The 69892-nt window shown below is 56.4% G+C and overlaps 1 protein-coding gene across 1 annotated transcript; it reads right to left on the reverse strand.

Moving 5' to 3' along the window:
- Nucleotides 1-23466: 23466 nt before the first annotated feature.
- On the reverse strand, nucleotides 23467-41506 carry LOC102462155 (butyrophilin subfamily 1 member A1-like). The gene is made up of 9 exons (XM_075914143.2): nucleotides 41162-41506; nucleotides 37905-38018; nucleotides 36326-36673; nucleotides 34063-34347; nucleotides 31742-31846; nucleotides 30688-30708; nucleotides 28616-28648; nucleotides 25357-26788; nucleotides 23467-25107 (listed from the first exon to the last, which is right to left on the reverse strand). Exons 2-8 carry the CDS (start codon nucleotides 37999-38001, stop codon nucleotides 26262-26264), a joined length of 1416 nt encoding a protein of 471 aa, XP_075770258.2. The 5' UTR covers nucleotides 38002-38018; nucleotides 41162-41506; the 3' UTR covers nucleotides 23467-25107; nucleotides 25357-26261.
- Between the last annotated feature and the right edge of the window lie 28386 nt (nucleotides 41507-69892).

Consider the following 69892-nt stretch of genomic DNA (forward strand, 5'->3'; position numbering starts at 1 on the left):
CCTTCTCACTAGGGGTATGTCTACACTACAATGTTAGTTCGAACTAACGGACGTTAGTTCGAACTAACATTCATAGCCGCTACACTAGCGCTCCGCTAGTTCGAATTTGAATCGAACTAGCGGAGCGCTTAGTTCGAACTAGGAAAACCTCATTTTACGAGGATTAAGCCTAGTTCGAACTTACTAGTTCGAAATAAGGGGTGTGTAGTCCCTTAATTCGAACTAGTGGGAGGCTAGCCCTCCCCAGGTTTCCCTGGTGGCCACTCTGGCCAACACCAGGGAAACTCTATTGCCCCCCTCCCGGCCCCGGACCCCTTAAAGGGGCACGGGCTGGCTACGGTGCCCGTGCCAGGTGCAAGCCTGCCAGCACCCAGCCAGCAGACCCTGCACCTGGCACGGCACAGAGCCACCCACCCGATGTCCCCAAGCCCACCCCCTCTTCCCGGGACCAAGCTGGACGGCAAGAGGCGGGCACCTTCCTGGGCTAGTGCGGACATTGTGGACCTTGTCCACGATCTCCGCACTAGGCACAGGAAAGTGGCCGTCTAGGGCAGGAGAGCTGCCAGCCTGGCCACCCAGGAGCAGGTGTGCATGAAAATCAAGGGGGTCCACTGAGACCCCCGAAGCTGAGCCCTGAGCTTACAATGGCCGTCCTGGGTCAGACCAAAGGTCCATCTAGCCCAGTAGCCTGTGTGCCGACAGCGGCCAACCCTAGGGACCCTGGAGGGGATGGACCGAAGACAGTGACCAAGCCATTTGTCTCGTGCCATCCCTCTCCAGCCTTCCACAAACTGTGGGCAGGGACAGCACTCCTACCCCCTGGCTAAGACTACTCCATGGACCCAACCTCCATGACTTGATCTCACTTCCCTTTAAACTCTGTTCTACTTGTAGCCTTCACAGCCTCCTGCAGCAAGGAGTTCCACAGGTCGACTCTTTGCTTTGTGAAGAACAACTTTCTGTTACTAGTTTGAAGCCTGCTACCCATTCCGGCACTGCTTCCGGCCATCCTTAAGCCTGGTTCAGGGTCTACTTAATGTGGACATGCTAGTTCAAATTAGCAAAACGCTAATTCGAACTAGTTTTTTAGTCTGGATCCGTTAGTTCGAATTAGCTTAGTTCAAATTAACTAATTCGAACTAAGTTAGTTCGAACTAACGTTGTAGTGTAGACGTACCCTGCCTTACTAACTAAAAGATGCTGTACTCACACACTCCATGGATGAGGCTCTGGTTCAGAGATGACTCGGTCACTGCAGAGGGGCTGGTCTCTTCTGGCAGGGATCCTCTTCACGCAAGAATCAGGCTGCTTCAATCCCGGAATTTCCCATTACCACAAAGGGGTGCCAGGCTCAAGGTGCAGGCCACACAACTGCACCAAAATTCAAACTATAACCTCCTAGCCCAGCATTCAGACACACACAGCAGGCAGCAGCCCCGAACCAGCAGACAGGGCAGAGCTGACCATGGTGGCTGGTCTCACCCAGGGAGCGGGAGAGCCAGCTCTGCCTCGCTGGGGAAGCCTCCCAGCAAACTCCACAAACTGGGAATCAACAGTGGAGACATAACACCCTGCTGAGGGATCCTGCCTTCCCGTCCCTAGAGGCTAGATCTGAGGGGGAACCCTGCATGCAGGCCTGGGGTTCACTAGCTCTCACACAGGCAGCTTCCCCTTCCCTGGCTGGCTCCAGACTCTCCAGCCAATGGCTCCTCCTTCCCCTCCTGAACTCCCTGGGAGGGGCATCTCACTCCCTATGGGTTGCCAGGCAGACTCTGTCCCTGGTAGGGAGGGGGAGCCAAGGCAAACTCCCTGCGCCTGTCCCTGAGCTGCCAGCAGACAGAGCCCCAGGAATCTAGGTCATCTCCTTGGGGTTACAGACACATATAGGCTGTGTCTACATTGGCACCCTTTTCTGGAAAAGGGACGCTAATGAGACACTTCCGAATTGCAAATGCCGCAGGGATTTAAATTTTCCCCTTGGCATTTGCATGAACATGGCTGCCGCTTTTTTCCTGCTCGGGGCTTTGCCGGAAAAAAGCGCCAGTCTAGACGGGATCTTTCGGAAAATAAAGCTGGATGGGGAGCAGCCTCTGGGGTGCCAGGGCCAGGACAACAGCCTAGCAGAGGATGGGTGGGAGGTGGCAGTGACATCACAAAGGGCCTATTGTATGACCACAGCCTATTGGGGGACAGTGATGACCTCACAAAGAGTCTCTGGCAACAAGCAATCAGGACAGAGGTGCACGGCCGGGGCAAACGCCGAGTTTCCTGCAGCTTGGCAGCAGCACGGCCCCTTCTCAGGGTCTCTGCAGGGGCCGGATGGAGAAATGGGACTGAGGGGCGGGGGCAGGAGCCTCGTCGACATTTTCTCCTTCCCTGCAGCTGGTCCTGTCGTCCCAGGTGACAAGGTAGAAGCCTCGGAAAGGTTTGGAGCCTGCTCAGTCTGGTTCCCCTTTTCTCCATTCCCTCTCTCTGTCTCGCCTTCTCCTGCGTCTTTTCCCCTTTCCCTGCCCCACCAAGCAGGAGGAGGTGTTGGGGAGTTGGGACAGTGGGAAGCCTCACACAGAACTCAGACTGGCAGAGTTCTCGGAGCAGGTGACCTGGCCCTCCATTTGGACGTGTGCTGAGACCCACCCCCCACCTCCTAGCTCCCAGAGTCTTGCTCCCGAATGGCCAAGCGGGTGGTTACTGACGGAGGACACTTGCAGCCTTTTGTTCTCTTTCAAACCGATTTCGGGGAGTCATTATTAACAGTTCCCAGCCATGCGGGAAGTGCCTAACACCTGGGGTTCCACAGGGGTTCCACAGGGGTCTGCTTATTAAGTTTGCAGATGACCCCAAGCTGGGAAGGGTGGCAAGTGCTTTGGAGGACAGGGTCATACTTCAAACTGATTTGGACAAACTGGAGACATGGGCTGAAGTAAACAGGATGAAGTTTAATGAGGAGAAATGCAAAGCGCTCCACTTAGAAAGGAACCACCCATTTCACACATGCTGAATGGCTAGGAAGGAGTCCTGCAGGAAGGGATCTAGGGCGTCAGAGTGGGCCACAAGTGAAAGAGGAGTCAACAGTGTGACACTGTTGCAAGAAAAGCAAACATGATTCTGGGAGGCGTTAACAGGCATGTCGTGAGCAAGATTCAAGAAGTCATTCTTCTGCTCTACTGTGCACTGATTAATCCTCAGTTGGAGTCTCGCTGCTGATTAGGCCTCTGTTGGAGTTTTGTGTGCAGTTCTGGGCACTGCATTTCAAGAGAGTGTGTTCTACTTCCAGGGGAAAAAAAGGAAACTGTGAACCGTAATTTGAATACCTTTCTTCCAGGACGGGGTTTTGTTTTTGTTTTGTTTTTTGAAGAGGCATTTCTGGGGCCAAATGTCACAAAAAGCCTCTTTCGGAAGCTCCCTTCTTCCTGATGGGAGGAGGAAGACTGGGCTTCCAAAAGAGTAAGTTTCCACTTCCAGCTGAGCAAACGTGTTCCCTGGATGTAGCAGGGGCGGGGATGGGCAGGTGTGGGGGGGGGGGCGTGTTTCTGTGATACAGCAGTATATACCAGCCTGAGAGGGGACACGAGAGCAGTTTTCAAGTGCCTAAAATGGGGTTATATGGAGGAGGAGATAAATTTCTCTACTTGGCCTCCGAGGAGAGGACAAGAAGCAATGGGCTTAAGTGCAGCAAGGGAGGTTTAGGCTGGACATGAGGAAAAACTTCCTGTGAGGGGGGTTACACTCGGGAGATATTTCAGAGCAGACACCTGTCAGGGATGCTCTAACGGTGCTTGGTCCTGCCGGAAGGGTAGGGGGCTGGACCCAATGATCCCTGATGACTGGTGCCCATTAGTGGTGGCTGGGCTGTGGCCGGTTGGAAGGCCTCTGTGTGTCCTAAGGAGGTGCCTGGGGGCAGGACATCAGCCTGACTGGGGTTGGGGGGGCAATGACACCACAAAGGCCTATGGAGGGGAGGGGCTAGGGAAGGGCTGAGCTCATGGAGATCCCCTGACAGCTGCACGGCAGGGCAGCCTCAGAGACACCCCCCAGCCCTTTCTGGCTGTGTGAGGAGCCCCCCAAAGAGGCGGGGCTGGAATTGCTCTGAGACCGACCCTGCTGGGGGTGACCTGGGCCAGCCCTTGGGACGTCCCCGGAGACCTCTCGCCCGCCCCCCTCTCCCAATCTCGCTGCTGATTGGCTGAGCCGGGGGCCACGGACAGGGAGGAGGTTTCCCGGGTGTGACCCCCCTGCCCTTCCTTTGCAGGCTCTGCAGGGCCGGGGTCCAGGCCTCCAGCTGGCCCTGGAGGGGGACCGGCAGGCACAGCCCCACACAGGTGCCAGGAGAGCTGGTAGGTGAGCATGAGCTGGGGTGTGGGGGCAGTTTTCCCTTAGCACTGGGGTAGGGGGGCATGGGGACCCTGGGGCAGGGCCGGCAGGACAGGGCTGTGTTGGGCCTTTTCTCCATCCGGCACAGGTGAAGGGGGTGGAAGTTGAAGTCAGGGCCTGGCTGGCTTTGGGATAGGGACCCTCAAATCCCATACACCTGGCGGTGGGGGGGGCTTGTTGGCACAGCCTGGGCACTGGTCTATTGACCCGGCTCTACCTCTCTCCCCCGCAGCGCGTCAGCTCCTGCATCGTGCCCACGGTGTCCTAGGGGAGAGCCAAGGCCCAGGGAACAACAGAGCCGGTTGTAACCGCGCCCCCCCATTCCCGCATGGGAGGTGAGTGACCTCTGAGCCGGCCCTGGACCCTGGAGTGGGCAGGCGGCTCCCGCAGGGCTGGCAGCGGTAAGGCTGCGGCCTGGCAGCAACCCCTGGGGAAGGCCAAATCCGAGCCGGGCCTGAGCAAGGTGGCCAGTGTCCGGTTTGGAACCGGACAGGCCAGAATCTGAGGTTTCTGTGTGGGAAAGAAATGGAGACAATAGAAATGAGACAATGGGAATGGGCGGGATTTCCCTGGGGAGACGGAATGTCGATTGTGATGTCATGTCAAGTGTGTCCAGTAGTTTTGTTGAGACCATCTGGCAACCCCAGGCCTGAGCCAGACTTAGGCCCAGTTCAGGGGACAGCCTAGGACGTTAAGGGCCCATGTTCCAGCCAGACTCCTGCCCCGACCTGGGTCCCTCCTTGTCCCCCTGGAGCATCTGGGGTGCAAATCCCCATGGAGGGCCTTGCCCACCGCTCTTTGCCCCAGGAGCTGGGGGTCTCGTTAGCTCCTCTCCCCAGTGGCTTCAGCGGAGGGATGTGGGGAGGGAGGCGCCAGGCCCAGGGGGGTTGGGAGCTGGCAGCAGGACTGCCAAAAACCAGACTCTCCAGTAGAAAACTGGACCCCTGCCATCCCTAGCCGGCTGCAGGACACTGATGGGCCCCGTCTCCTCCCTTCCATCCCAGCTCAGCACAGCCCCCACTAGGGAGCTTGGGGCCCAGCTGGGACTGTCCCTCAGGGGCCCAGCCGAGGACACCGGCCGGCCGGCCAGGGAGGGTCCTGACCCCTGTGCCCACTGCTGCTGCGCCAGAGGTGAGGGACCCCGCTGGGCAACGGGCCCCCAAGCACTGACACCGACAGACGCCAGGCCGGGGGCCCTGCTGAAGTGTCACCCCCCGATCCCGCCCCCCCCGGGAATGGGAGCCTGGTTGCTACACACCAGACCCTCTGGGACCAGCCCCACGAGAGGGTGAGTCTGTCTCTCTCCCCTCCCCCACACTCCATGTAGGACCAGCCCCTCCCCAGGCCCCAAGGCACCTGCTCTTTGTGAGGCCAGGGATGCAGCCCGCTGGGAACCCAGCCCCAGCCAGGGCCCTAGGGCAGCTGGACGCCGCAGGGGAACAGCTCGGGGGAGAGGGGCATCACCAGCTCCTGCACTGATAGCCCGGGAGGGGTCTGGCCCTGGGGGCACTAGAGAGGTGCTACGCCCATCCCAGGGCCCAGCTCCCCCTGCCCCCTGGTTCCCAGGCACCGCGTCTGACAGGCCCTTGCTCTCTTGGGACAGGAGGAGCCCGGCCACGGGGACACGCCAGCTCCCCTGGTCTGACCCTGGCCCCAGGTGCCTGCAGCTCGGCAGGGGCTGCCCCAGGGCAGGTGACGACAGCTGGGGAGGGAGCCGCCTGCGATATCAGCACCTCGCTTTTCCTGCACACGCTGGGAGTGGAGCCGCAGCCGCGGCCGGGCACCGGGGAGAGGGAGGGGCTCCCCCCCCCCCCGCCGCTGGGGATAGAACCATCCACCCATCTCCTGTCCCTAGACAGGGACTTGCACAGCCTCGTGAGTCAAGGCCAGCTTACGGACTACAGCCGCTAGGCTGAACTGCCTGACTAAAGGGGCAAAACACTGGCCATTGGGCCACTCTGCCCTTAGAAAAGGGGCAAGGTACTGACTGGCCATTGGGCCACACTGCCCAGAGGAGAGGGGCAAGGGGCTAACTCCGGCCATTGGGCCATACTGCCCTTAGAAAAGGGGCAAGGTACTGACTGGCCATTGGGCCATACTGCCCTTAGGAAAGGGGCACGGTACTGACTGGCCATTGGGCCACACTGCCCTTAGAAAAGGGGCAATGTACTGACTGACCATTGGGCCATACTGCCCTTAGGAAAGGGGCACGGTACTGACTGGCCATTGGGCCACACTGCCCTTAGAAAAGGGGCAATGTACTGACTGGCCATTGGGCCATACTGCCCTTAGGAAAGGGGCACGGTACTGACTGGCCATTGGGCCACACTGCCCAGAGGAAAGGGGCAAGGTACTGACACTGGCCATCAGGCCACACTGCGGTTACAGACTCCACCCACTAGGCTGCCCTGCCCTATGCCGGGCTCTGCCAGAGGGAAGCTGGGAGCCTGCAGGCTTTGTGGCCAGAGAAGCTGCCGTCCCCTCGGCACCAGGCGCGAGTTGGACCCAGGGACCGGATGGTGACGATTCCAGCCCAGGGACGGGGCGTGTCATGGCACAGACTGAAGGCTGAAGAACCAGCCCAGAGGCCAGGACCAGGCGAGGTCACACACGGGACAAGGGCAGCAGAGGAGGAAACCGATCGGCCAGGGGAGAGAGGCCAGACGGGGGCTGCACCTCGGGACCTGCTGAAGCCTGGATCAGATGAAGGGGCCTCCCCGTTGCGCCGCTTGTCCCAGAAGACGAGCTCGGTGCCCTTCAGCCAGGACACCGGGCAGAGAAGCCACCGCGAACCCGGCGCCTCGCAGCCCTGCCCTGGGCGTCGGAGGCCTGGCCAGGCCCTTCCCAGGGAGACTCCCATCCAGTGCAGATCCCTACGGCGGGGGTGGGGAACCTCAGGCGCGGGGGCCGGATGCAGCCCCGGCTGGCGGGGATCCGGCCCCTGAAGGTCGGGGCTCCCCCCTGCATTGGGGGCCCACGCTGGGGAGGGGAGGGGGGCTGTTTCTCACTTGTGTGCAGCCCCCCATGGATTTCTCTGTGGGTCAGTGGCCCCGACCCAGCAAAGGTTCCCCACCCCTGCTCTGCGGGGGGTAAAGGCCCCTGGGAACCTGACTAGGGCCCCACCCATTTCACAGCCAGGAGACGTGCAACGGGCGGGGAGAAGGGGGGGTGGCGAGGGGAGTCTGAGCTCCCCACGTGGTGAGGGGTCTGGGGCACCAGCTGCTCCCTGACCTGGCTGGGATGGGACAGGAGTTGTCCTGCCCCAACACGGGCACTCACGGAGGGGGCAGATCAGAGCCACCCTGAGGGGCAGGGAGAAGTGAGGGTGGAACGGCTCTAGCCCTGTCCCTCAGGCTGCTGGGAAGTGAAATTGGCACTCTTGGGACGCCTCCACCCCCACTGCACACAATCCTAGTTTGGGCCAGGACCCAGCCGGTCAGAGAGCCGGGAAATTTCCCAGGGAAGCCCCCTGGAGTGTGCCAGGGAGCAGCGTGGACACGGTCTGGTTGTGAAATGGGCGAGGTTGCAGGGGGATGCGATGGGGCCCTAGTTCCGGCGTATTCCCTGGAAGTTGTGGGAAAGGGTCTGCCAGAAACTCCTGGCCCTGTTGGTCTCCAGGGTCATTGGGAAATCCCCTAGTGCAGCCTTTCTCCAGCTGGGGCTCCCCACCCAAAAGGGGGTCCCAGGGCCAGGGGAGGGGGCTCGCGAGCAGGGTCACTGGCCGCCTGGGTTTTCCCAGCCATGACCTCGTCTTCGGGCTTCAAATCTTCCTCTGGGCAGATGTTTAGAAATATTAAAAACTGTCGGATTTCTCCTGCCTTTCCCAGCTGAGTGGCTGGAGAGCAGCAGCCGCTGTCTGGGTACCCGGTTCGGATGGCAGGGCCACTGCCAGCAGCAGCACAGGGGGAAGGGAGGCCTGGTCCGGTGTTGCCATCCTTCCTTCTGCACTGCTGCTGGCGGGGGGGCTGCCTTTCCATCTGGGTGGCAGCAGAGCGGTGGCCCCTGGCAGGTCACCCAGCTCAGAAATCAGCGCCACGCCCAGCCGCAGCCCGGATACAGTCTTGGCTCGTCCCCTTCTGCAGGGTGTGGGGCTGGCTTTTGAGCTGGGTGGCCAGGGAGTGGTGACTGCTGGCCAGGGGCCCAGATCAGAGGACGGCGTCCCTGCCAGCAGCAGCACAGAAGCAGGGTGGCTCCGTGTTGAGTCACTCCTACTTCTGCACCACTGCTGGCGGTGGCCCTGTCTTCCGAGCTGGGCGCCCCAGGAGCAGCCACGACTCTGGTCACCCGCTTGGCCGTCAGTGCTGCCCCAAGAGCGGTGCAGCAGGAGGTGCAGGAGGGGCGGGATTGCAGCACTTCCTTCAGCACCGCGGCGGGTGTCAGCCCTGCCTCCCAAACCGGGTGACCAGAGAGCAGGTGCCACTGGCCAGGGGCTACCTCAGAGGGCAGCACCGGCGCCAGCAGCTGCACTAACTAGGGGTGTCAACGTGTGTCGTCGGCTACACGATTAACCAATACGCCTGGGCTTAGTGGTTAATCCTGTCGACTCCACGCACCCCTCCCCCGGCTGCCTCATTATCAGAGGCAGCAAGGGGTGGGAGTTGGGAGCTGGTGTCTGGGGGAGCCGGATTTTAAGCTGCCTCCCCATAAGCACCAGATGCCACAGAGCTGCCTGGCCTCCTACCCCTGTGCGGCTGCTGATCGAGGTGCAGCAACACGGAGGGTGAGGGGGGTTGGCGGGAGCTGGTGCACGCGGGAAGCGGCTTTTAAGACAGCTCCCCATGTGTATCAATTCCCATGGAGCCACTTCTCGGCCCCCCTCATCCCACTGCTGCCTCGTTATCAGAGGTAGCAGTATGTGGCAGGGGCAGACAGGAGGTGGTATGTGCGGGGAGCCACTTTTTAAGCAGGTTCTCCACCCATGCCACCTCTGTAGAAGCCCCCTTTTCCCCCTTGCTGCCTCCCACAGAGGCAAGGGGGGGATGGGCACAGGCAGGAGCTGGGGCTCCGGGGTAGCTGGCTTAAGAGTTGGTTCCCCATGAGCACCAGCTCTTTAAAGCCGCCTGCTCCTGCCCCTCACGCTGCAGAGCAGCCTCTGTCCGGGACTGTCCCAAGCTCTCGGCACACAGAGGCTGCTGCGTGGGATGCAGGTGCAGCCTCCGTCTGCAGGGAGCTCAGATGCCCTGTGGACAGGGGCTGCTTCCACCCCGCACTGCTGCCTCGTTATCAGAGGCAGCGGCATGGGATGGTCAGGGGCTCCCCGGGATTGGGGCAGAAGCGCACTGGCCTGGCAACTCTCGAATAACCATGGAATTGCTACGGCTTGATGCAGTGCCCCGATTATTCAATGACTCCCTGTCTGACATCCCTAGTGGAGAAGGGAGGGCGGCCCTGGACGGTGCTACTCCTCGTCCTTCTCTGCCACGGCTGGCGACGGCGCCACCTCTCCCGCCGGGCAGCTGGACAGTCAGCGCCGTGGCTGGTAGCCACGCAGAGGGGAGGGTGAGCCTGGTGCGACAACGCGACTAATTGATGGGCACTTTGAAATGTACAAGGGCCCCAGGGGGGTTGGAACATGCACAGCCAGGGACATCCGGAGGCTCTTCTGCGTTTCAAACAGAAGAGCCTTCATGGAGCCTGGGGTCCGCGGGGGATCAGAGCCCCGCATAGACCCCGCGCTCCATGCGGCGCTGAAGTTTCCAAATGCCAGGCAGAGTCCGGGGTCAGTGGCTCCGCACTGCATTTCCCCAGAACCCAGGATAAGCTGGGGACCCTCCAGCTGCCCCCCGGCGCTGGAGCCCAGGATCAGTGGGGAGCCCCCAGCTGATGACGGGTTCCGGGGTAATGCTCATGGAAACGAGGTCAGCTGGGGACTGCTAATCCCAGTCACCGCTTGGCATTTCCAAGCAGCAGCCCCACTCGGAGTCTGGGGTCTGCTTGGGATCCCCCAGCTGACTCCGGGTTCCATGTGGCGCTGCCGCTTTGAAGTCCCGTCTGTTCCCTCCCCTTTGCCACCTCTACCTGATAGAGGCAGTAAGGGGGGAACTGACGAGTCGACGTGACTATCCAATAAGCATTTGCTTGTCAGCTAGTTAGCTAGTCCTTAACACTCTCACTGCAGCGCGGCAGCCCCTGGCCAGGCACCTGGCTCGGAAGGCAGCAGGGTCACCAGCAGCAGCGCAGAACACAGGGCGGCATTCGATGGCGTCGCTGCCCTGACTTCTGCGCCCGTTGGTGGCAGCTCCCTCTGCCAATGTGGGCGGGTGGAAAGGCAGCACCACCCCCAGCAGCAGTGCACAGGGAGGGAGGCCTGGCGTGGTTTTGCCTCCCTTCCTTGTGCACCCCTGCTGGTGGGGGCGCTGCATTTTAAGGGGAGGGCGGCTGGGAAACAATGCAATGGGTCGGGCACGTGGCCAGGGCAGCAACTCCGGCTCCAGCAGCAGCACAGAAGGAACGTGGCCTGCTCTGTGACTGCCGCCCTCCTTCATTGCCACGGCTGGGGGCAGCCCAACGTTCCGCGCCAGGGGCTGGAGAGCGGTGGCTGCTGGCAGGACACCCAGCTCGGAAGGCCACACGACTGCCAGCAGCAGCGCAGAAGGCAGGAGGTGAGATCTGTTGTCACTTTCCCTCCTGTGCTGCAGCTGGGTGTGTGGCCAGAGACGAGCCACTGGCCAGGTGCCTACCTGAGCAGGCAGCGCCAGCACCAGCAGCAGCGCAGAAGGGAGGGCGGCCTGGTGCGCCGGTGCCTCCCTTCCCTCTGCACTGCTGCTGGTCATGGCACTGCCTACTAATGGGGAGGCTGGGGGCAGTTACAAGGGGCCAGGTGCCCAACCTGGATGGCAACCCCACCGCCATCAGCAGCGCAGGAGGGAGGGGAGCTGGTCTGATATCGCCGCCCTCCCTCCTGTGCCGCTGCTGGGGGCAGCCTGTCCTGCCACACGGAGTAGCCTGCGAGTGGCCCATGCTGGCAGGACACCCAGCTGCAAAGTCAGCGCCAGCAGCACAGGAGGAGGGGAGGCCTGGTCTGGTATCTCAGCCCTTCCTTCTGTGCCGCTGCAGGCGGTGGCGCTGCCTTTGGACCTGGGCGGCAGCAGAGCAGCGGCTGCTGTTGTGGGGCCCAGATCGGAGGGGGCCCCACTAGCAGCGAGTGAGGGGTGGTCACTGACGGGTCTCCCAGCTCAGAAGTCAACGCCGCCCCAGCAGCAGCGCAGAGGCAGGGTGGCCTGGCATGTTGTTGCCACCGTTCCTTCCCCACTGCTGCTGGCAGGGCTGCCTTCTCCGCTGGGGACCACAGAGCAGGGGCCACAGGGGAGGTGCCCAGCTCAGAGGGCAGCTCCGCTCCCAGCAGCAGCGCAGAAGGAAGGGGGAGTGGCTGCCATTGCATCCTTCCCTCTGCCCCCTGCTGGGGGCATCGCTCCCTTCCAAGCTGGGTGGCCAGAGCGAGCGGGATCCCAGCTGTGGGGTTAGTGCCAGCAGCAGCAGCAGCAGCAGCGCAGGAGAAGTGGAGGCAGCGATGCCGTTGCCACCCTTCCGTCTGCGCCGCTGCTGGCCAGGTTGGGGGCAGAGAGCAGCTGCCCCTCCAGCCGCCCAGCTGGGGAGGCCAGGAGAGATCAGGGACATTTCTTCTTATTTCCAAACTCCGCCGGGATGGGGACCTGGGGACTGAACATGAGGCCATGGCCGGGAAAGCCCAAACGTCCGGTGCCCCCGTGAGCGACCCTCCTGCCCTCGCCTTGCCGCCCCCTTCTGGGCAGGGACCCCCAGGGGGAGAAACGCTGCACTAGGGGATTCCTCTACGACCCCGAGGGCCACCACAGCCAGGAGTTCCCGGCAGCCCCTTTCCCACCACTTCCACGGAGGAGGCGGCAGGTTCTCAGGGGAGGTTTCCCCGACTCAGAGATCTGCCTGGATGGAGAGTGGAGGAGCAAAGGGAGGGCCTGGCCAGGAACGCCCAGGGCAGGGCAGGGCTCATACAGCAGCACCCACGGCAGGGAGTGGCCAGAGACTCCTGGGAACCGACGGGTGTGAAAAGAAACCTGCTGCTCAGCTAGGCCCAAACCTCTGTGTCTGCCGGCCACTGGGGCCGGCCCAGATGTATCCAGCCTCCCGCTGACTCTGGAGTCCCTGCTACCTTCTCCTGCATTGCCGGGAAGAGGAGAAGTGATTCGTGGTGTCCGAGAGATGCTCCCTCGATGCCAAAGTCTCCACCCACCTCAGGAGCCAAGTAAAAGACTGTGAGACTGGTTTAAAATAAAGAGATTGAAGAGAAATAACCCGATCATTGATTGTATGAGCTTCGCTTTCTTGCCCTTAAGCACATGCTCGGATTGGTCTCAGCCATTCTCTGCAAAGCAGAGGACTTGAAAAACTTTTCTTGTGACAGCTGAGGGGGAGGCTACACCCCAGGGCCTGTGGGGACAGAGCGGTGCATGCAGCCCACAGGCACAGAAGGAGTGTTTCTGTTGCCATGACAACAGTCTCTCCCCAGGAAAAGCCCTTCCAGACTCCTGGCTGGAGCAGTCATGACTAGCAGGCAGAGCAGGGGCTGTGGGTCACAGCTGGGGTCAGGAGTCCCAGAGCAGCCCAAAGGCCGGTCTCATGGGCTCAGACTTGAACGGCCAAAGGAACCATCATGAGCATCTGGTCTGACCCCCTGCACCTTGCAGGCCTCAAAACCTTCCCCACCCCTCCGGCCCCAGCCCCACTTGCCCCCCAGCCCCACGTGCCCTGGCTGTTACTGACACCCTCACGTCACGGCTCAGTGATGGCAAGGGATGGAGAATCCCCGACTTGGTCTCTGCAGAGGGAGGCAGCCGCATCCACCCAACCCCTACGGGCTCTGCCCCTCTGACCCCTTGACAAGCTCTTCCCGCCCCCACACACGGGGTCAGTCAGAGCAGGCGTGTTCTGGCCGGAGCCCCCAGCCACACGGCGGGGAAAGAATTGTCTGGAGCAGCTCAGCACTGGGGAGCCCACGTTTCCCTCTGCGGAGCGCGGGGCAGCCGGTCCAATTCCTCCCACCCATGTCAGTCCAAGGGCCGCCGATGGGAGCTGGCAGCACAAACGCTCCCATTCCCGCCCAGTCGCCTGAGCCCCCGTGTCCCTGGGCCCAAGCCCTGGGCCCTGCTGGCCGTGGAGCAGGGACTCCGACCGCCACACGCTGAGCCCCCAGGAACAATCCCCGCCCTGGGCCCCTTCCTAGCAGCCCTGGCGTCTCTCCCCTCACGCGGCCTGTGGGCACGGCCCGTCCGAGGGGCTCCCTGGCCACGGCTGCTGCTGGAGGCTCTAAACATCCCTCCCCCATGAACCTAACGGCCAGTCTCTGCCCCACACACAGAGCCCCCCCTCTGCCAGCCAATTCCCAAATCCAGGACTAACTGCCAGTCTGTGCCCCAAAAGACAGAACCCCCTTGCCAGCCCCTCCCCACGTATCTGAATACCAGCCCCCCACTGCCCCACGTCCCTACCTAACTACCAGTCAGTTTCCACAGTCAGCCGCTAACAGCCCCTCCCCCACGTGCCTAACGGCCAGTCTGTGCCCCACACACAGAGCCCCCCACTGCCAGCCTCTGCCCCACATCCCTGACTAACTGCCAGTCTGTGCCCCACACAGAGAGCCCCACCCGCCGGACCCGGTGGTACAGGGTGTGCGGGGCTCATGGTCAATTTGCCCTCCTCCTGGCTTATCTCCATGGCTGGTGAGGGGCTCCCCCTGCACCCTCCCACATTGGGTCCTGCTCCTAGGGCCAGGCTGTGATGGGCGACGGGGTCCTCGCTCCCTGCTGTGTCCTGTCCAGCTGCAGGCCGAGGGGGAGCCGCACCCGGCTGGAGTCCTCCCGCCCTGCGCCAGAGCTTAGCTGGGGGGTCAAATGCTCCCTGTAGCACCCCCCAGCACCCAGGAGAACATGGACGGTAAGTGGAGTCGGGGGCCGTGGTCGTGGGGAGCTGCCACACTCAGGGGAGCTGGGGAATTCCTGGTACCTCGACCCCCAGCGAAATCTCCCCCGACATTCACAAGAGGAGCGGGCAGGGAGAAAACTCTGCTGTCCTGATCATGAAACAAAATACAGAACTATGTAGAACTTTAAAGACTAACAAGATTGGTTCATGGGCATGGAAACCTCAGCCCTGTCCCCCCCCCCCCCCGAACTCACACATATTGGGAACCCCAAAATCATCTCTCCCTCCCCTCTCAATGTTCAGTCCCTTCTCTCCGCCAGCCTGAGTCACTATCACCCCTCCTCTGCCCGGCTTCTGGCTGAGTCATTTTGTCTTTACAAAATATACTATGAGGCAGAGACTTTTTGTGGGTTTTCCTGCCTCCAGCCACAGTTTGGGGGCCTCTGGATGCCCCTGTCCCTGCCCTGCCTAATGCAGGATGATTTAACTCATCCTAACATGTCACAGTGTCGGCCTGTTTACCCCCTTGCACGCCTGAGAACTTTGTAGATCCCCCCTCCCTCCAGGGAACGTGGTTCCCAGCCTTGGGCTCAGTGCGGATTCTTGCCTTGTCCACCTGTGATGCCTGAAGGGAAGTTGTGACGTCGCGGGGTCTGTGTTCACTCTGTTGCCTTGTGGTGCTGTATGTGAGTTGTGTGACGATGCGTTGGGGTTTTCCCGTCTCCTGCACCCCCGAAATGGCACGAACAGACTCCACCAGCCAGTAGAATGGAGGTAGTTTAATGCTTCTCCAGGATATAGCACAGCACAGATGAAATCTGGTTACAGGAACTGGGGCTAAGAGGCCTCAGTGCCCCCCTTGAGATGGGGGAATCCCAGCCCCCTCCCCAGTTCCTTCTTCCCTGCTTTCCAGACAGGAACCAAACTCCCTCTCTCCAAGCCCTGCCCCCAGCCAGGTCAGCATTCCACCTTCCTTTGTTTCTCCCCATGGGGGGCAGCAGGTCAGACAGGTTTTGAGTCACCTTTGCATACTGAGGTTTTCCCTGCTGGGTCTTGCTACAGACAGCAGAGGTCACCACAGCCCTAGCAAGGTCGCTACAGCCCTAGCAAGTTCCCCCCACTACGTCACACCAGCCTTGGGCTCAGTGAGGATTCTTGCCATGTCCACCTGTGATGCCTGCAGGGAAGTTGTGACATCGCGGGGACTGTGTTCACTCTGTTTGCCTGGTGGTGCTGTATGTGATTCTACTGTCCTGTGCTGTTCTGTAATAACTTTGTGTGTGTGCCTCAGTTTCCCTGGACACTGCAACACTGCTTGGTTGAGGAAGGGGAAGGTTGGTCATGACTCACTGTGGAGGTGAATGTGTCTCTACTGTCCTGAGTCTTGTGTCCTGAGGGCCAGGGGGCCGCAGACAACACTTTTGGCTAGGAAGGGGAACAAAGGGGCAGGCGGGGCTGACTCCAGAATGGTGACGAGGGCCTGGGGGGAAGGGTCAGTCTCACTTGGTTTAGGATGAGGGAGGAAGGATTGAGCAGGAAGTGGGGAGCCAGGCCCAGAGCCTGCCTGCTCCTGGTCCCTGTGTTAACAAGGATCCCGCGCTGCGCTGTGTCCTGTGAACCAATAAACCTTCAATTCGACTTGCTGGTGAAATTCACGTCCGGCTGTGGGTGGGGTGCAGGCCGGTGACTCCCCCACACCCTGTGACAGAAGAGCCAGGATGGGAAAGATGAGGCCTCCTGTCTCCTCCCCCGCCCTGAGTTAACAGGGCTCCCCCCCTCCCCTTTGAGCTTGTGCGGAGGTGCATGACCGGGCCGGGCTGTACGGTTTGCACTGGAGCTTGAGGCTTAAACCTGAGCTGTCTGCTCAGTGGCAGCCCCCGCAGGCCCTTCCATAGCCCGGCCGGCAGAGCGAGGGCTGTAGCGGGCGCTCAGCTAGTGACCCTCGGGGGCTGGCTGGACTCTGGCTCCAAGGGGAGTGTCTCTTCCCTCCCCTGGCTGGGCAGAGCGAGAGGCGAGAGGAAGGGCTTGGGGGCTCCCAGCCCGAACCCAGCTGCAGCCAATACACCTGGACATGTGGGTGCCTGGACATGTCACTTCCTGCTGTAGCTGGGATCTTCCATGGCCCGGTCACCCCTTCCCAGCCCAAAACCCCAGGCCCAGACCTGCCCGGGCAGACCCCTCTACCTGGCTTGAACCCAGCCATGGTCGGTCTTCTCACACCTGTGGTGACTCCCATCCCCTGGCCCAACCCAGCCCGGGACTGGCCCTGCCGTAGCTGGGGAGGGAGGCCTGTCCTGGGGCCCAGGAGCAGGGGAGCCCCAGACACTGACCCAGCCCTTGTGGTTGCCGACTCTGCCTGGGAGCGGGGCCCAAAGGGGACACCGGCCGTCGTGCCCAGGGCCGTGCACCCATCAGACAGTGGCCGGCTGGGGCAGGGCTCTGGAGGCTGCTGGTTCCCAAACACGGGAAAGGCTCCCCACACTCTGTGTGGGGTGTGACCCTGCTGCACAGCGCCAGGGCGACATTCAGAGACACCCGCAGCCCCACAGCTCCCCGTGCAAAGGGGGCACAAACCTACAGACACGGCACTTGCAAACCAGCCCGTGTGCAGACACCTCGCACGGCCGCTCGGGTCTGGAAGGGGAGGGGGTGGGAGCCAAAGTGACCAGGCCCAGCCTGTCTGACCCCTCCCCCGGTTCGAGTGCCACTGGCCTCCCCATGTTCCCTCTGCGAGCAGCCTGGGATTTACCCAGCCCAATGGCTCATTGACCTGGGTTTGGTACCTCGGCGAGCCATGGGAGTGACTGAGCTGGACCTGAGAGACTGGACTCAGCTCCAAGCTGAAGGACACCCCCCCTGAATCATTTGGCTCACTGGGGTCCCTGGCCCTGTGCTGGGATGGAGCAGTCAGAAAGAGGAGGCAAGAGACTGCTTTACTCCTTCTCTACCTGTCCTCTGCCTCTCCCTCCCGCCCACAGCCCCTAGCGGAGTGACTCACCCGCGACCTTCCCACCGGCCAATGGGAGAGCCATGCCAGTGTCACGTTATTGGATTTTGAGGGGAGCAGCCAGATCACTGCTGTGTCCATGGGGGTGTGTTTGCCCCAAAAGTTGGTACAAAGGGAGCCATGTAAAGTGTCAAACAAAAGGTTATTGTCTGTGGATTCTTTATATGCTTTTCATATACCTGTATAATGTCTGTGTGTGAAGTTATAAATATGTATTCTGTGTTGATGCTGAAAGATTCTCTATCTGAGGCAGAGCAAAGGGTCAGGAATGTTTGCCCATGGACATGCTAATGAGCAAAGCTCCAGGGATCAATGGATATCTGGAGGCCAAAGACACATCTGGCCACTGGCCATGTGACTCTAGCCAGCTTGGAAGAAGCCAGGAGGGGGTATAAATATGGCATGTGGCCGACTCCATCTTGGTGCTCAGCTCTGCTCTTCATCCCAGAGGCAAGAGTGCATCGAGGAGGGATTGAGGAGCCGGAAAGAACTGTGGACCCATCCTGACATCGGATGTACACCAAAGACTTTTAAGCCAGCAGTTATAACATCTCTGCTGCAAGCCTGCATCGAGAACTGAGAGATTCAATGCATGCAATGTATGATACTTTAAAAATCTTACTCTAGCACTTTTCTTTCTGGTAGTAATAAACCTTTAGATGTTACATTCTAAAGGATTGGCTCAGTGTGGTATTGTGGGTAAGGTCCAGAGGGTAAATTGATCTGGGATCTGTGGCTGGTTTCTTGGGACTGGACAGAACCTGTTCAGGATAGGTGAGATTGGGCTTTAAAACCTCTCATCGGGGCTGTTTGGAGCATGGAGATAGCTGGGGTGCTAGAGGGGTTTTGCTCATGAGGCTTCAGGCTGGCCAGACAGGCAGTTGAAGTGCTCTATGGGACTGGTTTGTGGCCTGTCTGGGAAGGTCTCCAGTCTGGGGGCTGTAAGGAGCCCCTAGTTTGAGCAATTCGCTCTAAGCGGACGCCCTCAGCAGTGCCTAGACCTGGCCCGGTCCGCTACAGCCAGCTACACACTGCCCAGGCTGTTCCCGCATTGGTACATCGGGTGCAGAAAGCGGAGGCCTGCGGAGGACGTGAGAGCACCCTGCCAGTAACGGCTTGTGTTAAACACCCCAGTCATTTGAACTAATTACTCCCCAGGGCTTCCCGGAACTCTAAGTCGAGGTAGCACGGTTTCATTAATGGAGCCTGCCTTGAATTATTTTTGAGGCTTCCACATTCTGGGTTTCCACACTATACGTATCCACAGTATACGTTGGTTCCACACTAACATCATTGAGGTTTTGAGAACTGTTGGGTTAGACCTCCTCCCATTCCCTGCTCTTACACCGTGCAAAAAAAAGAAAGACATTTGTTCAAATGAAAGTCAGCTGTGGGAAAAAATATCCCTTTATGTTTTTTGGAATGTATCTTGGGTGTATAGCGTGGGAACACGCTATTTTGATGTTGTAACATTGGGAGTTAAGTCGAATTTAGTGATGTTGAAATTGTTTCCTAGCATTCTCACCCACAATTATTTCCAGTTTGAGAACAACTTATACCTCCAGATCAGCGGCACAGCCATGGGTACACGCATGGCCCCACAGTATGCTAACATCTTTATAGCTGACCTAGAACAATGTTTCCTCAACTCCCGTCCCCTTTCACCCCTTCTCTACCTACGGTACATCGATGACATCTTTATGATCTGGACGCATGGCCAAGAAACACTGGAGATATTCCACAGAGATTTCAACAACCTACACCCCACCATCAACCTCAGCCTGGACCATTCTACATGAGAAATCCACTTCCTGGACACCACAGTACAAATCAGCAATGGAAAATTAGACACCACTCTCTACAGAAAACCCACTGACTCATACAGTTACCTACATGCTTCCAGCTCCCATCCAAAACACACCACACGATCCATCGTCTATAGCCAAGCCCTTCGATACAACCGCATCTGCTCTAATCCCACTGACAGAGACCAGAAGCTTCAGGATCTCTACCAAGCATTTATAAACCTCAACTACCCACCCGGAGAAATAAAAAAGCAAATTGAAAGAGCCAGACGAATACCTAGAAACCATCTACTTCAAGACAGACCCAAGAAAACCAACAATAGAACACCACTTGTCATCACCTACAACCCCCAACTTAAACCTGTCCAACACATTATCAATAAACTACAGCCTATATTGGAACAGGATACCATACTCCAAGAGGCTCTGGGAGACAGACCCATAGTCTCCTATAGACAACCACCTAACCTCAAGATGATTCTTACCAACCACCACAGGACATACCACACTAATACCAACCCTGGTACCTTCCCTTGCAACAAACCCCGTTGCCAGCTTTGTCCACATATTTATTCTGCTGATACCATTATTGGACCTAACCAAGTGAGTTATAAGATCAAGAACACATATTCCTGCGCATCCAGAAATATAATCTACGCTATCATGTGCCAAAAGTGTCCGTCTGCTATGTACATTGGACAAACATCTCAGACACTTCGCCAAAGGATTAATGCCCACAAAACAGATATCAGACAAGATCACAAAGAGAAAACAGTTTCTTGCCATTTTAACCAGAAAGGACACTCTCTCAATGACTTAACCACCTGCATTCTGCTACAAAGACCTTTTACATCTGCACTTGAAAGGGAATCCTCTGAACTGTCATTCATGTTAAAATTCGACACTCTCCAAAGAGGATTGAACAAACACTTGAACTATCTTACCCATTATCAAGATAGCTTTCCCAATTATCACCTCTAATACCATTAACTCACAAACATCCCACTCTCCCCACCTCTAATATCGTCAATTCACAGACACTTACCTTCCTTCCTCCCCCCCCAGCATCCCCCTCCTGTTCTGAAATGTGATTTGTCCTTTTCATATGTGTTCATTTTTTTTAACTGTATCCTTTGATATATATGGTTGTGACTATTTTCTTCCACTATTTGATCTGAGGAAGTGGGTCTGGCCCACTAAAGCTCATCATCTAATAACCATCTTGTTAGTCTTTAAAGTGCTACATTGTCCTGCATTTTGCTTCAGCTACCCCAGACTAACACGGCTACATTTCTATCACTTTCCTAGAGTAGACACGGTCTCTGGGCGCACTGGCTCCGCAGTCGCTGCACTCTGGGTAAACCACCATGGCTAGAGGTGTAGAGCTTGCTGGGCTCTGGCCCCAGCACTGGGGGCAGTGTGGATACCGTGGGGTAGCATTGCTCATGACTGGCCCCCGGTGCCCTTCCCCCCCAGGGACCTGCGAGGAGGGTGGTTTTCAATTCTTTCATATTCTGGCATTAGAACAGTGGGAGGGGAGGGAGTTGGCTGGGCTGGGCCGGGCCGCGATGCAGGAGGGGGGTTTGGCCCTGGGGTAGGCGCACGCAGGGGTTGGCCGTGCTGCGGGAGGGGTTGGCTGTGCTGTGCCGTGCGAGGGAGGTTTGTCCAAGGGGCAGGTGCCCATGGGGGTTGGCCGCGCTGCAGGAGAGGGGAAGGGGGAGATGGGATGGGCTGTGCTGTGGAAGGGGGGTTTGGCCCCGGGGCAGGCACACGCAGGGTTTCCCTGCACGGCGGGGGGGAGGGGTCGGGCCCAGAGGAGGCATGTGCTGGCTTCACTCTTTGGGGGGGTGGGGAGAATCCTGAGAGGAGGCAGATGCAGGGGACTCTCTGCTGCCACTGGCACCCTGTCCCCTGTCCCCACTCCCCTCTCACCAGACCCCCCTCCCCTGACCCCAGCCACAGAACTCTGTCCCCATTCCCGTCTCCACTCACTGAACTCTGTCCCCACTGGCACCCTGTCCCCTGCTGCAGAACCCTGTCCTCTGCCCTCCCAGCACCCTGTTCCCTCTCCCCTGCCCCCAGCCGCAGAATTTTGTCCCCACAAAAAGTATAATTGTAAATGCTTCATTTGACGTTTAAATAGCATGAATAAAAAACAGACCATTTATTTCATAACTATAAACACGTGATTTTAATTTTATACATTGCATAATTTAAAAATAAACAGTTTATCAGAGTGGGTAAGGAAGGGCTGGGTATAGCAAGTGATGGACAGGAGGAAAATAGAAAGGGCGGGGCTTCAAGGAAGGGGCGGGGCAGTAGATCTTCGCCTGTTCTGAGATTTAAAAAGTGATCTTCAGTGTAAAAAGGTTGGAGACCACTGGTCTAGACAGTACTGGAGTCCAGCCATGAGGGCAGAGGCCTGGACTCGATGACCTCTCGAGGTCCCTTCCAGTCCTAGTATTCTATGATTCTAAGAACACTTGTACAAAAGAGGTCTTGCACAAAAAGCGTGCAGTGTAGACATAGCCTCATTGTACAAGAAATAAGGGAAGTCAGAGGAAGAGAGCTTTATTTTGACATAAGTGCTGTGTAGACATTCGCAATTTCAAAATCAGAAACACAATTGACACAGCTCACTTTTTGTAATTTATTTCGAGTTAATCCCTGCTGAGGAGATGCATCCTAACAGGGTCCAAGCAAGAGCTGGATAAATTCACGGGGGTTAGACCCTTCACTACCTATTAGCCAGGATGGGTAGGGATGGTGACCCTGGACTCTGTTTGGCAGGGGCTGGGAATGGGCGAGAGGGGAGGGATCACGTGAGAATTCCCTGTTTTGTTCACTCCCTCTGGGGCACCTGACATTGGCTACTGTGGGCCGACAGGACACTGGGCTGGATGGGCCTTTGGTCTGACTCCATATGGCCACTCTTATGTTCTTATGTCCTTAAAGAGCCCCCCCCCCCCCCCGCTGCACCCAAGTGTGTCTGCATTGATACATACGTAGCAGCTCAGGTGTCCCCAGTACCTGAATCCAGTCGTGAGTTCATAGAGAATCTGAGTCCTTGGCTGTGTCTACACTGACCACATAACCCGTAATAGCTATGGAAATGAGAGAAGTCAGAATAGGGAAATGCGCGGGGGATTTAAATATCCCCTGCGGGATTTAAATAAACATGGCCACCGCTTTTTTCCGGCTTGGGGAAAAGCCGGAAAAGAGCGTCCAGACTGGCGCAATCCTCCGGAATAAAGCCCTATTCCGGAGGATCTCTTGCAAGTAGGAATAAGAGATCCTCTGGAATAGGGCTTTATTCCGGAGGATCACGCCAGTCTGGACACTCTTTTCCGGCTTTTCCCCAAGCCGGAAAAAAGCGGCGGCCATGTTTATTTAAATCCCGCGGGGGATATTTAAATCCCCCCGCGCATTTCCCTATTCTGACTTCGCTCATTTCCATAGCTATTACGGATTATGTGGCCAGTGTAGACACAGCCCTTGGGGGTGTCTATACTTGCAGCCTAATTTACACTAGGGAGGCTAATGTAGGCATTTGGAATTGCAAATCAAGCCCGGGATTTAAATATCCTGTGCTTGATTTGCATGTTCCTGGCCAGGCGCCATTTTTTGAAATTTACAAGCCTGGACTAACTGCCCGCGTCTACACGTGGCAGGGAAACGGGCGTTCAAAATAAATCCCTAAATCGAACTACCTGTTACTCCTTCTGCAATGAAGGCCTAGAAACCCTCCCCCCAAGAATGTGCTCAAGGACCCCAAGATTGGGCCAGGGAATGGGCCTCTGATTTGGTCCCATTGTTTGTCCTGATTTTATCCCTTCCCCTCTGGCTGTCCCAATGGACCCAGATCTCTGCAAATCGCCTCCTACTGCTGCAGAGCTTCCAGCTTCTCCCCAACGCAGATTGGTTAATTCTGTGTCCTGCCACACTCACCTTTGCCTCTCCCCAGCCCAGCCCCCACCTCCACCTGTCCCCAGCCTGGCTGTTAGTTCTGCCCCTTCCCAGCCCCCACCTCAGCCCTTCAGGCTTGTCTGCTCCCTGGGGCTGAAGTAGGTTTCTTCCACCTCCCTTCTCTGGATCTGCAGGGAGGAAAGGGAAGGAGCTTTCAGGGATCTAAGGGTATGTCTACTCTACAAAGTTAATTCGAACTAACAGCCGTTAGTTCGAATTATCTTTAATAGGCGCTACACATACAAACCACTAGTTCAAACTTAATTCGAGCTAGTGGAGCACTTAATTCGAACTAGGTAAACCTCATTCCACAAGGACTAACGCCTAGTTCGAATTAAGTAGTTAGAATTAAGGGCTGTGTAGCCACTTAATTCGAACTAGTGGGAGGCTAGCCCTCCCCAGTTTGCCCTGTTGCCACTCTGGCCAAACCAGGGAAACTCGTCTGCCCCCCTCCCGGCCCCGGAGCCCTTAAAGGGGCACAATCTGGCTACAGTGTTTGTGCCAGTTGCAAGTCTGCCAGCACCCAGCCAGCAGACCCTGCACCTGGCATGGGATGAGCCAGCCACCCGCTGCCACCCAGCCCTCCACCTCTTCCCAGGACCAGGCTGGCGGCTCCCAGGAGCCTGCCCAGGGCCACAAGAGGCAGGCGCCCACCTGGTCAAGTGCGGAGATCGTGGACCTCATTGAGGTTTGGGGGGAGGCCTCCAAATGTCCACAATCTCCACACTAGCCACAGGAACACGGCCGTCTACAGCCACATGGCTGCCAGCCTGGCCACCAGAGGCCACCAGCGCAGCCGGGAGCAGGTCCGCTGTAAAATCAAGGACCTGCGGCAGGCCTACTCCAGGGCATGCCAATCAGGAGCCGACCCAGAGACCTGCCCCCACTTTGAGGCCCTGGACATCATCCTGGGGGCTCACGCCGTCCATGCTCCCCGAGTGGTGATCGACCCCAGGGCAGAAGGACCCGTCCCGGACACCGAGGAGGAGGAGAAGGAGGAGCAGGAGGACACAGAGACCCAGGAGCCTGCAGAGAGCCTGCCCAGGACCCAGGACCCAGGACCCCGGAGGCACCCCACAGAGCACATCGCCTGTGTCATCCCAGGCCGGGGAGGGCTCCACATGTGAGTGCCATCATGCTCCCCTTATGTGTACGGGAGGGGTGGGGGGAGAGGGAGTACAAGGACTGTGCACCTGGGCCTTGCCCACCATGGAACAACAGCTGGGTGTCATGCAGGGGCCCTGACCTTGCAGAGGGGGGCTGGGTTTCACCCACCTTGTCCCCAGGGAGAATTGACCGCTGCTCGTTTCACCACAGCTGCACCACCTGGGACTGCAGGGCACACCAACCCGCCTGCAGCAGCCGCCCGCGCCCGGGCCAGCAGGAGAGCCAGGAACGAGGACTACCAGCGGCGGCACCTGCGGTTCCTGGATCACCAGCTCCGCACCCAGGACCACTGGGTCTGGGAGGACCTACGGCTGCGGCAGCAGAGTGGAGGCACTGGAGGAGCAGGGCCGTGCCCTCAGAGGCCACCTCCAGACCCTGGTGGACAGGTTCCTGCCTCCTCCTGCACCGACCCCTGCGGCTACCCCAGCTCTCGCTCCTCCTCCCACCTCTCCTCCCCCTCCTGCTTCCTCCGCACACCCCGTCTCTCCTGCCCCACCCACTCCCTCCTGATACCCCCGCCCCCACAGTGCTGCGAGACCAGAGAACCAGCAGGACCCCCAAGCCTGAGCTTTCCCTTCCCTTCCTCCCCTTCCACCCCTTTCCAGCTCCCTGTACACCCGTGCGTCGTGTGCCTTGCCTGACCAGCCCACATTAATGTCCGTGAACTGTCCTCGGTGGTCACACATGGCCTGCAGGACGGAGAAGTACCCCTTTCGGTTGACGTACTGGGAGGCCTGGTGCTCCGGGGCACGGATGGGGATGTGTGTCCCGTTGATGGCCCCCCCCCCCCCCGCAGTTGGGGAAGCTGAGGGCGTCGAATCCCCGGATGACGGCGTCCGGGTCGGCGAGGCGGACCACCCTGCAGAGCAGCACCTGGTTGATGGCCTTGACCACCTGCAGAGAGACACAGCAAACCACGAATCACTGAGGCGCCCTGGTGGCTGGGAGTGTTCATGCCCTGGCACTGCCCTGTGCCCCACTCCCGGAAGCAACCCCCCCGAGCGGCGTGTAGTACGGCCGGGACAGACCGACCCCTCCGGTGCAGGGCACTTTCACATCCTCTCCCCCTCCCCCATTTTACCTGGGGCGGCCCATCCCCTCCTTGCAGTTCCCCCCCGGCCCAGTGGCTGGTGGGTGCCGTACCTGCATGAGCACTGTTCAGACGGTGAATCTCCCCATGCTGAACTGGTTCCCGATGGATCGGTAGCTGTCCGGCGTGGAGCGCTTCCAGAGGGCGATGGCCACATGCTTCTGGAGGGGGATGGCGGGCCTCATTGGAGTGTCCCGTCGCTGCAGAGCAGGGGCGAGCCACTCGCAGAGCTCCGGGAAGGTGTCTCTCTTCATCCTGAAGTTCTGGGTCCACTGTTGGTCTCCCCAGCGGTCCAGGACGATGAGGTCCCACCAGTCGCTGCTGGTGTCCAGACGCCAGATGCGGTGGGGCACGCTGGTGTCCGGGCACTACTGCGGCTCCTCCACGGCCCCCAGGGAGGCCAGGTGGAGAGGTAGGGGGCTGACATGCACCAGGTGGTGCCAGGCAGCCTCCAGCCATTGCTGGCAGGCTTGCAGCAGCAGGTCCAAAACCTGCACCAGAAAGCCCAGGGCGAGCTCTAGCTCCATGTTGCTAACTGCGGCAGCGACCCCAAAGGGAACCACTGACACAGACGGGCACAGAGACAAACACTTTGCTGTCTCTCGGCGAGGTAGGCAAGCAAGCGGAAAAGCTGAGAACCGGCTGTCCAGGGGGGAGTCCCTTTAAGCACGAGCCTCAGACAGCAGCCACACAAAGCAACTACTGACCTGATGCCCTGCCAGAACCCATTTCAGCTGCCCTTAAGTTCGCCCTAGTGTCCAATCAGTGTGGACACGCTAGTTCGAATTAGCAAAACGCTAATTCGAACTAGTTTTTAAGTCTAGCTGCCTTAATTCGAATTAGCTTAGTTCGAATTAGCGCTGTCGTGTGGACATACCCATAGATATGAGGAGCCAGGGGCTGGGTACTGGGGAGTTCTCCAGGGTCACAGAGACTGGGGTGTGTGAGGCTAGAGGGGCTAGTGACAGGGAGACAGATGGAGCTCGATGTTTCTGTCCCACAACCAGATCCAGGGTCGGATTCTCTCCCCAGGGAGGGAGCCCGGCGGAAAAGTGAAGATCAGGGTCTCGGCACCAGCATTGATAAATGTCACCTGCCCCTGGTCACAGTCCAGACAAACCCGGATCCTGCTGGGGGGGCTCAAGGACAGAGGAGTGCGAAGGTCAGTGAGAGGCCTGAATTGATCCCACCACCGCTGAACAGCCCAGATCCCGCCCTTGGGGCTCAGGCTGATCCCTCCCTTTCTGCTCACAGACTCTCTGGCCACCCCCACAGCCCAGTATTGCCCATCCCCCACCCCCACCTCCACCTCCCAGTAATGTCTCCCTGAGGTGAAGCCCTCGCGGCCCAGCACGCAGCGCTCAGTGTCAAATCTCTCCGGGGTGTCGGGCAGTGGCTGTTTTGTCTCTCCCCATCTCACACATTTCCCATCCTCTGACAAGACGAACTGAGGATGTGCTGTGTCTGGATCCAGAGTCACGTTGGCTGGGGGGAGAGAATCAGAGTGTGAGGGGCAGAGCTCGGCCCTGGGGGGGGGTCGATGGCGTCAGGGACAGAATCTGCCCCAGCTGGGCAGTGACTCAGAGACTCTCCTGCCTCCAGGGGGTGCCCGGCTCTGAGTGGGGAGGAGCCCTGAGGTCTCGGCCCAGCCCAAGGGGCAGCTCACTCCCCGGCAGTGATCAGAGGGGCCCTGTAAAGGAGTCAAGCCGTGCTCCCCATCAAAGGGCTACTGTCGCCCATTTTTATCGTTCACACCGGGCAAACCGGGACCCCTCAACACAATCCGCGGCGAGAACCCAGCCGCCCCAAGTCCTTCTCAGAGCGCTGGACGCACGAGGGTGCCTTTTCAGCCGGCGGAGTAGGTGGGTTCGGGCCCGCCCCCTCTCCGAACCCCGGCCCAGGGCCCTGAAGGCAGGGACTTCCAGTCCCTCCCCAGTGGATGGGGGTGGTGCCCCAAAACACACCTGCTCACGGGCTCCACGACCCTGCCCTGGGCCGCTTCCTACTTCGTCCTTCCCGGGGGCCAGTCCCCTCCGCGTGCCCTTGCCTCACCTCTGCTCCTCGACTCCCCGTCCTCCACTCTCCCTCTGCTGCGGTGCCAGATGCAGTTTTAAATCCTCCACCAGCCCTGCTCCCTGACGTCATCTCCTCTGCGTCGCCCGGCAGTCCCCCTCCCCCCGTGACGTCAGCCGCCGGTGCCTCGCTAGTCCCTCCTCTCGGGGTGTTTCCCGGAGGCACCCCTTGCTCCCTGCTGCTAGCCGCGCCGAACCCAGACCTGCAGTTAGGCTCAGAGTCCCCACGGTGCGCGGACTGTCCCCCCAGCGCGTCCTCCCGCTCTCGCCTCTGTCACCCTGAGTGCAGGGTGGGAGCGCCCCGTCACAGGCCCTGACACTGGGGATCTGCCCCCCTCTCCCTGGGCCGGGGACAAGCGACTCTGGGCCGGGGACCCCAGAGGGACGGGATGGAAACTGCCTGATCAGGGCTGGCTGAATCCAGGCCCTGCCCTCGGCTGGGCCCCTCCCCATTGAAATGTCCCTGGGTCCCAGCTGCCTCTGGGCAGGGTTTGTGATTCCCCCCGTGACACGTCTCCCCCGCACGGCACGTCTGGGCTCGGCTCCTTTCCCACCGCCCTGGGGCTCTGGGATCATGCGGGGGGGAGGAGAGGAAAAGGGGAACAGGACCAGAGCTCTGCTCTCAGCAGCTCCCCAGCTGCCCCTGTCTGTGCCCCGTGCCCTGGAGTCTGATCCGTCCCTTCCCCCGGCAGAGCAGGGACCCTCCCATGGACTCTTGGGTCCTCTGCCGGGGGCAGGAGAAAGAGCAACGTCCCTGAGTGCCCCAGAGTCCATGCTGGGCACAGCCCCATAGTCACTGGTGGGGGAGGGAGAGAAAGTCCCCTCTTGGACCCCCACCCACTCTCTGCTGTGCCAGAGAACAAGGGGAGCCTAAGGCCAAGATCTGTGAAGGAGGCCAAGCCAAGCTAAGTCACGTCAAGCATGCAGGAGGAAGAGACACAGCCAGGAGGGAGGAACAAGGGGGCTGTCCTGAAGGGGAGCGGGTAGAGACCACTGACTGGAACCACATTGGATGGGATGGAAAAGGAGATCAAGGGGAGGGCTACATGGCTGGGACCAGGTTGCTGCCGGCACCACCTGGCAGACGAGTTGCGACCTTATGGCATCTTTGAACTGCAGCTGCTGGTGCTGATGCCCTGAAATCTCAGGCCCCAGCCTGCTGCCACCGTGATGGCAAAGGAGGCGCATTGTCACATGGGAGGGGACATCTGAACACTCACAAGCCATTAAGATCAATTACCTTCTCCTGTAGGAAATGCAAATTTTCTCCAGCCTGAAATCAAGCAGAGAAACCCAGCTGAGAGTGATGGGAGCAAATGCTCTCTCTCAGGGACAGCAAACCACAGCGCATGGGCCCCGCCTGTCCTGCCAACTCTTCTATCCGGCCCTGAGCTGCGCCCTCAGCCCCCTCTTTTTCTTACCCTCCCACACAGTCCCCACTCCTCATGCCACCTGCCCTGGGCTCCCACAGCTATGAGCAGAGAGCTGGGGGAGGGGTTGGATAGGGGGCAGGAATCGGGGGGGTGGGGTGGTCTGGAGAAAGGTGCAATGGGGGTTGGATTGGGGTGAGGAGTCCTAGGGGGGCAGTAAGGACCTGGAGAACAGGTGGGGGGAGGGTCAGATGGGGCAAGGCCTGAGCCATGCCTGGCTGTTTCCTTCCTTCCGTGGCCCTCCCTACAGTTTCTGTACCCTGATGTGACCTCAGGGCAAAAAGTTCTCTCACCCTTGCTACATACACAGGATTCAACATCCTACAGATTGACACAGCAAGTAAGTTGTAAGTTACAAATTTTACTAGGCTATGTCTAGATTGCCCGCAGTTTGCCTGAAAGAAGATATGCAAATTAGGTGCAAATTTGTTTTTTCAAAAAAAAAAAAAAAATCCCAGTCTAGATGGGTTATTGCACACAAAAACCCTGTGGCGGCACAGGGAATTGGTATGCAGCCATTTCAGGTTTGTTAGCAGTGAAGCAAGAGTCAAGCTAACTAACCCTAACAACAGATCTCACCTCTCGCTTCTCACCTAGTTTTAGGAGATAAGGATAGAATGCTGACTCTGGCAGAGACCTTTCATAGATTTTCATAGATTTTAAGGTCAGAAGGGACCATTATGATCATCTAGTCTGACCCCCTGCACAGTGCGGGCCACAGAATCTCACCCACCCTCTCCTAAAATAATCCTCTCACCTATATTTAATCCTCTCACCTATAGATAAGGATCATCTGGGTGGAACTAAAATAACTGTTAGCCATTGGTGTTTGTAATGGGAAGGAGATTAATTGTTTCTTGTTATTATATGTAATGGACAGTATATAAACTACTTCATAATTGCTTGTATTCGAAGATCTGCCTTGGGGGTGGTGGTGGGGGTGGTGGGAGGGGAGCTCCTGCTCCCCCACCCCCATCGGAATCAGTTTTTCCCTTGCTGCAGCTCATAATAAAACTGCCTTTGGCTACTTGTTGCTTACAAAACACAGAGTGAAGGCTTGTTTTCTTCCACAACCCCCTTTTCTGAAAGAACCCTTATTCCTCAAAAAATGAGGTTTACAGGGTTCTTCCGAAAAAGGTCATTTTTGTGTAACACCCTGCGCCGTATCTAGACTACTTTTTGGAAGTCAGAAGTTACAAGTTTTACTAGAAATGTCAAATAAATAAATCAGAAAAAAAATGAGAGCTACACAAACATTGCACGAGCCTTGCGGTTGGGTTGTTTTGTATTTCAAACATCTCCATTGCCTGTGGAATTAGTCCTATTAAGTTACAATCAAACTTTACCTAAAAACATGTTACATTTGCAAACAAGCCAAGAAAACCTATTGAAAGCAACTTCCTGCTCTTGTTGAGATCAATGACACCTGCCACTGAATCCTGTGGCTAGAGGGGTTATTCTAAAAAAATGTACAAGTATACGGGGCCAGGGTTTCTTAGATTAATCTTTGTGCACTTGCTTTTTCTTTGATTACTCATCATAGAACCTCCCCCTCTCAGAACTGTTCATCTATCTTGACCAAAAGATGATTCGCATCATGTTATTTCATTTGATTTAATTGAATTTTCAGAACTAAGTTAAGGCTCAACTTCTATTTCTATTCAAATAGCAGTACATTTTAGTAGCTCAGAATACTCTCTCAAATGACCTATTGGCGTGAGAATTCTCCTGCTTACTCTGAGGCCACCATTCGTTTTTAAAGTTATATTATAAACATGACACAAACCCAACAAAACCAACCCCTGACGGAACAAGCGCCTTGGTGAGGACACACCTTAGCACAACAGGGTTTACATGTAGGGAGAAGGCAAATGACACTTACTGAGTTCTGCTGCCTGGTTCTCTAAAAAAAACAAAAACAAAACAAAACAAATGAATCAATGATTAGTGGGTGGGTGGGGGGGGTTCTCCTTCCAGGATCTACATGCAGGGTGGGGTTTCCAACACTGCCTAAGTGACAAGGGCGCAGGAGTCCCGATGTCCCTACATCACTTAGGCAGCTTTGGAAATCCCACTTGCCAAGGGTCAGACACACGATGGCTGAAATTGGTCTGTGCTGGGCAGGGCTAATGCAAGACCCCCTGTACCACTCAGTGCCTGCGCAGGCAGAGTGGCTGTGAGCCAGGGCCCCCTAGTAACTATTGATCTTGTCTGAAAGTCTATACAGTTGTCTGTGTGTGTGTCTTTATAAAGCATATGCTAACTGCTTCTCTACTATCTTCTTAATAGACACGGTGTGTTGCCTTCTCTCCTGAAAAATAACAAAGGGAGACCAGAAACAGACGGGAGTGACCCTGGAGAATGTGGAGAGGGAAGACGGAGCAGGATGCAGATACCTGCTGTGATCTGGGTCTCTGGTACGGCCCAATCGCCTAATGTCTTCTCCCTTCAATCCCATCCCCCCTGCGTGTCCATAAGTGCCAACCACCCGGCCGGCTTCACTTGGGACAAGCCTGTGTCTGGCACAACCCACCCACACAATGAGTGAGGGGGAATGAAACCTCCATAGGCCCAGGCCTGGGCTCCCTGGCTCCTTGCTGTGGCATTGGGTGGGGGAGGCCCAGCTGGCGCAATAGGCCCTGCTGCAAAGGTGGGTGGGGATGGTCCAGAGCAGTGGACTGAGCTTTTCACCCCGTCCTCCAGCGCTGCCGTCAGGTCCTGGGGAGTCGTGCCCTGAGCCTGCAGCCTGGGGCTGCTGCCGACGATCAGCCCACGGACAGAGGGGAACCTCAGTGGCATTTCCAGCCCTGCGCTGTGGGGGTGGGGCAGTTCTAAGCTCCCGTCATGCCAGGCCAAGTGTCAGATCTGGCCCTATGCGCGCGGCTTTGACGGAAATCCCTTGTGAATGTCCCTGCATTTCCTGCTCCAACATTTACCTTTGATTCTGAAGAGATAAACACTCAGGGCAAAGGAGCCCAGCAAAACCACCAGGGTCATTCCCAGAGACACCATCCAGGGATTCACCTTAGGGAAAAAGGGATCTGAAAAACACAAGCCCAGAGGCACCCACATTACTCAGTAAGCAGGGACAGAGCTCGGATGACTCCGCTGTGTGTAAGGCCACCCCCGTGGGACCAGTCTTACAGAAAGGAGGGAATATGGCCCCATCGGCACGGCACCAAACACTTCAAACCAACCAATAGAGCCACCACACTTGTGCATTGGTGTATAAGTGAGCCTGGCTTGGCATGCAATGAAAGACAGCGCTCTCTGGTATGTCTACACTGCAGGGGTTTTTTGAAAAAATGGCCATTTTTCCAAAAAAACCGGCCATTTTTCCAAAAAAAACTTCACTTACATTCATGCTGCAATCATGTTCAGAAAAAAACTGAAAAGAACAGAGGGGTTTTTCCGACATTGGTAAACCTCTTTCTACGAGGAAGAAGCCTTTTTGGGAAAGAGCTCTTTTGCAAAAAAGCGTGTGTGGATGGGGAAGAGGGAGTTCTTTCGGAAGAAGAGGAAAGAGGAAAAAGCACAGGTGGCCTGGTGGCCACTCCGCTACCAGGCTGACATGTAAGAGAAAGTCTGTTCAGTGTGGACGCTATCTGTCAAAAAAGCAGATCGCTTTTTCAATGCACTTTTACTCTCTTTTGGAAGAAGTTTTGTCAGAAGATCTCTTGTGGAAAAACTTTTTCCAAAAGAAGCCTGCAGTCTAGACAGCCTCCCTCCAGTCCCAGGGGCAGTGGGATGGGACTTGTGAACTCTGCAGTGGGAACCTAGACAAGCCCTTTCCCCTCTCTGTGGCTCCATTTCCTGGCCAGTCTTTCTGGTGTGCTGATTTTTTAGACACTTTTTCTTTGTAGCAGGCACTGACTGTTACTCTATGGTTTTGAGCAGAGCACAGCACAGCGGGGCTACTGTCTCATAGGAGCTATCTAACACAGGAACAGCTGCTAGTAACAGGTCTGAGTGTTCAGCGTTAAAGTCTCTGATCACCCGGTGTTATGCCAGGGAGCACAAGGCTGTCAGTGTTAAAGAACACTCAGAAACTACCAGGTTGTCTGAAAACAACAGCTTGTAGATCCACTATTTCCCCCCATAATCTGTCAACGAATCATAATCACAATTCATCCCAACCACTGTGCGGGAAGCGATTCATGATTTGTGGTTCTCACCTTAAACCTCAGGTCTAAACCCTTTCTTCAGCCCACAAAAGCTCAGGATCCCATCTCCATGTTTTGTTAGTCTTTAAAGTGCTACCAGACCATTGGTTGTTATTTAAGTTTTTCCTGTCACATAGCTCCCCCCGATGCTTTTCTGCAACAGAAAACATCTCTGACAGCGGAGCTGTGCGAGTTGGGGTTGGGACATTTTATTCTGACCAAAGCTCGACTGCAGTCACAGTTATACTGGAAAACCAGCACTCACACGCCTGTATAGGTTATGTCGGTGTGGGTATCTGGCAGAAGACAGACCAGTGTTTCTCAACCAGGGGTACAAGCACCCTAGGGGTACTTGAGAGAAGTCTGAGGGTACGTCAACAACTGAAATTTGGAGAAAACTAAATTTTTGTTTTAAGTTTTACAGCGCTTTATTATTTTTGTACTTTTTACACCCAAAAATTTCATCGCCCGCCTGGCTACGATTAAGTTGTTGAAACAAATGTGTTGTAATGGTAGAAAAAAATTGTGTGTGTCTGAAAACTGTCGATACTGGGGGTAATTATAATTTTTTTTTAAAAGAAAGGGGTGCGTTATAAAAAAGGTTGAGAAACACTGAGACAGACTAGCAAAAGTACAGCTTAGTATTGCTGCGTCCACAGCAGTGTTCCCAGTAAGCTGTGTGCTTGGGCAGCCACTAGGGAGAGTTTCAGATGCCACCAAACTGATTAGCAGAGTGCACAGAACACCCTCTGCCAGCAGGATGTGTTTCTACTGGCGGTGTACATTTGCACATTCCATTGGTGCACATAACATTTATTCTGCACATGAATGGAAAATATAGACAGAACACTGGCCCACACTAGATGTTTTGCAGGTAGCATTGTATTGGCCAAATCTTCTTAGTGTAAACAAGACTTAAATTATGTATGTGCAGAAAAAAAAAAAGTCACACCATTACCTAACTAGGTTTGAGGAAGGAAGGGAGGGAGTGTTTTTTCTAAAAAAACGCACTGTATTTAATCTGATGAGTTTAGGTTGTTGTCTTTCTTGTTTTTCTGTTGCTGCTCAGTGTGTGGGTTTTGATGGTCACTGACCTGATATATAAGATAATGCTGATTCCTTTTCTTGGCTGAGGAGGGTGTTCCTGACCAAACAGGACAAGTTCCGATTTGAATTTTTCATTATAATGGCAGAAGTTTCTGTTTCATACAGTCCATTGGCTTCTTGGGAATTTGTGAGAGAGGCTGAAGGAAAGGCCTGTCCATTCAAATCTCTCCATATCACCTCAGGCTCTGGGTACCACCCAGCTGACCGGCACACCACTCGGATCCCTCCATCCTGGTAATCCTCAATAGACATATGAGGAGCAGAGCCTGAAGCTAGAGACAAATGTGTAAATCCATGTTGGTTTTTGCACACACTGAGCCTAGAGAATAAGAAATTAAACTTCCCCTTTATTCTCAAATACCGATGGACTCAGGGAAGTAGATGAGCAAGTAACTAATTATTTCATGGAGGGGATGGAAAGCTTTTTCCTCAATATTGTTCCCTCCCAAGATCCACACAGACATGCCATTTTTGGACTATAGGAAATTCTTTAATTGAACATTTAATTTAGCACTAGGGGTATGTCTACACTGCCACCGTAGTTCGAAATAGGGTGGCTAATGTAGGCATTCGAACTTGCAAATGAAGCCCGGGATTTAAATATCCCAGGCTTTATTTGCATGTTCCCGGGCGCTGCCATTTTTAAATGCCCTGTACTTCGAACTACCTGCCCGCGGTTACACACTATGAGATTCCATTTTCTCCAGCGCTCATGGACTCAGGGAAATAGATGAATAAGCAACTAATTATTTCATGGAGGGGATGGAAAGCTTTCTCCTCAGTATTGTTCCATCCAAAAATCCACACAGACATGCCATTTTGAGACCATTGGAAACCCTTTAATTGATCCTTTAATTCAGCACTAACAGATTTTGTAAAAAAAACCTGAGAAAAATCAAGCTTGTATTTCAAATGTGCCTTCAGGTGAAACGTCACTGCCTAGATTATAGAAGCTCTTCTACCTGGCCCTGTAACTACAGAACTAAAGCAGAAGGGGAAAAATATCTGGACACCTACTAGAGCATAATCATCTGACTGATTAAAATGAATAAATAGCCTCAGGGACACACGAGAGTCTCTATGGGCGGTGAGGTGTGGGGCAAAGGAAATGAGGGTGGGGCTGGGGAGAAACTCAGGTACGCCTGCTACTCTGGGTCCCGACCTAGGGATCCTCTGGCAGCTGCCTTGCCCTGCCCTGTACTCCCCTCTACTGCCTCTCGTTCCCTGGGCCACCTCCCCTGTGGTCTTTTGCACCTCCTGGCCTTGTAGCAAGGCCACTGTCAGGCAGGGATCTCCAGCCCCCCTAAACCTGTCCAGCCCTGCTCTACTGACGGTGCCTTCTCCAAGGGAACCACACCCTGCCCCTTCCTTGGCCAGGGCCTCACTGACTCTCTCTGTGGGGCAGCTCTCTCTCTATAGGGCTGTCCCATCAAGCTGCACCCTGCTCGGCTCTTTAAAAGCCCTCCCCAATAGGCCAGGGCTCTGCCCAGGCTCCCCCAGCCTCCATTGACCCTTCCCAGCCAGTATGGGGCTGTTGCCCCCCCACTGAAGGGCATTTGCATATTTGGCCAATTATCTCAGGAAACAAAAAATCATTCCTGGGCATTAGATTTAACCATGTGACTATGGGAAATCAGGTTTCGTGTCTCTGTTTTGGCCCATTTACCACACCCAGAAAGCGTAAGGTGGAAGAGTGAGATGAGTCTTGATGAAGAAGGTGTAATAATTCAGGGGCACTTTCTTCAATTTGGTACAAGTAAGTGAGTCACCTCAGCAACAGACCGTGGGTAAAATGCTCACATTCAATTCAGTCGGCGCCATTCCCCAAGGGTATGTCTACACTACCCCGCTAGTTCGAACTAGGAGGGTAATGTAGGCATACCGCACTTGCAAATGAAGCCCGGGATTTGAATTTCCCGGGCTTCACTTGCATAAGCGGGGAGCCGCCATTTTTAAAACCCCGCTGGTTCGAACCCCGTGCAGCGTGGCTACACGGGGCTCGAACTAGGTAGTTCGGAATAGGAATCCTAGTTCGAACTACCTAGTTCGAGCCCCGTGTAGCCGCACTGCACGGGGTTCGAACCAGCAGGGTTTTAAAAATGGCGGCTCCCCGCTTATGCAAGTGAAGCCCGGGAAATTCAAATCCCGGGCTTCATTTGCAAGTGCGGTATGCATACATTACCCCGCTAGTTCAAACTAGGAGGGTACTGTAGACATACCCCAGGAGACGTACAGACACACGCTACTGACCTGCCACCTTTAGTTCCAGTTGCGCTTCTTCATAAAAGGCGCCATCTTGAACAAAACAGCTGTACTGCCCCTCGTCAGAAAGCCTGACATGGAGAATTTTCAAGGCAACTTTCCCCTGGGTCAGACCATCTTTCAAGAGCTCTGTCCTCCGCTGGTATTCCGGCATCTGCTGCTCGTACTGGTCCTTTCTATCGCTATAGCGATGGACAAATGAGGAGCGTTCAGACCGGAACCAAGTCACCTCCATGTTCTCAGTGCTCATCCTGGGGGTCAGCTGACAGGGTAACACGATCTCCTCCCCCACCACGGCCGTGACAGGCCGGTCAGGTCCCACCACTGTAAATTGTGCTGTGGAATGTCCCAGGAGAGAAGGGAGAAAAGCTCAGAGAGAAGATCTTGTCCATTCAGTCAGTGGCACACACAAAACCGGTCCTGTTTGCTGTAGTTTGTATTCCCTGGAGATACTGAGAAGAGACCCGGCACAAGGAGATGCCACCATCCAATGGGCTTTACAGGCCAGGCTAAAGAGAGACCCCAGCTGAGAGAGCTAATATCAGAGAGAAGATTCTGCCACCTTGAATGTGGCCACCACCAGAGCAAGTGTCTGACCCACAGCATCCCTGTGGCACAGCCAGGAGCAGGGTGATGGGATTTCCTTTAACATTCCCCATTTTTTACTTATTCTTTTGTTAATGGGTTGCTGATTTATAATGGATCTTTGCTCTGAGCTGTACGCACGGCTCAGTGAGTCAGGGAAGTGCCCAGTGCAGAGACAGCACCCGGAGTGAGGGCAACTTATCCCCTCCCTTAGATTTAGTCCTGCAGGAACCCTGGACCCAGCCTTGCCACATGGGAAAGTGGAAGTGGAGCCACATGGGAAAGTGAACTCGAGGTCAGGGAGGCCGCTGGGGCTGTGTCGTGCGGACACTCGCTTTGTTATTTCGAAATAAGGGGAGTTGTTTTGCAATAACTCCCCAGTGTAGACATGCCCTGAGTAAAGACGTTGGAACGAGGACTCAGATCGTATCACTAGACCATTTCACCCGGGTAGTACAGAAGCCAGGAGCGTTCCACAGTAGCAGGACCATCCCCTCACTTACACTGAGCTTGCTGTGTTACGTTTACACGCTGTGGGTACAGCTACACCGCATGCTTCATTCGAAATAGTGCGTCTACACTGCAGGGAAGCCTCAAAACTAGTCTGAGGCAGACTCATAGAGGTGCTACCTCAATTTAGAGCCCCAGGAGGCACTGGAGAGGAATAACTTCGAATGGCCGTGATGAGGGGCTATTTTGAAAAAGCAGCAGTGGAGCATCTACACACGCCTTATTTCAAAATAGCTATTGTGGAAGAGGCATTATTGCTCATGGAATGAGATTTACAGATTTTGGAATAAGCCTCCCATAATTTTGAAATTATTTTGAAATGTGCAGATGCCTGCATTGTTATTTTGAAATAACAGTGCGGTGTAGACACACCCTGTGAAATTCCACTGACTCAGTTGTGCATGTTGTTAAGACACTTCTGGGACTTAAACAAATCCTCTAAGAAACAGCAGCATCCAGCGCAGGGTCCTACCTGATTCCATGCTGTGGACATAAGTCAGGAAGAAAACAAGAAAACCAGGCAGAGGGGAGCTAGCTCTGGTGCTGTGGCAGATGGAGGGAACCTTCATCTTCCCTGAAACTTGATCTAGACAATAGGAAGGAGAAAACAAAATCTTACCACAGTGAGCAGGACACTGATCAACATTAAGGCCAAGTCTACACCAGCAAGTTACTGTGCAGTAAATCAGCCCCCGGCGCTGTGATGTTCAAGGTGTTCACACAGGCAAGGCACTTACAAATCCCTTATTTCAAAATAACGGGCCACTTATTTTGAAATATGGACTTCTGCTTTCCTCAGGGAATAGTGTTAATTTTGAAATAGCGATTTCAAAATAGCACTAGTGTGGACACTCCAGTGCCATTATTTTAAAATAACTGCTCCCCAGAGGAATTTGAACTAATTACTCCTCAGGGCTTCCCGGAGCTCTCAGTCAGGGTAGCACATTTTCATTAACGGAGCCTGCCATGGACTATTTTTGAGGCTTCCCTGTACAGGGCGTCCCCACTTTACGTCTCCCCAGTATACATCGGTTCCGCACTAATGTCGTTGACCCTTGTAGGAACAGTTGCGCTATTCATCCTCCCATTCCCCACTCTTACATCGTGCAGAAAAAAAGAGACCAACTCGTACAAATGGAAGTCAGCCACGGGGGAAAAATATCCCCGCTTTACATTATTTTGCTCCATATCCCCGTGTTTTGGAACATATCTTGGGTGTATAACGGGATGCCCTGAAGTGGGAACTATTTTGATGTTGTAAAATCGGAAGTTATTAAGTCAGATTTTGTGATTTTGAAATCATTTCCTAGTGTAGACACGGTCTCTGGGTGCACTAACTCTGCAATCACTGCACTCTGCCACATGCAACAGCCTCCTTCCCCTCCCCTCCAGTAGGGTAGGTAGGGCAGCTGAGCTAGCTTCCGGGGGCGCCCGGCCCCTTCCTTTCCACCTACCCTCTCCCCACCCCCCCCCATGAGACCACCTCTGCTATGTGGGATCTTGGTCTGGCGGCACCATCTCCTCCTCCTCCGGGCTGCCACGAGACCTGGGCTGCCACGGGGTGGGGCATGCTTGGGTTGGCAGGTTCAGCAGAGGCCACCTGTGGTGCTATTTTTTAATACCCAAGTCCCAGTCCCCGCGGGCGATTCTAGCTCCAGCTGGAGTCAAGTGGCAGCCACACGATGTGTGTTCCAGCTGGGTCAGCCTCACCGGAATGGGTCTCCTAAATTTGCTGCTTAACTCCAGCTGGTGCCAGGCAGCCTGTTGTGACCGAGATCATAGTACTAAAACTAGCACCATGGGCAGCCTCTGCTCCAGTCTCAGCATGCAGTTCCACACTGGGAGCAGCTGGGACCGAGACTGCAGTAATAGCATCACAGCCCCAGGGCTGGTCAACAACATTTTGGCCCTCTGAGGTGGGGAGCTCAAATGATGCCCCCCCATGTACCCTTTTCTCCTGCCCTTCCCACTCCCCTCAGCCCTTTGTGGACCTGCCCACCTCCTCTGCACTATCCCTTCTCTTCCCCCTCTGCCCTCTCCTCCTCTAGCCCCACTCTGATCAGCTGTAGCTACCCATCCTCATCCCCTGTCCTAACACCTTCCTCTACCCAGTGCTCTTCTCTGGTGCCCATCCCTCTCCTCCAGTGTCCTTCTATTTCACCCCCACAATCCACTGGCACCTGCATCTTCCCTTACCCTGCACCTTCCTGTTACCTCCCTCTTCCCTCACCTCCTGCCCTCCTTGTCCCCTTTCTCCCTGGTGCCCACCCCCTCACCACCCTCTGCCCCAGTTCTCCTCATGACCCTCTGCGCCCTCACACATGACTTGCTCCATTCCCTACCTTCCTCACACCCACCCCTCCTTTCAACCCCTCTTCTCTGGGCACCCACTCCTCCCCTTCTCTCTTCCTCCCTCTTGCCTCCATTGTCCCTCCCCTTTCCTCTATTAGCATCATGTTGTCTCCTCCCTTCTCTCCTCCCCCCTGCCCTTTTCCTAATTGTCTCCTCTTGCTCCCCTTGCATTTGTCTGTCCTCCATGCTGCCCCTTGGTGCCTGCCCCTTTATTCTCCTGCCCTGCCTCCCTCCCCTTGGCACAAGCCCCTTCCTCTCCTTGCCCCCCTTCCCCTTCCCCTTCTCTCACCTTCTGCCTTCCATGTGCAAAGAAGTTTGTGAGGCTGGAGCCAGGCTGCACAAGGCTGGGCTTACCATGAGGCAAACATGATCACCATAGGTATAGTCTGGTCTTGTATTGTCTGCAGGGGCACTTGGACCCCTTCTACAGCAGGATGCTCAAAGCCAGTGAAACTGCCCCCAAACTTTTTACCTCACCCCTCTTCCTCTCTGTCCATGCCCCCAAACTACATTTTGCTTCTAGGATTTATTAATACTTATTTTTCAATGAAATTGATGCTACATGGAAAAAAACTTAATTGAGAACACCTACTGGAAAAGAATACAAATATTTATTCGCTTTATCCTCTCTCAAAGGACAAAAGGGAGCAAAATGAAAACTGAAAGAAAGAAAAACCCAAAATATTTCGAGTTCAACAACACGATTCAAATCAAACCAAACCATAACATGCCATTTCCCAGCCAACGCTACAATTTTTGAAGAGCTGGCCACCTTCCTCAGGTTTCCTCGGGATATTGCAACTTCAGTGGCTTGTCACACAGGAGGAAACGATCCGTTTCACGATGTCTAATACATTTCCCTGTGTCAGTGTAGCCCGGAGTCCCCACTCGGTGCCAGCCTTGAGCACAAGATCAGCTTCAGGCACGCGCAGAAGGAACCAGCTGCAGTTTGCTGCCCTGGCTGGTTCCCGGCAGGACTCTATTGGGCTTTACAAACCCAAGAGGATTCACCCCCCCCGGCAAGAGGCGGAAAAGCGCAGCGAGAGCGGGCGGGAAACGAGACTTCGCGCAGCGAGGGGCCTGACTCCGCAGTCTCGGGCGGGGTTTGTCGCAGGCGGCCCCGGGGAACAGGAGCGGGCGCCCTGCTCTGAACAACACGCAAGAGGCAGAATTTCCCAACCCAGCCGGCGGGCAGAGGGACACCCCGGGGCACCCTGTGGAGATGGGGCCGGAGACCTCTCCGAACGGGGCACCCGGGCCGGTCCCGCAGGAGCGGGGCCAATAGTCGCAGGGAGGCTCCCGCCGGGTGTTTCCAACCATCTGCCCGAGCGCCGCGCGCTCCGAGGCTCGACCAGCCCCACTGGGAGCAGCACGTACCGGGCTGGAGCCCCTGGGCGCGGGACGCTCTGCCGGGCGCGGCCGGGCTCCCTGTCCAGGGCCGGGCCCGCTACGTGCCGCCGGGCTGGGCCCCGCTGCTCGGCTCCAGCCGGGGCGCTCCCAGGCCCGCAGGGTCCCCGCGCGGCGTTTGCTCCGGGAGACGTTCGAACCCGGTCACGTGGACAGGCTGGACCCCCTCGCTCCCCCGGGGGCGCAGGCCAAGAAGCGGGGGCGCGGGGCGGAAAGTGAAAGTGGAACCTCCAAACCCCGTCACGTGGGCAGGCTGGACGCCGCCCTGATAGAGACACTCGGGGGCGGTGCCCCCTGCTCGCTGCGCTCAACTCCCGCGGGACGCGCAGCCCCGGTTGCCCCCAGCCACGACCCAGAGGCGCCGATAGCATTTCCAGCCTGTCACGCGGGGAGCCTGGAGACCCCTCTTGAAAGACGCCGCACCCCACGCGTATCTGCACCGACACGTGCTCAGTGTCCCGGGTGCAGGAATCCAGGCGGGATTTCAGTGGGAATCTTCGCCCTGCTTTTGCGGATTATAATAAACCGAATGGCAAACAACCCCGCCCCCAACAACAGCAAAGCAGCCCCTCCTTGTCGTTCCCAAAATCCATTTCCTGCCGAGCTCTCAGAGGGAGAACACACCAGACACCAAAGTGGTGGGAACAGATTGAAGAGAGGAAGTCACTCACCTGGGGCAGTAACCACAGTTCTTCCAGAGGTATGTCCCTGGGAGTGTCAACGACACTGTTGGTGTCCGGTCATCCTGGCACCGTAAATCAGAGTTTTCAGTAATTGGCTGGACCTCGCATGCCTAGTGGGCGCCTCCTGCTGTTCACACCCTTCTGCTCATGGGCATAGCCTAGCTCCCGCTAGAGCCCACCAGAGCATCTGAAAAACACAGTTAAAGAGGAAGACTCCAAAGCAGATGAGGGCGGGTAGTAGAGCACCCACAGGGCACACGTCTCAAAGAACCATTGTTATTGCACCAGACAAGTAACTTCTTGGAGCAATGTTCCCATAGGTGCTTCACTGTTGGTGACTTCATAGTAGTTCCTGGAAAAATACAACACAAGAGAGCACCTGGAAGGTGGGTCTCAGAGACATGGTCTAACAGCTGTTGAGAGTACTGCTGAGACTTGTGCTGTATTATTAGTTAATAATCGCTGGGGGTATGTCTACACTGCCACCCTAATTCGAACTAGGGTGGCTAATGTAGGCATTCGAACTTGCAAATAAAGCCCGGGATTTAAATATCCCAGGCTTTATTTGCATGTTCCCAGGTGCTGCCATTTTTAAATGCCCCGTAGTTCGAACTCCTTGCCCGCAGCTACATGCGGCACAGACTAGGTAGTTCAAATCAAAGCTCCTAATAAATTAAATTAAACGAATTAAAGCTCTATGATTTTTCCAGGAACTGAGGTAAGACTGACCAGCCTATAGTTCCCTGGATCATCATCCTTCCCTTTTTTGACGATTTGCCTTTTTCCAATCATCTGGGATTTCTCCCGATCTCCATGACTTTTCAAAGATAATGGCCAAAGGCTCTTCAATGACATTTGCCAACTCCCTCAGTATTCTCCGATGCATTAAGTTCGGACCCATGGATTTGTGTATGGTTAGCTTTTCTAAATAGTTCCTAACCTGTTCTTTACCCACCAAGGACTGTCCATCTTCATCTCACTTAGCTCATTAGTCCAAGAGCCCACCTTGTCCATGAGTACAGAGGCAAAGAAAGCATTGAGTACTTCAGCTTTCCCCACATCATCTGTCACTAGGTTACCGCCTTCATCCAGTAGGGGCCGCACACCCTCTCAGATCACCACCTTCTTGTTAACATGCCTGTAGAAACCTTTCTTGTTATCCTTCACATCCTTAACCAGTCGCAATTCCATTTGCACTTTCACCTTCCTGATAACCCCCCGGCATTCTCGAGCTATACATTTAAACCCTTCCCTGGTCATTTGTCCAAGTTTCCACTTTTTGTAAGCTTCCTTTTTGTGTTTAAGTTTGCCAAGGATTTCCCCTGTAAGCCAATCAGGTCTCCTATCATGTTTGCCTCTCTTGTTACGCATCGGGATGTTTTTTTTCTGTGCTTTAAATAAAGCTTCTTTAAAATACTGCCAGCTGTCCTGGACTCCTTTCCCCTTCATGTTAGCATCCCAGGAGATTCTGCCCATCAGATCTCTAAGGCAGGGGTCTCCAAACTACGGCCCGGGGGCCGGATGCGGCCCGCGAGGCCCTCTCATCCGGCCCGTGGAGACCTTTTTGGATTCAAAGGCAGAAGAAGTGAGATTGTTTCAAAACCCATTTGAAGCAGATGTGGCCAGTTGCCCAGATGGAAGTCATTGAGTTGCAAGCAAATGACCTCCTTAGGGACAAGTTCAAAATAGGACTGGTGGGTTTTTACCAGTTTTTGCCCAAGGAAGACTTTCCTAATGTCAAAACTTTTGCATCAAGGTACCTTTCAATCTTTGGAACACCATACCTGTGTGAACAAACATTTTCAAGAATGAAATACGTGAAGAACAATTTGAGAACAAACTTGTCCGATGATAATCTCAGGTCACTGTTGATGTTAGGGACAACAAATCTAAAGCCAGAAATGTCTGCTATTTTGGCATCCAGGAAACAATTTCACCATTCACACAAATACAGGTGTTCATGTGTAGTGTATGAATGTGTTATTAAATAATAACTGAATAAAATAATATTAAATAAATAATTAACAACATCCATGTTTTGATTGTTTTTTATTTGGACCTCAAGTGTGTAGTCGGCCCCCGAACTGCTGTTTGATAGTTAATGCGGCCCTCGGGCTGAAAAGTTTGGAGACCCCTGCTCTAAGGGAGTCAAAATCTGCTTTTCTGAAGTCCAAGGTGTGTATTTTCTTCCTTTGGTCAGTATCCTGAAATCTACCATCTCATGATCACTGCTTCCCAGGTTGTCACCCACCTCTACTTCCCCTATTAGTTCCTCCCTGTTTGTGAGCAGTAGGTCAAGCTGCGCACGGCCCCTGGTCGGATCCTTCAGCACTTGTACCAAGAAGTTATCCCCAACATTCTCCAAAAACTTCCTGGATTGCCTATGTGCTGTATTGATTTCCCAACAGATGTAAGGGTGATTAAAGTCCCCCACAAGAACCAGGGCCTGCGATCTGGAAGCTTCTCTCAGTTGTCCAAAGAAAGCCTCATCTACCTCATCCACCTGATTCGGTGGCCTGTAACAGACACCAACCACAACATCAGTGCTGTTGTTTGCTCCTTTAAACTTAACCCATAGACTCTCAACAGGTCTTTCTCCCTCTTTTTACTGGAGTTCAGAGCAATCATAGTGCTCTCTTACATATAGTGCAACTCCTCCTCCTTTTGTCCCCAGCCTGTTCTTCCTGAACAGTCTATACCCTTCCATGACAGCTCTCTGGTCATGCGAGTCATCCTACCAAGTCTGTATTATCCTAATTAAATCATATTTCTTGGACTGGGCCAGAGCCTCCAGTTCTTCCTGTTTGTTGCCCAGGCTTCTCACATTAGTGTACAAACACCTCAGATAACCAATTGATCACCCTATCGTCTCCATTCGAATCAGGGGTCCTCCTTTCTTGCTCGTTCCTCTTTGCATTTCTTCCTGGTATCCGACTTTCCCACTCCCCTCAAAGTTTTGGTCACCGTCCCCCAACGAACCTAGTTTAAAGCCCTCATTACTAGGTTTGCAAGCCTGCCCGCGAAGATGCTCCTTCCTCTCTTGGTTAGGTGGATCCCATCTCTTCCTAACAATCCTTGGGCCTGGAACAGAGTCCCATGGTCGAAGAAACCAAAGTCCTCTCTGCGACACCATCTGCGCAACCACGCATTTACTTCCTCAATTCGACAATCCCTGCCCAGTCCTTTCCCTTCAACATGGAGGATGGACGAGAACACCACTTGCGCTCCAAATTCTTGGATCCTTCTTCCCAGCGCTACATAATCCGCAGTAACCCGCTCAAGGTCATTCTTGGCCGTATCATTAGTTCCCACGTGGAGAAGCAGGAAGGGGCAGCGATATAAAGGTTTAATCAGTTTGGTAAGCCTCTCAGTCACATCCTGAATTCGAGCTCCTAGTAAGTAAAGGGAGGCCTTTACCAGGAAAGCGTGAATGAAGTGACCTATGATGTGAGGAAGGCCTGTGGCCGGGGTGTGTGCAGACGGTGCACGTTAACAGAATGGAGAGGGAGGTAAACGTGAACATGCTCTGTTGTGCTGAGGAGGAGGCCATGTCAGTCCCTTTGATGGATATGGTGGCTAATGCCTCTTGAGAGCATAGAGATAGGGGAGGACTTGACTACCCCCCCAAAGGAAGGAGTTGCTGGCGCTGCTAAGGCAACACCAGCAAGCATTCTCTAACAGGCCGGGGCTCACTGACAGAATAACGCATTCAATGCACACGACAGGGCCTAGCAGAGCCTACAGGGCCAAGGGAGTGATGTAGAGGCAGATTCAGGAGGAGGTGGAAAACATGTTGGCAATGGGCATAATCACCAAACCCTGAAGCCCCTGGGAATCCCCTATTGTGATGGTGCCTAAAGAGGACAGTTCCATGAGGTTCTCTGTGGACTATAGGAAGCTGAATGCTATCACGCAGCCTGACCCTTTCCCCACCCCCAGAAGAGGATCTGTTAGACATGCTGGGGGGGGGAGGAGTTTATAAGTACTCTGGATCTGACTAGGGGGTGGCAGATTCCCCTAGATGCGGATGTGAGGGAGAAGTCTGCGTTCATAATGGAGTCTGGCCTGTATGAGTTCAAGGTGCTGCCCGTCAGCATGCGGAACGTCACTTTCATGAGGTTAATCAATGAGGTCCTGCAGGGACAGGAGGGTTTTGCGAGGGCTTATACCCATGACCTGGTCATCTTCATCAATTCCTGGCAGGATCACCCTAATTTCATATGGGTGGTGCTGCAGCGACTCGGGGAGGCCAACCTGACTGTCAAGGTGTCCAAATGCAGGATGGGGGCTGCCAGAGTTACTGGGGGCACAAGGTGGGCAGTGGGTGGGTGCGCCCTGAACCTCTGAAGGTGGAAGCCATTATGAACTGGCCTATCCCCCAAACAAAAATGCAGGTCGAGTTGTTTGTGGGCCTGGCCAACTACTATAGGAGGTTTGTGAAGGGGTTCAGTGACATCATAGCTCCAATCACTGACCTCACAAAGAAGAGGCCAGACCGGGTGGTGGGCTCAGAGGCCTGTGAACTGGGGTTCCAAAGGATAAAGAATGCCTTGGCCAAGGAACCTGAGCTGTCAAGCCCAGACTTCAACAAGCCCTTTTTGTTGTGCACCGATGCTTCCAACATTGGACTGTTATTTTGAAATCGATTTTGAAATAACGGGTGTGCTATTCTGGTGGCCTTGTAATCCTTGTTCTGCAAGGGTTAAGGGATGTATCGGAATAGCATTTATTTTAGAATTTGGTGCTGTCTGGATACACCCTCAGTGTTCCAAGTTTTGTACTGAAATAGCCTCTATTTAGCAATGAAGCTAGCCTGAAACCATTTACACTAGTACATCTTGGGAACCAAATACATACAACAAATTAAATGCACGGTAATGAGATCATATCAATAATGCAAAGTAAGTAAGTTGCACAGTAACAAGATAGTATACTAATAAATAAGAGTAGCCAATGCACCCAATTCAGAATTTCAGACAGCAGAGGGGGCCATTGTGCTTAACATGTTTAAAAGAAGTGAAAAAAAATGTATGACCATAAGCTTCAGGGGCTAGCTGAGTTTGTCTGTACAGGATAAAGTTAAAGAACAACAAATGGTCTGATAGCACTTTAAAGACTAACAAAACATGTAGATGGTATCATGAGCTTTCATGGGCACAGCCCTCTTCTTCAGATGATCAGAGTGTTGGATGTCCAGACCTAAAATAAATGGGGGGGAGGGAAAAATGGGAGCGCGGGAGCAGGGGACAAGAAGAGACAGTGAGTAAAATATATATGAAGGAGAAAGTTGAGCTGGAATGTAATAGGAAAAACAAATAGTCTATAAATACCTGAAGACTGGATAGTCAAAAGAGGCAGACAAGAACCATTAATTAGCAAACAACAAATAGTCTGGTAGCATTTTAAGACTAACAAAACACGTAGCTGGTATTGTGAGAGTCTACACGTAGACAAAGAACCATTGTCGCCATCATTGTTTGGTAGGTTGATAATGACCCAACCATCCAGAATCTTTATTCAAACCATAGGTGTGAAAATGGAACCTGTGTATTTGGCTTGTAGAATTGGTCTGTTACAAAACAGCTACTTGAAGACTTGTTCATGCATGCCCAGGAAGATTAAAGTGTTCCCCAGAGGATTTTGTCTGTTCCCTTAAAGGATATCTGATTTGTGTCCATTAATTCTTTCCTGCAAGGACTGTCCAGTTTGTCTAATATATATTGCAGTGGGGCATTGCTGGCATATGATGGCACAGATTAAAGTACTGGCTGTGCATTAAATGAGCCTCTGATTTGGTGGTTTATGTTACTGGCTCCAGTAATGAATTCGCTTGTATAGATATGTGGCCCGTCTTTGCGTATTTATAGACTATTTGTTTTTCCTATTACATTCCAGCTCAGCTTTCCCCTTCATATATTTTTTACTCACTGCCTCTTCTCATTCTCCTCCCCATCCCATTTTCACCTTTTCCAACTCCCCTCTCCCCTCACTCCTTCCTCCCCTATTTATTTTAGTTCTGAACAGCAAACACTCTGGTCATCTGAAAAGTGGGCTGTGCCCACAAAAGCTCATGATCCCATTTACATGCTTTGTTACTCTATAAAGTGCTACCGGACTATTTGTTGCATGACCATAGTTAGGTTTGAACAGATAGGTCCAGTCTGGGGCTCACAGCCAGTTGTGCTTGGGGTGGGGTAAGGCAGAGGAGGTACGCAAGGAAGATGGCCTAAGAGGGTCCTGCATGCCTAGATAGAGAAGGAATCACAAGGAGCAACTATCTTGATTTGAAGTTGGGGAGCTCTATGGTGGATATTAGGGGAAGGATTTCACTGACGTTGGTGAAACACTGGAAAAGGAGGCCTAGGTAAGTGGGGGAATCTCTGTCCTGAGAGGACTTTAAGGCCAGACTTGACAAAGCCCTGGCTGGGATGAGTGAGTTGGGCCTTTCTCCCCTTGCCTGCCCCTTCCAGCTCCCTTCTCCCAGGTTTCCCTCTCCCCTCTCCCACCCTCATTCCTCCCTCCCCCCTACCTCAGTTCTGTGAAATAAAAGAGATTTTTTTTGGCAAAACAGGTGTTTTTATTTTACATTAGGAAGGGAGGTTAGGGAGGGGAAAGGAGAAGGAGGTGAGGGTGGAAGAAGGCCCCAGTGGGGCATGCCAGGGAGAATTCAGTCCTCCTCCACCTGGAAGCTCTCCCACAGGGCTTCCTGGATCTGGACAGCCCCCCACTGGGCCTCTCGGATGGCATTGGTGCGGGACTGTGCGTATTTGCCAGCCAAGTGTTCCGCCTCAGCCATCCAGGCTGGCAAGAAAGCCTCCCCCTTCTTCTCACATAAATTGTGCAGCACACAACATGCTGCCACCACGGAAGGGATATTGTGCTCGACGAGGTTCAGGCGGGTGAGGAGACATCTGAAGTGGGCTTTCAGATGTCTGAAGGCCCCCTCCACCACAATGTGGGCCCTGGTGAGCCTGGCATTGAAGGCCTGCCGGAAGGGGTTGAGGTGCCCCGTGTAGGGCTTCATCAGCCAGGGCTATAGGGGGTAGGCCGCATCCTCCATCAGGCAGACGGGCATGTCCACATCTCCAACCCTGATGTGGCGGTCGGGGAAGAAGGTCCCAGCATGCAGCCTCTGGCACACAGAGGAGTTGCGGAACACCCGTGCATCATGTGCCATGCCAGATCAGCCCACATTAATGTCCGTGAACTGGCCCCGGTGGTCAGACACAGCCTGCAGGATCACTGAGAAGTAGCCCTTCCTGTTGATATATAGGGAGGCCTGGTGTTCCGGGGCACGGATGGGGACGTGTGTCCCATGGATTGCCCCCCTGCAGTTGGGGAAGCCCAGGCCGCCAAACCCCTGGATGACTGCGTCCAGGTCGGTGAGGCGGATGACCCTGCGGAGCAGCTCCCAATCGATGGCCTTGACCACCTGCAGAGAGACACAGAAAACCGAGAATCACTGGGGTACCCAGGTGGCTGGGAGTGTTCGTTCTCCCAGAACTCCCAGAAACTACCCTCACTGCAATCCTGGCCACCGCGAGTGGTGTGTAGTACAGCTGGGACAGACCAAACCCTCCCATTCAGGGCACTTTCGCCTCCTCCCCCAACATTTTCCCTGGGGCAGCCCATGCCCTCCTTGCAGCCCCCCTCCCCCCTGGCCCAGTGGCCAGTGAGTGCCATACCTGCATGAGCACTGCTCCGATGGTGGATCTCCCCACGCCGAACTGGTTCCTGATGGATCAGTAGCTGTCCGGCGTGGAGAACTTCCACAGGGTGATGGCCATCCTCTTGTGGAGGGGAATGGCGGGCCTCATGTAAGTGTTCCATTGCCACAGAGCAGGGGCGAGCCACTCACAGAGCTCCAGGAATGTGTCTGTCTTCATCCTGAAGTTCTGGGTCCACTGTTGGTCTCCCCAGGGCTCCAGGACGATGTGGTCCCACCAGTCGCTGCTGGTGTCCAGACGCCAGGTGCAGTGGGGCACGCTGGCGTCCGGGCTCTGCTGCGGCTCCTTCATGGCCCCCAGGGAGGCCAGGGGGAGGGGCAGGGGGCTGACATGCACCAGATGGTGACAGGCAGCCTCCAGCCATTGGTACCAGGCTTGCAGCAACAAGTCCAAAAACTGCACTAGAATGCACAGGGCGAGCTCTGGCTCCATGGTGCCAACTGCAGCGGTGTCCCCAATGAGAATGACTGAAACAGGCAGGCAGAGAGGAAAATGCTTTGTTGTCCCTCGGTGAGATAGGAAAGCAAGCGGAAAAGCTGAGAACCGGCTGTCCAGGGGGGTCTCTTTAAGCACAAGCCTCAGATAGCCTCTGACAGCAGACACACAAAGCAACTACCGACCTGATGCCCTGCTGGAACCGGTTTCAGCTGCCCTTAAATGCAACCCAGCATCCAATCAGTGTGGAATTAGTTTTGGGTCTAGATGTGTTATTTCGAATTAGCTTATTTCAAATTAACTAATTCAAAATAATGCTGTAGTGTAGACATACCATGAATGTTTTCCAGTTCCTCCAGGGCCCTTTACTCTAAGTCACCAGCCACTAGATCCTGAAGAACCCATGCTCAGAGGGTCACTAATATGGCCTTTCCTGATTGAGGGGTGTGTGTCCAGCCCTACATTGGGACTCAACAGACCTGGGTCTACCACTTTCCAGAGGGGTGACTTTGGGAAACGACAACGCCCCTTTTTGTGCTTCAGATTCCTCATCTGCAGAATGGGGATAATGAACCTTGTCTCCTATGGAAAATAGGTTGAGCCCTGCTGATGAGACAAGCTAGAGGCGCTTTGTAAATGTATCAACTGTCGTTAAAGTGGGTGAAGGAAAAAATGACCAGGGAGTCAGTCCCACCCGTGTGAAAGAGTTTCTAGCAGGAGCTGATTCCAGCTCAGGACTTACATTACAGTCTAGGAAGAGAAGGGTCCTTTATAGTGTCCGCATCAGGGCTTAGACCAGTCCCGTTAACATTCCCCTCCCCTAGTTACAGTGGCCTAATGTCTCAGGTGTTGGGGGAGGGGCAACTTTTATTGACCCACGAATGGGCTTGTCTGGCCTGACACTCTGCGAAGGACGGACAAGCTGGGTGGGGCCGAGGGAGCAGCCCCGGGGGCGTTACTGCCCAGCCCGCTCGGCCCCAGACCCAGCTGCCGTTCAGTGGGGCCCAGGGGAACCCCTCAAACACCCAGAGGGGCCGGCCAGGGCCAGGACACCAGCCTTGCAGGGGAGGGGTAGGTGGAGCACTGACATCACAAAGGCCTGTGACAGGACATCAGCCTATTGGAGGACAGGGATGACCTCACAGAGAGACTCTGACAACAGCCAATCAGGACAGAGGCGCAAGGCCGGGGCAAGCTCAGAGATTCCCGCGGTTTGGCAGCAGCGCGGCCCCTTCCCAGGGTCTCTGCGGGGGCCAGATGGAGAATTGGGACCGAGGGGCGGGGGCAGGAGGAGCCTCGTCGGCGTTTTCTACTTCCCTGCGGCCGGTCGTGTCGAACCCGGAGAGACGGTCGGAGCCTCAGAGAGGTATGGAGCCTGCTCAGTCTGGTTCCCCTTTGCCCCCTCCCCTTCCTCTGTCTCGCCTTCTTCTGCGTCTTCCCCCCTTTCCCTGCCCCACCAAGCACGGTGGGTGGGTGTTGGGGCGGTCGGAGGCCTCACTCAGAGCTGAGCTGGCAGAGCACTGGGAGCCGGAGGTGACCTGGCCCGTCCTTTTGGACATCTGTGGATCCCTGTCCCCTGCCCCTGCTGAATCGGCGCTCTCAGTCTCGGTGCAGATTGGTCGAGTGGGTGGTTACTGACAGGGGAGACTTATGGCTTTTTGTTCTCTTTAAAACTGGTCGTTATTAATGGCTCCCAGCCATGCTGGAAGGGCCTAACACGTGGGGCTCTGCAGGGGCCTGTTCTGGGACGGTTCTGTTCAATCCTCATCAGTGATTGAGATCTTGGCATAGAGAGGGCGCTTATTAAGACTGCAGATGATACGAAGCTGGGCGGGGTGGCAAGTGCTTTGGAGGAAGGGTCAGAATTCAAAGTGATCTGGACAAACCGGAAAAATGGTCTGAGGTAAATAGGATGAAGCTTAATAAAGACAAATGCAAAGTGCTCCACTTCGGAAGGGACAATCCACTTCACACACACAGAACGGGAAGTGACTCTCTAGGAAGGAGTCCTGCAGAAAGGGATCTAGGGGTCAGAGTGGACCACAAGCTAAATAGGAGTCAAAAGTGTGACACTTGTAGAAAAAAGCAACCATGATTCTGGGAGGCACTAACAGGAGTGTGGTGAGCAAGACAGGAGAAGTCGTTCTTCCACTCTACTCTGCACTGATTAGGCCTCACTTGGAGTCGTGTCTCCAGCTCTGGGCACCATGTTTCAGGAATGAATTGGAGAAATTGGAGAAGGCCTGGAGAAGAGCAACAAAAATGTGGAACAGTTTAGAAAACATGAGAGTGAAAGAACTGGGCTTGTTTAGTCTGGAAAGGAGAAGACTGAGAGGGGACATGAGAGCGGTTTTCACGTACCCAAAAGGGTGTCACAAGGAGGAGGGAGACAAACTGTTCTCCTTGGCCTCTGAGGACAGGACAAGGAGCAATGGGCTGAAACTGCAGCAAGGGAGGTTTAGGTTGGACATTTGGAAAATGTTTCTGCCTGTTGGGAAAACTTCCTGTCAGTGTTGTGAAACACTGGAACAAATTGCCTGGGGAGGTTGCGGAATCTCCATTACTGGGGATATTTCAGAGCAGGTTGCACAGACACCTGTCAGGGATGATCTAGACGGAGCTGGGTCCTGCCGTGAGGGCAGGGAACTGGACTTGGTGGCTTCTCAATGTCCCTTCCCATTCTACTGTTCTGTGATTCCCAGACCAGACGGATCAGTCCCAGACCAGCAGGGCTGGCAGGGGAGGTGTGTGTGTGTCGGCAGGAGGGGGAGTGATCAAGCTGTTTCTCTACCTACCTATCTCTGGGCAGTTCCTGAGTCTCTCTAAGGGCCAGGGCTGCTCACACACTTGCTGGCGGTGCCCATGAGCAGTGGTTGGGCTGTGGCTGGTTGTACAGCTCTGGGCTCTGATTGTTCAAGTGTCCCAAGGTGCTGGCTGGGGGCAGGACACCAGCCGTGTGGGGGGAGGGGACGGTGATGCCACAAAGGCCTGTGGGGGGAAGGAGCTGGAGGGGCGGGGGGGCTGAGCTCATGGAGATCCCCTGACATCAGCTGCAAGGCAGGGCAGCCTCAGACACCCCCCCCCCAGCCCTTTCTGGCTGTGTGGGAGCCCCCCAAAGAGGTGGGGCTGGAATCGCTCTGAGACCGACCCCTCGGGGGTGACCTGGGCCAGCCCTTGGGACATCCCCTGAGACCTCTCGGCCGCCCCCTCTCCCAGTCTCACTACTGATTGGCTGAGCAGGGGGCCATGGAGAGGGAGGAGGTTTCCCAGCGGTGACCCCGGCTCCTCTTCCTTTGCAGGCTCCGCACGGCGGGGTCTGGCCTCGGGCCGGCCCTGCGGGGGGACCTGCGGGCAGAGCCCCACACGGGCGCGCAGACAGCGGGGAGGTGAGCATGGGCGAGCAGGGGGAGGCTGTTTTCCTTTAGCACTGGGGGTGGGGGATGGGAAAGGGGAGACTGGGGACCCTTGGGCAGGGCTGTGTTGGGCCCTTCCCCCTCCAGGGTCAGGGCTGGGAGTGGAAGTTGATCTCAGGGCCTGGCTGGTTCTGGTAACAAGAACCTCAAATCCCATCCCCTCCCCCTCACAACTCCCCCCCCCCCCCCCCACTATGGGATCCATCCACATTGCCCTAGTCTGGAGAGACAAGGCCCTTCCCAAGAGGATCCGACTCGCTCCCCTGAGCACCAGGGCCCAGCCCCGGGGATGGGGATGGGGGCTCGTTGGCACAGCCTGGGCACGGGTCGTGAGGAGGAAGGCGCCTGGCCCAGGGGGGTTGGGAGCAGGACTCTGATGGGCCCCGTCTCCTCCCTTCCATCCCAGCTCAGCACACCCCCAGTAGGGAGCTTGGGACCCAGCTGGGACGGTCCCTCGGGGGCCCAGCCAAGGACATCGGCCGGCCGGCCAGGGAGGGGGCTGACCCCTCTGCCCACTGCTGCTGGGCCAGAGGTGAGGGACCCCGCTGGGCAATGGGCTGCTAGAGCAGACACCGGCAGATGCCAGGCCGGGGGCCCTGTGGAAATGACCCGCCCAGGCTCCCACCTGCAATGGGAGTAGGGTTACCAGGTGAGTAAAAAAATATCGGACACACTTGATCTCAGATGAGGGTGGGGGGCCGGGCCGGGAGGGAGGCAGGGCTGGCCGGGCGAGGGAGGGGGGTTGGGGCGGCCAGTGGGAAGCAGGCCTGACAGGGGGGGGGGGAACAGGTCGGGGGCAGCGGGACTGGACGGGGGAGATGGGGGGAACCAGTCGATGGGAATCAGGGCTGGGTGGGTTAGGTGCAGCGGGGCTGGCCGGGGGACATCGGGGGGAGGGGGGAAGAACTGGCTGCTGGAAGCAAGGCTGGCAGGTGCAGCGGGACTGGCCGGGAAAGATCAGGAGGAGAAGTGGGGAGAACCGGCTGCCGGAAGCAAGGCTGGCAGGTGCAGCAGGACTGGCCGGGAAAGATAAGAGGAGAAGTGGGAAGAACCGGCTGCCGGGAGGGTTGGGGGGAGCGAATCGGCCGGCCGGGAGCGGGACGTAGCCGGGCATGTGCAGATCCCAGGGCGCTGCCTGTTCCGCACACGGTCCTGGCGCAGCGCCAGTGAGTTCTGCTGCGGCTGCACAAGGCGCTTGCCCAGCGCTCAGGAGCACAGACGGGGCTTCCCCTCCCCCCAAGGCGTCACACCAACCAGAGGCTCCCAGCGCCGATCGTGCCCCCTCCCAGCTCCTCCCCCCCACCAGGCTTCCGTCGGGCTCCCAGCCGGAAAACCAGAAAGTCCCGACATTGCTCATGCCCGGTGAGTTCTGACTGTTCTCACCGGGCAGAGGGCACAAAAACTGGACTGTCTGGTCGAACACTGGACACCTGGGACCCTGAATGGGAGCCCTGGGGCAGCCGGATGCTGTGGGGGAACAGCTGGCATGGGGGGGGGGAGGCGGTAGCAGCTCCTGCAGTGATAGGCCAGAGGGGTCTGGCCCTGGGGGCCCTAGAGAGGCGCCGCCCAGGGCCAAGCCCCCACTGCCCCCTGGGTCCCGGGCCCCACATATGACAGGCCCTTGCTGTCTTGGGACAGGAGGAGCCCGGCCACGGGGATGCACCAGCTCCCCCACCCCCAGCTTGGCTCCAGGGCCGGTGTTGCCTGCGGGGAAGGAGCTGCCAGCGGGAGTAGGAGCATCAGTCGGAGCTTTTCCTGCTCACGCCGGGACTGGAGCCACGGACCCGACCCGGCCCTGGACCGGGCACCAGGGGAGAAGGAGGAGCTGCCCCTCCCCCCCGCGGGGGATAGAACCTCCCCTCCCCCATCTCCTGTCCCTGGACAGGGACCTGCACAGCCCAGTGAGTCAGGGCCAGCTTATGGACTGTAGCCATTGGGCTGCACAGCCCTGACTAAAGGGGCAAGGTACCGACACTGGCCATTGGGCCACACTGGTTGGACTAAAGGGGCAAGAAACTGACCTTGGCCATTGGGCCACACTGCCCTTAGAAAAGGGGCAAGGTACTGACACTGGCCATTGGGCCACACTGGTTTGACTAAAGGGGCAAGAAACTGACCTTGGCCATTGGGCCAAACTTCCCATAGAAAAGGGGCAATGTACTGACTCTGGCCATTGGGCCACACTGCCCTGAGAAAAGGGGCAATTACTGACACTGGCCATTGGGCCACACTGCCCTTAGAAAAGGGGCAATTACTGACTCTGGCCATTGGGCCATACTGCCCTTAGAAAAGGGGCAAGGTACTGACACTGGCCATTGGGCCACACTGGTTTGACTAAAGGGGAAAGAAACTGACCTTGGCCATTGGGCCAAACTTCCCATAGAAAAGGGGAAATGTACTGACTCTGGCCATTGGGCCACACTGCCCTTAGAAAAGGGGCAATGTACTGACTCTGGCCATTGGGCCACACTGCCCTGAGAAAAGGGGAAATGTACTGACTCTGGCCATTGGGCCACACTGCCCTTAGAAAAGGGGCAATGTACTGACTCTGGCCATTGGGCCACACTGCCCTTAGAAAAGGGGCAATGTACTGACTCTGGCCATTGGGCCACACTGCCCTTAGAAAAGGGGAAATGTACTGACTCTGGCCATTGGGCCACACTGCCCTTAGAAAAGGGGCAATGTACTGACTCTGGCCATTGGGCCACACTGCCCTGAGAAAAGGGGAAATGTACTGACTCTGGCCATTGGGCCACACTGCCCTGAGAAAAGGGGAAATGTACTGACACTGGCCATTGGGCCACACTGCCCTTAGAAAAGGGGCAATTACTGACTCTGGCCATTGGGCCAAACTGCCCTGAGAAAGGGGCCAGTACAGACTCTACCCACTATGCCGCTCTGCCCTAAGGCAAGCTCTGCCAGAGGGAAGCTGGGAGCCTGCAGGCTTTGTGGCGGGAGAAGCTGCCGTCCCCTCGGAACCAGGTGCAGGCTGCACCCAGCAACCCGATGGAGACGATTCCAGCCCAGAGACGGGGAGTGTCACGGCGCAGACTGAAGACTGAACAACCCGCCCAGTAACCAGGACCAGGCGAGGTCACAGACGGGACCAGGGCAGCGGAGGAGGAAACCGGCCGGCCAGGGCAGAGAGGGACCTGCTGAACCTCGGGGATCTGCTGAAGCTGGAACAGACGAAGGGGCCTCCCCGTCGCGCCGCTTCCCCGAGACCCGAGCTCGGGCTGCCGGTGCCCTTCAGCCAGGACGCCGGGCACAGAAGCCCCAGCAACCGCGGCGCCTCGCAGCCCTGCCCTGGGCGTCGGAGGCCTGGCCAGGCCCTTCCCAGGGAGACTCCCATCCAGTGCAGATCCCTACAGCGGGGGTGGGGAACCTCAGGTGCGGGGGCCGGATGCAGCCCCGGCTGGCGGGGATCCGGCCCCTGAAGGTCGGGGCTCCTCCCTGCATTGGGGGCCCACGCTGGGGAGGGGAGGGGGGCTGTTTCTCACTTGTGTGCAGCCCCCCATAGATTTTTCTGTGGGTCAGTGGCCCCGACCCAGCAAAGGTTCCCCACCCCTGCTCTGTGGGGGGTAAAGGTCCCTGGGAACCTGACTAGGGCCCCACCCATTTCACAGCCAGGAGACGTGCAACGGGGGGAGAGGAGGGGATGGGGGAATGGTGAGGGGAGTCTGAGCTCCCCACGTGGTGAGGGACCTGGGGTGTCAGCTGCTCCCTGACCTGGCTGGGATGGGACAGGAGTTGTCCTGCCCTAACACGGGCACTCGTGGAGGGGGCAGATCAGAGCCACCCTGAGGGGCAGGGAGAAGTGAGGGTGGAACGGCTCTAGCCCTGCCCCACAGGCTGCTGGGAAGTGAAATTGGCACTCTTGGGATGCCCCCACCCCCATTGCACACAATCCTAGTTTGGGCCAGGACCCGGCCGGTCAGAGAGCCGGGAAATTTCCCACGGAAGCCCCCGGGAGTGTGCCAGGGAGCAGCGTGGACATGGTCTGGCTGTGAAATGGGCGAGGTTGCAGGGGGACGCGATGGGGCCCTAGTTCCGGCGTATTCCCTGGAAGTTGTGGGAAAGGGTCTGCCAGAAACTCCTGGCCCTGTTGGTCTCCAGGGTCATTGGGGAATCCCCTAGTGCAGCCTTTCTCCAGCTGGGGCTCCCCACCCAAAAGGGGGTCCCAGGGCCAGGGGAGGGGGCTCGCGAGCAGGGTCACTGGACGCCTGGGTTTTCCCAGCCATGACCTCGTCTTCAGGCCGCAAATCTTCCTCTGGGCAGATGTTTGGAAATATTAAAAACTGTCGGATTTCTCCCGGCTTTCCCAGCTGAATGGCTGGAGAGCAGCGGCTACTGTCTGGCCATCCAGTTTGGGGGCAGCCCCATTGACAGCAGCAGCACAGGAGGAAGGGAGGCCTGGTCCGGTGTTGCCACCCTTTCTTCTGCACTGCTGCTGGCGGGGGGGCTGCCTTTCCATCTGGGTGGCTGCAGAGCAGCGGCCCCTGGCAGGTCACCCAGCTCAAAAGTCAGCGCCACCACCAGCTGCAGCGCAGAGGGAAGGGGGCAGTGCTGCAGGGTGTGGGGCTGCCTTCTGACCCGGGTGGCTGGAGAGCAGTGGCTGTTGGCCAGGGGCCCAGCTTAGACGACGGCGTCCCTGCCAGCAGCAGCACAGAAGCAGGGTGGCTCCGTGTGGTGTCACTCCTACTTCTGCACCACTGCTGGCGGTGGCCCTGTCTTCCGAGCTGGGCGCCCCAGGAGCAGCCACGACTCTCTGGTCACCCGCTCGGCCGTCAGTGCTGCCCCAAGAGCGGTGCAGCAGGAAGTGCAGGGGGGCGGGATTGCAGCACTTCCTTCAGCACTGTGGCGGGTGTCAGCCCTGCCTCCCAAACCGGGTGACCAGAGAGTGGGTGCCACTGGCCAGGGGCTACCTCAGAGGGCAGCGCCGATACCAGCAGCAGCACAAACTAGGGGTGTCAACGTGTGTAGCTGGCTACACGATTAACCGATACGTCTGGGCTTATTGGTTAATCCTGTCGCCTCCACACACCCCTCCCCCGGCTGCCTCGGGAACAGAAGCAGCAAGGGGGGGGAAGGTGGGAGCTGGTGTCTGCGGGGATCCAGCTATTAAGCTGCCTCCCCATGAGCACCAGATCCCATGGAGCTGCCTGGCCCGCACCATGGGCTGCTGCCTCTCATAGAGATGCAGCAACACGGAGGGTGAGTGAGTCAGGCAGGAGCTGGTGCACACGGGAAGCAGCTTTTAAGACAGCTCCCCATGTGTATCAGCTCCTATGGGACCACGTCTCATCCATCCCCCTCCACTGCTGCCTCCCTATCAGCGTGGGGGCAGGGCAGACATGAGATGAGATGTTCGGGGAACTATCTTCTAAGCCTCTATGTGAGCCCCCTTTCCTCCCTCGCTGTCTCACATAGAGGCGAGGGGGATGGGGGGTTGCTCGAGGGGAGCTGACTTAAAATCTAGTTCTCCGTGAGCACCAGTTCTGCGGAGCTGCCTGCTCCTGCCTCTCACACTCCAGAGGAGGCTGCTGCACAACAGCCTCTGTCTGGGGCTGGCACAAGCTCTCGTCGCACAGAGGCTGCTGTGTGGGATGCCGGTGCAGCCTCTGTCTGCTATGTGGGATGCCGGTGCAGCCCCTCATTGCTGACTCAGGCACCAGGGACTATCGAATAATCGTGGAATTGCTACAGTTTGATGCAGTGACATGATTGTTCAGTGACTCCCTGTCTGACATCCCTAGCAAACAGGGAGGGGGGCCCTGGACGGTGCTCCCCTCGTCCTTCTCTGCCATCGCTGGCAACAGCGCCGCCACTCCCGCCGGGCAGCTGGACAGTCCGTGCTGTCTCCGGTAACAGTGCAGAAGGCAGGTGGGCTGCTGCAGCTTTGCCTCCCTGCCTTCCGCGCCGCTGCTGCTGGGTAAGGATGTTAAATAACGATTCATGGACAAGTTGAGGAGTCGATGGAATTTCCATTGGCTACTCGACTAGTCGATGGGCACTTTCTGCACTTTGAACTGGACAAGGGCCCCAGCAGGGCCTCCTGTGCACTTCAAAACGGGAACTCCGTGTGCAGCCCGGGGCCAGCAGGAAGTTCCACTGACTCGGCTTTACGAGGGTCCTTCCGCTTTGAAAGGCTCAGGGTCCTGGAGGCTCTTGTACATTTCTGAGTGGAAGCACCTGCATGGAGCCTGGAGTCAGTGGGGGACTCAGACCCCCGGTAACTCCGAGGTCCATGCGGCGCTGCTCCTTTGGAGAACCCCCTTTTCACACCTTTTCCCATGAGCAGGCAGCGCCAGCACCACCAGCAGCGCAGAAGGGAGGGCGGCCTGGTGTGGCGGTGCCTCCCTTCCCTCTGCACTGCTGCGGGCAGAGGCTCTGCCTACTAATGGGGAGACTGAGGAAGTTACAAGGGGCCAGGTGCCCAACCTGGATGGCAACCCCACCGCCAGCAACAGCGCAGGAGGGAGGGGAGCTGGTCTGATATCGCCACCCTCCCTGCTGTGCCGCTGCTGGCCGTGCCTCTCACTGCTCAGCTGGGCAGCTAGAGAGCGCAGGCACCATGTGCACAAGGCCGCCTGCCCCCAGCCAACGCACATAAGGTCTGCGGCTGCTGCCCTCCCTTTTGTGCCACTGCTGGGGGCAGCCCTGCCTGCCACACTGAGGGTACATCTAGACTACAGGCTTCTGTCCTCATCCCACGAGGAATAACGGGGCTGCCGACAAAGGGCTTTGATGTCGGCAGGGGAGCGTCCAGACTAGCGCGCTGAGCCGACAAACAGCTGATCAGTTGTTTGTCAGCTCAGCGCGGTAGCCATGTAAATTTAAATGAAGCCGCGATTATTTAAATCACGGCTTCATTTCCCTTTGCCGATCTGTCTGATCTACATGCTTCCATCGACGGAGGCATGTAGTCTAGACACAACCATACTGTCGAGAAAGCTTCTGTCGACAAAGAGTGTCTAGACTAAATCTAGTTCTGTCGACAGAGCAAGCCGCTTTGTTAACATGACAGTGTAGACGCAAAGGACAGTGGAGATGCAATAGCGCCTTCTGGTGACAGAACTCTCTCGACAAAAGGCGTTATTCCTCGTAGATGAGGTTTACAGCCCTCGACAAAACTGCTGAGTTCTGTCGACGTTGTTTCGACAGAATTCAGCGGCAGTGTAGATGAAGTCCACTTTTGTTGACAAAACCCTGTAGTCTAGACACACCGGCTACGTCTACATTGGCACCCTTTTCCGGAAATGCTTAAAACGGAACAGTTTTCCATTATAAGTATTTCCGGAAAAAGAGAGTCTACATTGGCAGGATGCTTTTCCGGAAAAGCCCTTTTTCCGGAAAAGTGTCCGTGGCCAATGTAGATGCGCTTTTCCGGAAAAAAGCCCTGATCGTCATTTTTTCGATTAGGGCTTTTTTGCGGAAAAGACTACTGTGCTGTCTACTCTGGCCCTTTTCCGGAACAGTTTTTCCAGAAAAAGGACTTTTGCCCGAGTGGGAGCAGCATAGTTTTTCCGGAAACACAATGACGATTTCACATTAGATCGTCATTGCTTTTCCGGAAAAGCAAGCGGCCAGTGTAGACAGCTCGCAGCTTATTCCGGAAAAGCGGCTGCTTTTCCGGAATAAGTGGCCCAGTGTAGACACAGCCACCCTGAGTGACCTGCGAGTGGCCCATGCTGGCAGGACTCCCAGCTGCAAAGTCAGCGCCAGCAGCAGCACAGGAGGAAGGGAGGCCTGGTCGGGTATCTCAGCCCTTCCTTCTGTGCCGCTGCAGGCGGTGGCGCTGCCTTTGGACCTGGGCGGCAGCAGAGCAGCGGCTGCTGTTGTGGGGCCCAGATCGGAGGGGGCCCCACTGAGCAGCGAGTGAGGGGTGGTCACTGACGGGTCCCCCAGCTCAGAAGTCAACGCCGCCCCAGCAGCAGCGCAGAGGCAGGGTGGCCTGGCATGTTGTTGCCACCGTTCCTTCCGCACTGCTGCTGGCAGGGCTGCCTTCTCCGCTGGGGACCACAGAGCAGGGGCCACAGGGGAGGTGCCCAGCTCGGAGGGCAGCTCTGCTCCCAGCAGCAGCGCAGAAGGAAGGGTGTGTGGCCTGCCATTGCATCCTTCCCTCTGCCCCCTGCTGGGGGCATCGCTCCCTTCCAAGCTGGGTGCCCAGAGCGAGCGGGATCCCAGCTGTGGGGTCAGTGCCAGCAGCAGCAGCAGCAGCAGCGCAGGAGAAGTGGAGGCAGCGATGCCGTTGCCACCCTTCCGTCTGCGCCGCTGCTGGCCAGGTTGGGGGCAGAGAGCAGCTGCCCCTCCAGCCGTCCAGCTGGGGAGGCCAGGAGAGATCAGGGACATTTCTTCTTATTTCCAAACTCCGCCGGGATGGGGACCTGGGGACTGAACACGAGGCCACGGCTGGGAAAGCCCAAACGTCCGGTGCCCCCGTGAGCGACCCTCCTGCCCTCGCCTTGCCGCCCCCTTCTGGGCAGGGACCCCCAGGGGGAGAAACGCTGCACTAGGGGATTCCTCTACGACCCCGAGGGCCACCACGGCCAGGAGTTCCCGGCAGCCCCTTTCCCACCACTTCCACGGAGGAGGCGGCAGGTTCTCAGGGGAGGTTTCCCCAACTCGGAGATCTGCCTGGATGGAGAGTGGAGGAGCAAAGGGAGGGCCTGGCCAGGAACGCCCAGGGCCAGGGCAGGGCTCACACGGCAGCACCCATGGCAGGGAGTGGCCAGAGACTCCTGGGCACCGATGGGTGTGAAAAGAAACCTGCTGCTGAGCCAGGCCCAAAACTCTGTGTCTGCCGGCCACTGGGGCCAGCCCAGATGTATCCAGCCTCCCGCTGACTCTGGAGTCCCTGCTGCCTTCTCCTGCATTGCCGGGAAGAGGAGAAGTGATTCGTGGTGTCCGAGAGATGCTCCCTCGATGCCAAAATCTCCACCCACCTCAGGAGGCTAGTAAAAGAATGTGAGACTGGTTTAAAATAAAGAGATTGAGGAGAAATAACCCGATCATTGATTGTACGAGCTTTGCTTTCTCGGCCTTAAGCACATGCTCGGGTTGGTCTCAGCCATTCTCTGCAAACCAGAGGACTTGAAAAACTTTTCTTGTGACAGCTGAGGGGGAGGCTACACCCCAGGGCCTGTGGGGACAGAGCGGTGCATGCAGCCCACAGGCACAGAAGGGGAGTTTCTGTTGCCATGACAACAGTCTCTCCCCAGGAAAAGCCCTTCCAGACCCCTGGCTGGAGCAGTCATGACTAGCAGGCAGAGCAGGGGCTGTGGGTCACAGCTGGGGTCAGGAGTCCCAGAGCAGCCCAGAGGCCGGTCTGATGGGCTCAGATTTGAAGGGCCAAAGGAATCATCATGCTCATCTGATCTGAGCTCCTGCACCTGGCAGACCGCAGAACCTCCCCCACCCCTCCGGTCCCAGCCCCACTCGCCCTGGCTGTTACTGACGCCCTCATGTCACGGCTCAGTGATGGCAAGGGATGGAGAATCCCCCATTGCACGACTTGGTCTCTGCAGAGGGGGACAGCCGCATCCACCCAACCCCCACAGGCTCTGCCCGTCTGACCCCTTGACAAGCCCTTCCCCCCCAACACGGGGTCAGTAGGAGCAGGCGTGTTCTGGCCGGAGCCCCCAGCCACACGGCGGGGAAAGAATTGTCTGAGCAGCTCAGCACTGGGGAGCCCACGTTTCCCTCTGCGGAGCGCGGGGCAGCCGGTCCAATTCCTCCCCCCCATGTCAGTCCAAGGGCCGCCGATGGGAGCTGGCAGCACAAACGCTCCCATTCCCGCCCCGTCGCCTGAGCCCCCGTGTCCCTGGGCCCAAGCCCTGGGCCCTGCTGGCCGAGGAGCAGGGACTCCGACCGCCACACGCTGAGCCCCCAGGAACAATCCCCGCCCTGGGCCCCTTCCTAGCAGCCCTGGCGTCTCTCCCCTCACGCGGCCTGTGGGCACGGCCCGTCCGAGGGCCTCCCTGGCCACGGCTGCTGCTGGAGGCTCCTGCCCCCTCGGCTCCCCTGGGCCCGGAGCTCCCTGCGCATCCTCCTCCTCCTGCAGTCGGCCCGGCCTGAGCGGCTCCAGAGGCTTTTCTACTCCGCTCCCTCGGGGGGCAGGCCCAGCAGGACTGGGGTGAGGCCCATTCAGCCAGGTGGACCAGGCATCGCTCTGTCACACCGCAACACCTGTCTGAAGATGACAACTCATGGCTTCCTGTAACTTAATGTTTGGTGCGGGAGGGGGAGGGGAATTTGCAGGAGTGTGATATTGCTGCAGCCAGATGGGGGCTGGGTCCGAACTGGGGGCTTGTGTCCAGGCTTCATTTTTAATACAGTAAAATATTCTGTCCCACATCAAAGCTTTCAACATTGTCTGTAGTGAGGAAAGGGCTGGGGAACCTTTTCTGGGCCAGGGGTCTCTGTCCTACAGAAAAGTTAGTTGGGAACTGATGTGGCCCCCAACGGAGCCCCCTTCAGCAGCCCACCCACCCCCCGGCCACCCCTCAGCCTCACACCCTCTGCCTGCCACCCCCTCATTCTTGCACCTGCTGCCCAGCGCCCCCTCAGCCTCCCAACCTCTGTCCGGCCTTCCCCTCAGCCTGGCACCGCTCCAGCCTCGCATCCTCTGCCTGGCACCCCCTCATGTCCCACCCCCTCAGGTCCTGGCGGCCCCTGCAGCCTAACACTCTCCCCCAGTGACCCCTCAGCCTTGCACCCACCACTCGGTGCCCCCCCCCCGTATGGGCCGGTGCCTGGGGGTCTCCAGGGACGAGTGTCTCTGGCAGGGTCTGCTGACGGGCATGCTCAGTGCTCAGGAGTAGCACAGTCTCCCAAGCAGGAGCTGTCCACGTTACACGGGCACCAGGCCTCTGTCACGGGACAGGCGCCCAGAGCAGACTCCAGCCTCATCCATCTTCTCTTAGGGTATGTCTACACTACAGCGCTAATTCGAACTAAGCTAATTTGAACTAACGCATCTAGAACTAAAAACTAGTTCGAATTAGCGTTTTGCTAATTCGAACTAGCAAGTCCACATTGAGCGGACTCTGAACAGGGCTTAAGGATGGCCGGAAGCAGTGCCGGCAGGGCATCAGAGGAGGACTTAGAGCGTGGAGCTGCTGTCTCAGGCTAGCCGAAGGCTGTACTTAAAGGGTCCCGACCCCCACCCCGGACAGACAGTTCTCAGGGGTGCCCCGCTTGCAAAGCAGTCCTGGCTTGGATTGCCCGGAGTACCCACACTGGGCACATCACACCACTCGGCCATCAGCCCGGCTGCACTTACCGCAGGCTGCCATCTGGGGAGAGGGGGCAATTGGGGGGCTACAGGAGAGCTTCCACCCCCAGAAGCCCGCAGAGCCAGCCCAGTCCTCCCCATCGGGGGCTCATACCCCATTCCTCCCTCACCTCCTTCCACTTTCCCTTCCCTAGCCCCCCTTCTTATTGATGTACAAAATAAAGATAACATTTCTTCCAACATTGACTCTGTCTTTATTGAACAAAACTGGGGGAGACTGGGAAAAGGAGGTGGGAGAGGGGAAGAGAAAGGCAGGGAGAGGGGAGGGCAACTAACATGATCAGGGGTTGGGAACAGGTCCCATATGAAGAAAGGCTACAGAGACTGGGACTGTTCAGCTTAGAAAAGAGGAGACGGAGCGGGGACAGGATAGAGGTCTCTAAAAGCAGGGGTTGGGTGGAGAGGGTGCATTCAGAAAAGTTCTTCCTGAGTTCCCATAAAGAAGGACTAGAGGACACCAAAGGAAAGGAATGGGTAGCAGGCTTGAAACTAGTAAGAGAAAGTTGTTGTTCTTCAGAAAGCAAATAGTTAACCTGCGGAACTCCTTGATGCAGGAGGCTGTGAAGGCTACAACTAGAACAGAGTTGAAAGGGAAGTGAGATCAAGTCATGGAGGTTGGGTCCATGGAGAAGTCTTAGCCAGGGGGTAGGAGTGGTGTCCCTGCCCAAAGTTTGTGGAAGGCTGGAGAGGGATGGCACGAGACAATTGGCTTGGTCACTGTCTTCGGTCCATCCCCTCCAGGGTTCCTAGGGTCGGCCGCTGTCGGCAGACAGGCTACTGGGCTAGATGGACCTTTGGTCTGACCCAGGACGGCCATTGTAAGCTCAGGGCTCAGGGTCGGGGGTCTCAGTGGACCCCCTTGATTTTCATGCACACCTGCTCCTGGGTGGCCAGGCTGGCAGCCCTAGCCGGCCACTTTCCTGTGCCTAGTGCGGAGATCGTGGACGAGGTCCACGATGTCCGCACTAGCCCAGGAAGGTGCCCGCCTCTTGCGGTCCAGGGCAAGCTCCCGGGAGCCGCCAGCCTGGTCCCGGGAAGAGGCAGAGGGCTGGGGGACATCGGGTGGGTGGCTCTGTGCCGTGCCAGGTGCAGGGTCTGCTGTCTGGGTGCTGGCAGGCTTGCACCTGGCACGGGCACCGTAGCCAGCCCGTGCCCCTTTAAGGGGTCCGGGGCCGGGAGGGGGGCATAGAGTTTCCCTGGTGTTGGCCAGAGTGGCCACCAGGGCAAGCTGGGGAGGGCTAGCCTCCCACTAGTTCGAATTAAGGGTCTACACAGTCCTTAATTCGAACTAGTAAGTTCGAACTAGGCTTAATCCTCGTAAAATGAGGTTTTCCTAGTTCGAACTAAGCGCTCCGCTAGTTCGATTCAAATTCAAACTAGCGGAGCGCTAGCGTAGCGGCTATGAATGTTAGTTCGAACTAACGTCTGTTAGTTCGAACTAACATTGTCGTGTAGACATACCCTTAGACGCCAGCGCCAGGCCCTTCGCCAGCGCCCCCCCCAGCGGGACCAGGGCCGCTGGAGTTTCCCCTGTAGGGCAGCAGGCGACAAACAGCCAGCACCGGCCTGCCCAGCGGGAGCGAGCGCCATGCCCAGCAGCCTCCACATGCACACAATCACCCCTTCCCCTAAGCCCCGCCCCACTCCACCCTGCCCCTCACATGCCCCCTCACCCCATCTATCCCTTCCCCTAAGCCCTGCCCCACTCCACCCTGCCCCTCACATGCCCCCTCCCACCCATCTACCCCTTCCCCTAAGTCCCGCCCAGCTCCACCCTGCCCCTCACATGCCCCCTCCCACCCATCTACCCCTTACCCTAAGCCCCGCTCCGCTCCACCCTGCCCCTCACATGCCCCCTCCCACCCCATCTACCTCTTCCCCTAAGCCCTGCCCCACTCCACCCTGCGGCTCACATGCCCCCTCCCACCCATCTACCCCTTCCCCTAAGCCCCACCCCGCTCCACCCTGCCCCTCACATGCCCCCTCCCACCTCCATCTACCCCTTCCCCTAAGCCCCACCCCGCTCCACCCTGCCCCTCACATGCCCCCTCCCCATCTACCCCTTCCCCTAGGCCCTGCCCCACTCCACCCTGCCCCTCACATGCCCCCTCCCACCCATCTATCCCTTCCCCTAAGCCCTGCCCCACTCCACCCTGCCCCTCACATGCCCCCTCCCCATCTACCCTTTCCCCTAAGCCCCACCCCGCTCCACCCTGCCCCTCACATGCCCCCTCCCCATCTACCCCTTCCCCTAAGCCCTGCCCCGCTCCATGCTGCCCCTCACATGCCCCCTCCCCCCATCTACGCCTTCCCCTAAGCCCTGCCCCACTCCACCCTGCCTCTTCCTGCTCCTCACTTGCCCTCTCCCACCTCCATTCACCCCTTCCCACCACCCCCGTGAGTGGTTACTGGGGGGTCAGGCCCCTGCACTCACCATGTCAGCAGGGAGTGGTGTGACCCAGCCTGGCTCCCCCTTGCCAGTGCGTGCCCCCCCCCCCCCCCCCGGTAATCCCTCAGATGTCCCTGGGCCTCATGGCCTGTCCTATAGTGCGGGGCTCAGGGCGGCTGCCCCCAACAGTCCTAGGGATGGGACGGCTTTCCCAGAGCCAGGCAGGAGCCAGACCCACACTCCGCTCTCCTTCGCCTGCCCAGGCTCCCCTGGGGCCTCCCTCTGCAGCAGCTCAGGGCCTGGTGCCAGGGCAGCCCCATTAGCCGCACAAGGCAGAGCTGTGATGTGGCTGGAGATCGGCGAGGCCCAGGGGACACTCGCTCTGGGGGAACAGGCACCGGTAACTGCGGCTGGGCAGGAGCCACCCTGGGTTCCCTTCCCCTCTGGCCGCCTGTGAGTCATTCACCCCGCACAGCAAAGCTCTCCTGCTCAGTCTGCCCCGCTATGGGCAGCACCTCGGGCCGCCCGTCAAGCCAGGGGGCTGGTGGGAGACTGGGGGAGAAGCAGCCTTTGCATCCAGCAAAAAAAACCTACCTGAGGTGCCGTCTGCCCGGCAGCGTTATTCCGGAAGAACAGACGTTACTCCGAGATCACACGGCCCGCGTTCACACACAAGTCATTACTACGACAGAACGGTGAAATCCTGTCGAGCTAGAAGATGGCTCACTCCGGCCTCTCTAACCCTCCTCGCACACTGCATAAGGGAAGTCGGGGCAGAGGGCTCTGTCTCCAAATAAGTGCAGTGTAGCTACTCCCAAATTTGAAATCAGTTATTTCAACTTCAGTTACGCAATTAGCAGTGCTCGATGATCGCAGCGAAAACCACTCGCCAGCTCCACACTGCACATGCACGGACCACCGGTGAACAGGGCGACCGGCTGAAATCTACTCGCCAAAGGTGAGTGGATAAGCAGATTTGTGGAGCCCTGGCAATTAGCATGGGGCAGGTTGTGCAGCCATTTTCCAGGTTAGCCTTGCTGCATAGACCCACCCTCACCGATCAGGGGCCAGCCTGGGGAGAGGGCAGAGGGTCTCTGGACTCTTGGAAGTTCCACCCATGTGAGTCACTGAGAGGACCCAGCAGGGCCTGTCCCAGGGGGCGGTGCATGTTGGGAACAGGCTGGTGCTGCTGACGGGCTCCAGGGGGCTCCCCATGGGGGACGAGAACACACCCCTGTGCTCTCTGGGCCTGGCTCCTCTTCACTGGGGAAACATTGCGGGTCGGCATCTCCCGCCAGTACCTGCCTGTGTCGGGGCAAAGGTGGCGTGGGCAGGGAATGGGGCTGGGCTGTGTCTCTCCCTCTCTGTGCTCACACGGGGAACAGAATCGTTAACGATTGCCATTTAAATGCTCACCCCTGAGCCCCGTAGGGTTGCCAGGTGTCTAGTATTTGCAGCTTCCATCTGGTAAAAAAACCAACCAAACAGAAACTGTCCTGTTTTTTCGGATGGAAGGCTGCTTGGGACATCTTCCCTTGCCGCACTTGCAGATAGATGGATGGTACGAACAGGACAATACAAGAGCACTTTACTTAAAACTAAACTTTACTTACTGTTAAGCTCTTAACACATGTCCACAACAGGTTAGTAAAACATCCCCACTCCCACCCTCGACTGTTACTGAAGTTGAGCATGGTTCTTGAGGGACACTGGGCAGGCTTCCGATGGCCAGTCTTCTATCTGCCAGTGGGGATGGAGATGTATCCAGATGTGAAGAGTTCGCAAGAAGTCCTCAAGATCCCCCAAATTGTCCCACTAACTCAAACTTTCCTTCCTTATTTATCCATTACCATGACAATAACATGTCACTCAAAAACGGGTCAGGCAGGCACTTTTTAAAGATTAAGCAAGAGGTTTTCATCTAATCATCACTTTCAGCAGATGCGTTTTTTTCTTTTTCAGAGACTCCATGCCCAGGGCTCTGACAGATCTGTGTCTCATAGACTCATAGACTCATAGGCTACGTCTACACTGGCCCCTTTTCCGGAAGGGGCATGTAAATTTCACCAGTCGTCGTAGGGAAATCCGCGGGGGATTTAAATATCCCCCGCGGCATTTAAATAAAAATGTCCGCCGCTTTTTTCCGGCTTTTAAAAAAGCCGGAAAAGAGCGTCTACACTGGCCCCGATCCTCCGGAAAAAGTGCCCTTTTCCGGAGGGTCTTATTCCTACTTCGAAGTTGGGGGACTTCGAAGTAGGAATAAGAGCCTCCGGAAAAGGGCACTTTTTCCGGAGGATCGGGGCCAGTCTAGACGCTCTTTTCCGGCTTTTTTAAAAGCCGGAAAAAAGCGGCGGACATTTTTATTTAAATGCCGCGGGGGATATTTAAATCCCCCGCGGATTTCCCTACGACGACTGGTGAAATTTACATGCCCCTTCCGGAAAAGGGGCCAGTGTAGACGAGCCCATAGACTTTTAGGTCAGAAGGGACCATTATGATCATCTAGTCTGACCCCCTGCACAGTTCAGGCCACAGAATCTCACCCACCTCTCCTAGAATAATCTTCTCACCTATATCTCAGATATTGAAGCCTTCAAATACTTTGAAGACCCCAAGATGTAGAGAATCCTCCAGCTGTGATCTGTGCCCCATGCTACAGAGGAAAGCGAAAAACCTCCAGAGCCTCTGCCAATCTAACCTGGAGGAAAATTCCTTCCCGACCCCAAACATGGCGATCAGCTAAACCCTGAGCATGTGG

Source organism: Pelodiscus sinensis, chromosome 19 (genome assembly GCF_052426305.1).
Source record: "Pelodiscus sinensis isolate ZL-2025 chromosome 19, ASM5242630v1, whole genome shotgun sequence".
In the NCBI taxonomy this organism is placed as follows: domain Eukaryota; kingdom Metazoa; phylum Chordata; order Testudines; family Trionychidae; genus Pelodiscus; species Pelodiscus sinensis.

Coding starts and splice junctions, on each gene's coding strand:
- LOC102462155 (XM_075914143.2), bottom strand. CDS start 38,001: ATGAAGGTTCCCTCCATCTGCCACAGCACCAGAGCTAGCTCCCCTCTG. Junction 34,348..36,325: donor ACTGGAACTAAAGGTGGCAG/GTCAGTAGCGTG, acceptor ATTTGTCTCTAG/CTTCAGGCTCTGCTCCTCAT. Junction 26,789..28,615: donor TGCATTTCCTACAGGAGAAG/GTAATTGATCTT, acceptor CTCTCCCCCCAG/CCAACGTGACTCTGGATCCA.